Genomic DNA, 71,295 nt, shown 5'->3' on the forward strand with positions numbered 1-71,295 from the left:
TGGCGAGCAGTCTCCCCTTCGATTAGTCGGAAGTCTTTCTTAAGGAGCCGCGTCGGAAAAGGATAAGTTCGGTAATTAGCGAATTCGGTAAAGTAACGTCGTTCGCGCTCGGCAATCTCGCGACGGTCCGTCGAAACTGCGCCGTACATCTGCGTTCCGCGAATTCTCGTCTCTCGCGAGACTTGCATTGTACCGTCGTACCGTATTAATCTAGTTCGCAAAATCTCGACCACGCGTTCCGCGATCGAACATCCATCGCCAAAGTGTATTAGGAGCGCGGGCTCCCGGTTTGCGGCCACGTGGCCGCCCACCTGTAATTTATCAGCTTGACCACGACGAATAAATTCATTCGAGCCCTAAACTATGGAATTCATTTCCGACCTGCGAGACCCGTCCTGCCGTGAGGGCTGTCCCCGTTATTCCCCGTGTCCGAACTCCTGGCTGTCCGTGTCGTCGATTTCCGTCGGTGATTGCGAGAAGAGTCGAAGCTCGTGTTCGATCCGCGAACACGAGAGTTTGGTGTTCTTTAGTGCGGTACTTCCGAGTACCTGGCGCCCGAACAATAGGATAGCGTTTCCTTCGACCCTTCTCGACAATTACATTTGTCCCGAGAGGACCGTGTCCGCGCGGCCGCGCACGGCCCGTCCTCAGCTGCTGTAAATTCTCGGGGTTGACCGCTTTCGCCGGTCAGAAAGCCGAGCGAAGGAGGCAACGTTACAACATATAATGTATACAAATTTGTTTATATACTAATTATTTCAATAGTTTTTAACTATTATTTATTGTTTAACCCTCCGATGCCCGACAAGGTCCGCAGGGACCTTGAGGATCCTTCCATGTAATTTGTTCTTGTTTTTTAGTCGTGCAGGTATTTTCGTGTAATTTGTTCGTGCTTTATAGTTTGGACGATTGTCGATGAAGTGGTGTACTTCGAAAAAATGAGTGATTGTGAACGGATACGCACGTGCACGATCGGCACAGCGCGGCGGTGACGCGCCGCCTCAGTAGTTGCCAACTAAGGATCGCCGCCGACTCTGTCGTCGTAAAGCGACAGCCACCAAGGTGCCAAATGTATCCTTTGGTGTTTTGTCGATAAGAGGGCTGAAACACCCGTTCGAATTCAGTCTGAATCTTGCCGTCGAACACGCGCCGTCAGAATAGTGAATTATACCATCCGCTTGTCGAGGTTTCTTCTTGTACATAGATCAAATTTTAGTATGGAATTGAATCGCCGTACGCGCTTACAACAACTGAATGTAAGTGAATAAGAAGCAGTAAGGCAGAATTTGGTCAGATATTTGGAGGACGATGAAGAAGCTGATCCATTTGATGAAGAAGACAACAATGAAGCTTATGTGCCAAATGACGAAGCCTCTGATGCCGAAGTCGAATTGAATATCGAAATGGCTGATGAACCAGACTCCGATGATGACGATAAAACAACACAAACTAATACATTAGCTCATTTGTTTTCTTATCTTTTTCTTTATTATCGGAACAGATAACACCACCGAACACAGATACCGCACCACCATTGGCACTACGTCGTAACTGTCCATCTTGTCGTTTGTGTCGTCAAGAGTCGAATAAGCAACGCAAGACTGCTTATTTCTGTTTTGTTTGCCGAAATCCTGTGTGTGTTGAACATTCCACTGTTCTAAAAAAATGTGAGACTTGTAGCGCTACAGATGCAGTAGCCACCGAAGCAGCACCAAGAAATTAAATATAATATTATTATTATATTATTCATATCTGCCCAAATATATATCCATACACATTTTGCAACATAGGAACACAAAGAATCGAAATAGCACCATTAGGGTTAATAATAAAAACTATTATATGCATCTCACACCATATTGATAGAGGAGGTCCCTGGGGACCTTGTCGGGCTTTGACCGTTGAAAAAGTTGTCGACCATCGGAGGGTTAAACAATTTTTAAATAAATTAATTTTTATAATGCTTACAATTTGATTTGTATATTCACTATTTAAATTTTTAAATACGCATGTATTATTTAAACAATTATTTACTTTATAAATTTGTTTAGATAATAATTATTTAAATAGTTTTATTTATTATTTATTGTTTAAGCAATTTTTAAATAAATTAATTTTTATAATGTATAGAAACTTGTTTGTATATTCGTTATTTTTATTATTATTTCAATAATAACTTATTGTTAAAATGATTATTTAAATACATAAATATTTGGAACGACCAAAATACATATGTATACATATACACGCCTTGTATATTTACAATATTACATGTTCTTCGGCCGAACAGAAAAATTATGTTGAAGTACCATTTTTTCAATAAAATTTTTGTTTATCCAATATTGTGTGCTGTGCGATTTTTTCTTGACATGTTATACATCCCCGACCAAAATACGTATGGAGATTAGGAAATAGCTTGTTTGGGATTGTTTGGGAAAATACACGTTCTGAGTTCAGAGCTTGTAGACACGTCGTTGCATTGCAGGTATCACAATTACATTTCAACAATTTTTGCTGATATAGGTAACTTTGTCATTTTTTCCATTATTCTGGTAATCATAGTTCGATTTTCTTGAAGACATGTTTGTAATTCCGATTTCAACCACTGTTGAACTCTACGTGAAACATATAGTCCAGTACACCTGCAGTATTATTTACATTTTCTGTTTTTGTACTTCTGATTTTCTAATTTTCTTTAATCATATTAAACATATGTAATACCTAAATTCTCCGCCGAATGCTGATCTTCCATGAATTATGCATGTACATAATGCATGTTTTTCAAAATCAATTTTTCATTTATGAAATGAGCGGTGTTTAAAATTGAAGTGTCTCGTGACCTTGAAAACTTCCCATCGATGGTAACATGTATCAGTCATTACAGGAAGTTTTTCTCTCTTATTTTGTTCTTTTTTTATACAAGTTGTAACCTTTTTAACATATTTGTAATAATGAATGAAATAGACATCATATTTACTATTGTTTCTTATAAGAACTGTTATTGCTAGTTATTTTCATGTAATAACTCTAATGTCGATAGTTCATCAATATCCATGTTCTAAAATCAATCAAAATGTATATTATACAATCTAATCCGTATATTATAGATTTAAACCAGTGGTCGGCACGGATGAGACTCCGCAGGCCTGTGGCTGCTCGCGCCGCCTCCTTTCACCGGCCGCACGTCTCGCTCCCCGTAACGGCCCTAGTCCTCAGGCCCGTACCTATCCCAGACTGTATGAACTGCCCGTGGCGCATTAGGGCGACATCCGTATCAATAGGTTTCCACATTACCATTGAGGTACTATTGTCAATGCGTTTTTTTTTATGTGGTATCCCCCGTAGGCCTATTCCACTCTGCTGCATGACAATTTATGAAATTAACTGTGAACAATAAACACGGAAGAGAGAGAGATAGATAAATACTTCTTAATTGCATTGCCAAAATTTTAAACTGTCATTCAGACAAACTTCTTCGTGGACGTTTAGATGTACTCGGAATATCAGATATATCAAACGGAATATGAGATGTCGCGGTTCGCATCGCAGACGATAAAGAAGCGTCATTCAACCGGGTGCGCTTTTCCGATTTAATATTTCGCATTTTAGAAAACGAACATTCGCACAGATATGTCGATCCGAACATTGAAAAAATCCTAAGTGCGAAATTTCTGAGGAGAGGGTATCTCGATTCATTTAATATTTTAAAAAATTCGACACTATTTTCTTCCCTAGTCCTCGGAGGAACTTCTTGATGAAGATCGCGAAGTTCCTCTTGATACTCGGAAGCTTGTTCTTTGATTATGGCCGCGAGGGGGTTCTGGAAGAGTATGAAATCATTTTTAAGGGAATCGAAATCGGTGAAACGGTTATCGAACTCATTTATCACGGAGAGAAGAATATGGATGTAGTCGTCAAAATCGCATCTAGTGCTGAACTCATCAAAAATTATTTTGCACGACGGGAAGAAGGTAAAATCTTTCGGATCTGAACTCAAATGATTTTTTAATTGGCTACGGAAAGAACTAATATGGGCATATAATTGACATGTGCTCTGCCCGGGTTTCTGCAATTTCAAATTTAGAGTACTTAAATGCGCGGCAAGGTCAACTATAAATGAAAGTTCGCAAAGGAAACTCACATCTGTTAATAAGAAAGAATATTCTTCGGAATTTAAAATGGAATGTTCTTGCAAGAAAAGGACAATGTCTTTTCTTACGGCAAAGAATTTACTCAAACATTGTGCTGCACTGAGCCAGCGTACTTCGCAATATAAAGGCACATCCGTATAAGCAGCCTTATGCGTTTGGAGGAAATCTATAAACTTTCTGTGTGACAGATGTTTATTTCCCCCTTTGATGGCATTGACAATTTTCGTTATCTTTTGCTATGCAATGAATCAAAGGAATTGAAATTTCGCGACTTCTAAATTGTCCGTGCAGACCGGTTTTGGCACCTGTCATGGATCTTGCTCCATCGGTTACCACTGCAGAGCATTTTGGAAAATTAATTTGGAATTTATTGAGGGTCTGTTCTATTGCATTAAAAATATCTACACCTGCCGTTGTGCCATGTAAAGCTACAAAGTCTAGGAGCTCCTCGACATACGAAAAATCGTCTTGAACAATTCGAGCGAAAATGCTCAATTGACTCGTATGCCTGTTATCGGTGCTTTCATCTAAACATAATGAAAAATAACGGCAGGTGTTTAAAAGTCTAGTTAATTTGTCTTCCTTAGAGACACCTATTTCGAGTATATGCGTCCTCATCGTTTTCGCACTTAGTGGAATTTTTTCAGCTTGTTCTATCGTTATACTATTGCCAAATGTTTTAATTGTTTCTATAATGCACTGTTTTACAAATTCGCCGTCAGTATACGGCTTACCTTGTTTCGCGATCAAGTTTGCAACTACATATGAAGCTTCGCGTGCTAATACATTATCACAGGGACGCGGACCCTCCGAAATGTCCAAAATTGCCGTGTAACGTTGCCTGTGTACTAATTTGAGCCCCTCTACTACTTCTAATTTCTCCCGGTCTTCGTATGAAGCATATTCTTCGGCATGACAACGTAAAAAATGACGCCTGATACCGAGCGTCGTGGCATGTTTAGGCTCAAATTCGCAAAGCAGGCAGATTACACGGTTATCAATAACTGAAAAAAAGAAATTTTCCCAACTCTGTTTAAAATCCGGGCAATTTATCTGATTGATCGACATATTGATTTTAAAAGAAATTATAAAAAATAAAGCGGAAGGAAAAATTAATACACGAATTTAGCAAAAATGAATTTACGCACCACTGTTGCCGAAACTGTCTCCTAACTAAATACTCACTTTCGCAGCTACAAACGATCCTGACTCTATGAAAGGTTGTGGAAAAGTGAGCTTTGGTAGCAATTATTGTACAAAAACAAAAAAAAAGCGGGCGCGTCAGGCGGCCGCGACAAACATACATCGGACAAGCGAGTGGTCCGCCTGCCCCGCGCGACCTTTATTGTGTCAAATGTTTTGTCGCCGAGGACACAGCAGAATACGCGAGGCGAATCTAGAACATTCGATGACAAACAAAAAAACCCTCACGTTGTTTTTTTTTTATTTTTTTTTTGTTTTTTTACAATAATTGCAGACTCTGAATATATTCCAAATAAATTTTTTAAAATGCTCTGCAGTGGTAACCGATGGAGCAAGATCCATGACAGGTGCCAAAACCGGTCTGCACGGACAATTTAGAAGTCGCGAAATTTCAATTCCTTTGATTCATTGCATTATCCATCAGGAGGCATTATGCGGAAAAGCTGTTCGATTATCTTTTGCATAGCAAAAGATAACGAAAATTGTCAATGCCATCAAAGGGGGAAATAAACATCTGTCACACAGAAAGTTTATAGATTTCCTCCAAACGCATAAGGCTGCTTATACGGATGTGCCTTTATATTGCGAAGTACGCTGGCTCAGTGCAGCACAATGTTTGAGTAAATTCTTTGCCGTAAGAAAAGACATTGTCCTTTTCTTGCAAGAACATTCCATTTTAAATTCCGAAGAATATTCTTTCTTATTAACAGATGTGAGTTTCCTTTGCGAACTTTCATTTATAGTTGACCTTGCCGCGCATTTAAGTACTCTAAATTTGAAATTGCAGAAACCCGGGCAGAGCACATGTCAATTATATGCCCATATTAGTTCTTTCCGTAGCCAATTAAAAAATCATTTGAGTTCAGATCCGAAAGATTTTACCTTCTTCCCGTCGTGCAAAATAATTTTTGATGAGTTCAGCACTAGATGCGATTTTGACGACTACATCCATATTCTTCTCTCCGTGATAAATGAGTTCGATAACCGTTTCACCGATTTCGATTCCCTTAAAAATGATTTCATACTCTTCCAGAACCCCCTCGCGGCCATAATCTGTGACGTGGCAAGATTGCCTAGGTCACTCGAAACTCCTGAACGAAAGACCGGGCCACCCTTTGGTCAAGCATCGCGATAAGGGCCGCTGCGAGCGATCTCCCTGGGCACGAGACAGACCTAAAAAGGCGCATTCTAATGTTTTGAATGTCGCGCCAATTTGCGTGACAAACGTTTACAGGACCGTATCCGGGTCCCAGGCGGGATCCGGAATTCCACTTTCAACACGGTATGCAACACGCCGTCAAGAATCAGCACCTCGAGGCAGGAAGAAGGCATAACTCGAGGGAAAACAACGAGAGATCGTCAAGGCCCAGGACTATCAACCTGGAGGCGCCGACGAGGGCATCCGGTGCAGAGACGATCAACTACTCTACCCTGTCGTCGCCTCGTCCGGGAAGAAGCTGCACCACAACCGGATTGGCTGACGTCGATCGTCTCATCGGGGAGCGGCCAATCGGACGTCAGCGCTGCCGGAAGCCGAGCGCCGTCGCGACGGATTCGCTGAAGCGAAATCCCGCGTTAGCGATAGGCCGAAATGTTGCGTGAAGAAAGCGGAATACGAAAAGTGGGGGACGCCCTGCTTCCGCGCGCCCGAGCTACCGCGTGAACGTTCACTGCGTCTCCGGAATCGTTAACAGAAAGTTGTATCTTTGAACGATTGCTAATTATTGTATTTTGCACCTGCTGAAACCAAGGGATCGAGAGATTCGCTGCCGTGTAGCTGCTGCTGAATTACCTGTGGTAAGCGCCGATCAGGCTTTCGATATTTCGTGAAGTTCGTGTTGGCTCGGGTAGCGCGGCGAGGTTAGGAATAGGTGTCGCGAGAATTAACGGCCAACGAGGCGGACGAGATTTTGGGGACACTATTGGTGTCCAATCACGAATCCTTCATATTGTGAAGGATATCGTTGTCGCGGTACGAATCCGGTCGGATAGCGGGGGGCCGCGTGGCCGCCTTATGGCGGTTGTACGACGCCGATCTAAACGCGAAGTCGCGGATTCGGGATATTATCGTCGCCGCCGTTAATTCTAAATAACCTGCGCTCGTTCCACGGTGGGACACAGTCGCGTGTTCGATTCGCGGTCGTAAATTCTGTTCGATCGACGCAAGTCCAAGAGAAACCGCGAATTCCATCTGAGTTCGGTCGGAAAACGGCCTTCGAGGCCTTCCGCGTCGCGAAGTTCTTATCGCGGCCGAATTCTTCGCGAAATTGTAAAGTACGAGAAGCATTGCGCGTGCGAGTTCCATCAGTCGCGATAATACGCGCCGGCTACGTTTGTAATTGCTGCCGGATCGTCGGCAGCTCCGTCATTTCGTCGAATAAACATCTTGTTAGCCGAAACGTTGTCTATTCCTTGTGTGAAAACCTTCCCGTCGCGGGGAACGTCTCGTGTTCTCCTGACGTAGAATCCTGCGCCCTTGCGATAGCTATTCAGGTTACGTTTGCTACGTCACAGTCTCGCGAGTCCAACCGCGTTCCGCTTTCGTGCCTAGATTACGATTCTTTCGCGTGACACCTTCAGGTGTCTGGCGCCCGAAATTGTATCACGTTTGATCTTCGAATAACGAGACTGTGAACGTATTTTGTCCCGAGAGGACCACGCCTCGCGCGGCCGAGCGTGGCCCGGCTTCTCGCCTGTAAATTCTCGGTGTCGCTATTCATCGTTCGACCATCAGTACGAAAAGTTAAGAAAGCGACGTGACAAATTTGGCGCCCGAACAGGGACCTCTCACAGTAAATTTAACCTGTGTGAGGGATTTTGGGATACTTTTGTGTTAGGGATACGTCGAAGACGCGAGGCTCGCACAAGGAAAGTTTATTTTTCTCCACCGCGGCCGTTCGAGCAGATTTCGGACGCGATCGGCACCGAGACGGCGAACACGCGTTGAAAAACGTGTTTACGACAGCCACTAGCTATTACGAGCCCACGAGCATGGAATTGATTATTGTGTACTCTTGCCATTACTATTGTTTTGATTAGGGTGTATTGTTGCCATTTCGATTGTTCTACTTATGGTATGCCACTGAACGATCTTTCCGACAACAAAGATTGAATGTCGTTCCAATCACTGAATTCGAAGAAAGATTGTTGATTTTGAAAAATAATTATTATATTACCTTTAATACGGGCCATTCAAGGGTATTTCCAAAGACATTGATTGAATTGTCGTGCCGATCAGTGATTCCGAGGAAGTATTCTTACTTTAATAAATTATTATTGAAACTGCTTTTATTGTTGCCTTTCACACCTTACTGAATTATTATTGAAAATTTTTTTTTTGCTTGTGGTTCTCAATATATGACAATTGAATGGCTCTGGTAAAATTTTGAACGGAGAACCCCCTAAAATAAAAACTTGGAACAGTGGCTAATAATTTTTTTTGAATTGTTGCACCTGTGATATTTTTGATTTTGTTATTATTTATTGCCATCTGATATTTATGAATTGTTATTTATTTCATGTTTTTCTGTTGTTCTTCTCTCTGTTCTATTTATTTTCTAATTTATTGCAATTTCTTGTTTTGTCGTCCTTTTGTTAATTTAATTTTCCTAGTTGTTTGGTCTGTAGTCTTATTGTTTCCAGTCCAAATTCAATTGTACAAATTAGTTTTATTATTTGTTATTAGTTATTTACTTTATTGATTTTGAATTGTACATAATTTTTTTTTTCGGATCGATTTTGGAAATTTCTCCTTTCTATTCTCTTTTACTTCTTTTTCTAAGACTGGTCTTTTCCGTTTCTTTTCCATTTCGATACCACCATTTTTTTTTAACTGTGCAACAATTTCTGATAATTGATATATTTGGCTGCCGAAGACACCATTTGTTTTTATTATTTATTTCGGATTATTTACATTGTGTTTGGTGACTGCGGTACCAGCCCTGCGTTTACGCGTGGAGGGTGGTCCCAGTAACCAGATTATTTATTGTTGTGTTGTCAATGGTGATGGAGGGTATCCTTTGAGTCCTAGTGCTGTCGTACCCAGTCTCGTGTTGAAACCACCCCCCCCCCCCAGAATTATTCGCTGCCTTGGATTATCGAAGCTGGTTGCGAAAATATTATTCGCTACCTTGGCTTATTGTCGTTATTTGCGGAAAAATCTTTGCTGCCCTGATTTATTGTAATAATTTCGCAAAGAAAAGTCGCTACCTTGACGAAGGAGTGATTTATCCCATCGATGGTTGCCTAGGGCCATCCGGGAAATAGGGTAGGCAATATCAGTAAAAATCTGAAAAGATTTCTTGATTATTGTTTTGCGAGGGTCGAAAATTTACGACTGTACAAAAGCTGGGGACGGCTAAATTCCCGATAACGTTTTGCTGCAAGGACAGCCAGGTCATTCGAGAGTCACCCGGTCGAGATAGGAGTTTCTTTGTGCGGTAGAGGGACTTAGCGGGGCCGTACGGTCAAGTCACCCGGCCCGAGCCATAAAGGCTAAAATAAACGGTTCGTGTTTACAATATTAGAAGCGAAAAGAATTGAGTCGCCGATGGATAGAGATATGGATACTACGCGGAATCCGAACAACGAAGACCCGTGGGATTACCATTCCCCTTTCGAGGAGGATACGGAGGAAAATACCGTCAACGTGAATACCCCGGATTCGGACGAGGAGGGGGCTGCACGTAGTCGATCACGCCCTAATCCCGTTAAACTAACGGTACCGATATTAAAGAACGGGAAACTCGTGCCCCCCCCTCCACCCCGATACCCGCCAACCCAGCATGACCTAAAACGTAATGCGCCGTTGCCAGGTACATCCAGGGATTCTCAAGGTCCCCCGCAACCTCGGAAATACCAGGAAATGTACTGTCGGGGCACGCCGATTTCAGAAATAATTCGAAGATGGCAAATAAAGTTCAAAGGAGCGCCCGGAGAGGATTCGGAAGCCTTTCTGGAGCGACTTTCAAGACGTCGCCGGTATGGCAACATACCGGACGAATATTTACTTCGATGCCTATTAGAATGTTTTGAAGGCACCGCTGCCCACTGGTACGAGGTGAGGGAGACCAAATTCCGAACCTGGAACGATTTTACCTCCGCGTTTCGGAAATTTTTTGGGGATCCGGAATATCCAGACACGTTATTAAGAAATATTAAAGACCGCGCTCAGGGCGAAAACGAGCCATTGAGAGACTATATCATCAGCATGCGCGGAATGTTCGAGCGATTAGATCCACCGTGGCGGGAGGAGAAAATGATTAGGAGAACGTACTGGGGCGCGAAACCTATTTTGCGACAAGCAATAGCAATCAGCACAATAGAATCATTCGATCATATGGAAGAAGCTTTAATTGAGGCCGAAAAAGAATCCGACGTAGCAAAATTAAAAAGAAATCCGAAACCCTCCGAAATGGCACATCCGATATTCGCCTACGATCCTACGGAGCCTACGGAGCCTACGGAGACGTCGAATTCTTAAATGCAATTACGACCACAAGTGACGGAGAGGGGCAAAATACCCGCAATCTCGAACCCCAAAATACTCACGCTGGGATAGCAAAACGGGACTTTTCAGCTTCGCGCGCGAGTTATTCAGCTGCCGGGCGAAATAGGAACGATGCCTACCGCGGAGGAACGAGGGGAAGGTGGTCACAACACCCACCATCGCGCCAAGCGACAACTCCAGCTACCGGAGTCGGGCCACAATCACCGTCACGCGATAAACAACGTGTGGGGGTGAAACCCGAGATGGAATGTTGGAATTGTCGAAAAATAGGGCATAGATCACGAGATTGCAGGGAGGAGCCCCGGATGCACTGCTACCAATGCGGCGCACCGGAAGTAACGTTAAGAACCTGCCGAAGATGTAATCGGTATTCGGGAAATGGTTGGAGGGGTCGCTCGACAAGGCCGGAGAGACCACCCCCGAAATAATATCGGCCCGCGTGAAAACAAACGGGGAAAGATCAAAACCGCCGTTGTTAACAGTTAAAGCTTTTATTGATTCGCTGCCAGTAGACGCCCTAATAGACACGGGTTCATCAATTACGTTCATTAGTCGAGAAGTAATAGAACAGCTTAGTAGCGCTGCCGTTAAGGTGGAAAACACGGAAAAACCGTGTTATTTTCTCCTCGCCACGGGGACAATTGATAAGGCTCAAGAAAAAGCACAATTTCGCGTAAGGATAGGAACAAAGGAACAGGAAATCTCGGCCAGGGTGTTAGATAATCTCGTGACTCCTCTCTTATTAGGAACGGATGCGATTGCATTGTTTGGAATAGTCGCGGAATTTCACAATGCCACTTGGTATTTTGCGTCCAATCCGGAGGAAAAATTCCCCTTCGACGACCCAAACCCAACCACCGTATGCTGCGGCCTACAGATTTTGAAAATTAGCGAAAAACAACAACTGGAAACCTTCCTCCAGACTGAGTTGCCAGAATTCGAGAAAATGAAGGGCTTGACCGATTTGATCAGCCACAAAATAGATGTGGGGAAGCACCCGCCAATTAAACAGAGGTATTATGCCGTCTCTCCTAAAGTTCAGGAGGCCATTTATAAAGAGGTGGATATCCTATTAGCAGACGGCATAATTGAACCATCTAATAGTGGCTGGTCAAGTCCAATAGTAATGGTCAAGAAACCAAGCGGAAAATATAGATTCTGCTTGGACTTTAGAAAAGTCAACGAAGTCTCGAGGAAGGATGCATATCCGCTGCCGTTAATGACCCAGATCCTGGACAAACTGCGAACGGCAAGGTACATCTCAACCCTAGATTTGAGTCAAGCATATTTTCAAATTCCACTCGAACAAAATAGTCGCGAAATTACAGCTTTCACAGTGCCGGGTAAAGGCCTTTTTCAATTTCGTCGCATGCCGTACGGTCTCACGGGGGCACCAGCAACCTTCCAACGGTTGCTTGATCGTTTAATAGGGCCAGAGATGGAACCCCACGTATTCGCGTATTTGGATGACATCATAATAGTGACGAAAACATTTGAAGAACACTTGGAATGGTTAAAACTCGTGTTAGATCGTATAAAGGCTGCCGGTCTTATAATAAACCCGGACAAATGTGAATTCTGTCGCCCCGAGGTCCGCTACTTAGGGTTCGTAGTAAGCAAGGAAGGGTTGAAGGTAGATTCGGAAAAGATTCAACCCATTCTGACATATCCAGTACCGAAAAACATTAAACAAGTGCGGCGATTCTTGGGTATGGCCTCTTGGTACAGGCGGTTCATTCCAGGATTCGCAACACTAGCAGAACCTTTAAACAACCTTTTGCGAAAGAATCGGGAATGGGTATGGAAGGACGGACAACAATCCGCCTTCGAAACCCTAAGGGATATGATCGCTGGCGCCTCAACTCTTTCTTGCCCGGATTTTTCGTTGCCGTTCACCTTGCAAACGGATGCAAGTACCGTCGGATTAGGTGCGGTCTTGACTCAAGAAATCGAGGGAATCGAGAAAGTAATTGCCTTCGCAAGTAGATCACTTACGCTGCCAGAAAGGAAATACTCAGCTACAGAGCTGGAGTGCCTTGCAATAGTCTGGTCAGTAGAGAAATTTAGAGCTTATCTAGAGGGTTATAAATTTACGGTAATAACAGATCATAATAGCCTGCGGTGGTTGAGGAAATTACAGAACCCATCGGGTCGTTTAGCGAGATGGGCCTTGCAACTTTTAGAGTACGACTTTCAAGTCGTGTATCGGCAAGGTGCCCTAAATAAAGTGCCGGATGCACTATCACGTGCTTTTGAGGGGGTCGAAGGAGAATTAGAAGTCGGTGCCGTAATAAAACCCACATGGTACGAAGGGAAATTCGCGGAGATAGAGAGCAATCCTGACAAATTTGAGGACTGGTGCATTAGGAGCGGGGAATTATATTATCGGAGGACAGACCCACTCATTGCGGAGACTTTGGGACAAGATACCAATGAGTGGAAATTGGTGATCCCGGAGGAGCGCAGGACCGAGATTTTGCAAGAGGCCCATGACGGCCCACAAGCAGGACATTTGGGAATAGAAAAAACGTATCGTAGGGTAGCGACTAGGTATTACTGGCCCGGCATGTATCGGACCACCGTGGAATATGTAAGACGCTGCACAACCTGTCAGCTAACGAAAGTGGAGCAAACACTCCCTTCCGGGCTGATGGGTCGGCGCCATATTAACATGCCGTGGTCAGTGGTCGCTGCCGATATAATGGGTCCTTTACCGCCAAGCAAATCCGGTCATGCGTACCTCCTGGTGATACAAGACCTGTTTACAAAATGGGTCGAGTGCGCCCCGCTTCGACGTGCAACAGGACCTAAAATTGCGGAAGCCCTAGAAAATTTGATATTTTCGCGATGGGGTACACCCGATGTACTCCTGACAGATAACGGCACTGAGTTTGCTAACAAATGCCTACATCAGCTCGCCGAAGAGTATGGCATTCATATCACAACAACCCCTCCGTACCATCCGCAGGCAAATCCGGTGGAAAGAGTAAATCGCATCCTAAAGACGATGATAGTTGCGTTCTTAGAGAGGGATCACAGAGAATGGGATATTAATTTATCAAAATTCAGATTTGCGTATAACACGGCCTATCATTCCGTGTTACAAACGTCCCCAGCCGTTTTGAACTTCGGGCGAGATCCGCGACCATTTAGATGCGTACGAGCGGACAACGAACCGCCAATAGACATGTTATTAGAGCCGACCGATCATTGGAAGGGTAGGGTAGCGCACCTACAAACCTTGCGAAGTTGGGTGATAGAGAATTTAGAAAGTGCCTATAACACGCAGGCCAAATATTATAATTCGCGACATTTAAATAAGGAATTTGAGGTAGGAGATAGAGTAGTAAAACGACAGCGAGCACTTTCGTCAGCAGCTCAACATTTTGCGGCAAAGCTGGTACCCAAATTCAGTGGACCAGTAATAATTACGAAAAAGATATCCCCAGTAGTATATGCCCTTGCTACTGAAGACGGCCGAGACTTGGGAAAAGTCCACATAAGCGACATAAAAGCATACCTTCCATCACACGCAACGAAGGCATAAAACTAATGTACTCAAGCTTTTCCCTACAGAATTAAAAAACGAGTCGCCTTCGGAAAAGAAGACAGGCCGAATTCATTTGCTGCCGGACCGAAGGATGAATACACTAACCGAGATTAAGGAAGCAATCATCCGGCTAAAGGAGTCGGAAGATAGGCAACAGATAGAAGAGTTCCTCCGCACCCAATGGGAAGAAATAAAAGGGACAACAGAGACGACGAAAGACTGTTCCCCAATGTCAGGAGTAGAAATAGAGGAAGAAACCAGCTCGAGTAGTTCATTCTTTTCGCTCGAAAATAAGCAAGGGGAAGAACCAGAAACAACGGGAGAGTTGGACGCCACGTTGGAAGACATCCCAACAGAAATATTAGACGACTCCACAACAATGATAGCCGAGAAATCGGACGAGATCGCTGCCGAAGCGGAGCAGCCGGAAGAGAGCGCTGACGACAAGGGGAAACTCGACGAGGTCGCTGCCGAAGCAGAGCAGCCTGAAGAGAGCGCTGACGACAAGGTAAAACCCGACGAGATCGCTGCCGAAGCAGAGAAGCCTAAAGAGGGCACTAACGTATTCCTGGAACTCAAAGAAATCGCTGCCGAGATCAAGCAGCCCCAGGAAATCATCGCCGGAAACACGCTCATTACTCCGTACACGCCGGGAAAAATGGCGAGAGGCATAATAGAAAACGTACGAGACAGTTTCGAATGGGTGCACCGCCATGGGATAGCGAGATTACGAGAAGAATAGAGACAAGAAAAAGAAGAACGAGAAAGGGCGAGACGAGAGGAGGAGAAGCGAGAAGAGGAGAGACGCAAGAGACCGAGCAGACCCACAATAATAAATCCAGTTAGACCACGGCTGCCTAAACAAGCGCCCGCACCGGAGAAGAGGGACCCACAGTTCCTAAAAGCTGCTCCTCTGGATAAAGCATACCGGTATGGGGAACCACCCTTACTCAAGAGGGAACCTGGGACAAAACCATCGCTGCCGGAAACAAGAAGGGAACAAAAGAAGCCCCAAGAAATACAATTTATCGATAGACAGAGGAACTGCTGGAGGTGCGGTAAACGGGGACACAGCCACCGATACTGCTCGGAGCCCGCAACAGTGTACTGTTTTCGATGTGGTCGAGGGGGCTACACCATAAAGTCTTGCCCTAAATGCGGACAAGAATGGAAGGAAGGCGGACCACACCACCCATGGGGATATAAAGCCTAGGATAACCGGCGGAGAAGTCGCTGCCGCAAAGGGAGATTAACTCCTACCTGCGTGTTATTATTACGGATAAAAATCATACGAGGGACATATATTATTTTTTTTACTAGAAGCACGCTGCCCAGAAAGGAGCGTTAGCAAAGAATAGCTAATTTATATTACTAATAAACAGATTAGAAGTTACCTTGTTCTTAAAAGACTGACAAACTTGTATTTTTGTGCCGCTAGGACACCAAAGAAGTTAGATTAAAGAATCGTTGCCGAAATAGGACTACCAATTATTGTAGAAACCCAATACCCATTCCAACAGTCGCGAATAACGGTCATTTGCGAAAAATTTTTTTGCGAACCATTCTTTTTAGAATAAATGCCGGTCGTCGAAGGATTCTCGCCCGCATTGGTGTACGACATATAGAAAGTATTTAGTGTAAAGGGGTAAGGTAGCGAATACATGTTGGGGTAAGGTGAACAAGTAGTTTGGTGATATTGGATGGAACGAGTCAAGGGAGAACGTCCGCTACCCAGCCCGCGAAAGCCTGATGGGTGGCTGCCACCGGTATGGCCCGGTCTCCCCGAGGGGGGGAGGAGTTGTGACGTGGCAAGATTGCCTAGGTCACTCGAAACTCCTGAACGAAAGACCGGGCCACCCTTTGGTCAAGCATCGCGATAAGGGCCGCTGCGAGCGATCTCCCTGGGCACGAGACAGACCTAAAAAGGCGCATTCTAATGTTTTGAATGTCGCGCCAATTTGCGTGACAAACGTTTACAGGACCGTATCCGGGTCCCAGGCGGGATCCGGAATTCCACTTTCAACACGGTATGCAACACGCCGTCAAGAATCAGCACCTCGAGGCAGGAAGAAGGCATAACTCGAGGGAAAACAACGAGAGATCGTCAAGGCCCAGGACTATCAACCTGGAGGCGCCGACGAGGGCATCCGGTGCAGAGACGATCAACTACTCTACCCTGTCGTCGCCTCGTCCGGGAAGAAGCTGCACCACAACCGGATTGGCTGACGTCGATCGTCTCATCGGGGAGCGGCCAATCGGACGTCAGCGCTGCCGGAGTGGCCAAACGCTGCCGGAAGCCGAGCGCCGTCGCGACGGATTCGCTGAAGCGAAATCCCGCGTTAGCGATAGGCCGAAATGTTGCGTGAAGAAAGCGGAATACGAAAAGTGGGGGACGCCCTGCTTCCGCGCGCCCGAGCTACCGCGTGAACGTTCACTGCGTCTCCGGAATCGTTAACAGAAAGTTGTATCTTTGAACGATTGCTAATTATTGTATTTTGCGCCTGCTGAAACCAAGGGATCGAGAGATTCGCTGCCGTGTAGCTGCTGCTGAATTACCTGTGGTAAGCGCCGATCAGGCTTTCGATATTTCGTGAAGTTCGTGTTGGCTCGGGTAGCGCGGCGAGGTTAGGAATAGGTGTCGCGAGAATTAACGGCCAACGAGGCGGACGAGATTTTGGGGACACTATTGGTGTCCAATCACGAATCCTTCATATTGTGAAGGATATCGTTGTCGCGGTACGAATCCGGTCGGATAGCGGGGGGCCGCGTGGCCGCCTTATGGCGGTTGTACGACGCCGATCTAAACGCGAAGTCGCGGATTCGGGATATTATCGTCGCCGCCGTTAATTCTAAATAACCTGCGCTCGTTCCACGGTGGGACACAGTCGCGTGTTCGATTCGCGGTCGTAAATTCTGTTCGATCGACGCAAGTCCAAGAGAAACCGCGAATTCCATCTGAGTTCGGTCGGAAAACGGCCTTCGAGGCCTTCCGCGTCGCGAAGTTCTTATCGCGGCCGAATTCTTCGCGAAATTGTAAAGTACGAGAAGCATTGCGCGTGCGAGTTCCATCAGTCGCGATAATACGCGCCGGCTACGTTTGTAATTGCTGCCGGATCGTCGGCAGCTCCGTCATTTCGTCGAATAAACATCTTGTTAGCCGAAACGTTGTCTATTCCTTGTGTGAAAACCTTCCCGTCGCGGGGAACGTCTCGTGTTCTCCTGACGTAGAATCCTGCGCCCTTGCGATAGCTATTCAGGTTACGTTTGCTACGTCATAGTCTCGCGAGTCCAACCGCGTTCCGCTTTCGTGCCTAGATTACGATTCTTTCGCGTGACACCTTCAGGTGTCTGGCGCCCGAAATTGTATCACGTTTGATCTTCGAATAACGAGACTGTGAACGTATTTTGTCCCGAGAGGACCACGCCTCGCGCGGCCGAGCGTGGCCCGGCTTCTCGCCTGTAAATTCTCGGTGTCGCTATTCATCGTTCGACCATCAGTACGAAAAGTTAAGAAAGCGACGTGACAAATCAAAGAACAAGCTTCCGAGTATCAAGAGGAACTTCGCGATCTTCATCAAGAAGTTCCTCCGAGGACTAGGGAAGAAAATAGTGTCGAATTTTTTAAAATATTAAATGAATCGAGATACCCTCTCCTCAGAAATTTCGCACTTAGGATTTTTTCAATGTTCGGATCGACATATCTGTGCGAATGTTCGTTTTCTAAAATGCGAAATATTAAATCGGAAAAGCGCACCCGGTTGAATGACGCTTCTTTATCGTCTGCGATGCGAACCGCGACATCTCATATTCCGTTTGATATATCTGATATTCCGAGTACATCTAAACGTCCACGAAGAAGTTTGTCTGAATGACAGTTTAAAATTTTGGCAATGCAATTAAGAAGTATTTATCTATCTCTCTCTCTTCCGTGTTTATTGTTCACAGTTAATTTCATAAATTGTCATGCAGCAGAGTGGAATAGGCCTACGGGGGATACCACATAAAAAAAAACGCATTGACAATAGTACCTCAATGGTAATGTGGAAACCTATTGATACGGATGTCGCCCTAATGCGCCACGGGCAGTTCATACAGTCTGGGATAGGTACGGGCCTGAGGACTAGGGCCGTTACGGGGAGCGAGACGTGCGGCCGGTGAAAGGAGGCGGCGCGAGCAGCCACAGGCCTGCGGAGTCTCATCCGTGCCGACCACTGGGCTAAAGAGTTAGACTACCAAGCGGTAGACCGAGGTTCGAATCCTGTTGGGGTAAACCGTTTTTTTCCAACCGTCTACCGCTTTTTATCTATATATACTGTCATTAGTTCGGCCTCGGGACACTGGGAGCGCTAAAATACTAGGCCACAGTTTTAACACGGCAGCTTAAGCCCCCTGGCCTGCACCGTACAGGTCTGTTACACTAGGCTACATTGATACACGCTTAAGGCAAATAAATGGTATAAATGAATCATTTGGTGGTCTTTCTGTATTAGCAGTTGGGGATTTAAATCAATTACCACCTGTACGAGATAAACCTGTTTATCAAGTCTCGAGACGAAACGAAATGGCTCACTTTATTGATATTAATCCACTATGGAACGAATTTGAATTTTATGAATTGACGGAAGTTATGCGACAAAAAGATGATTTGGCGTTTATAAATGCTCTAAATAATTTAGCTCTTGGAGAAATGTCTGAAGATGACATAAAATTAATTAAATCGAGAGAAATTAAAAATCAAAATGATGTTCCAGATATAGCAATAAGATTATATGCAACTAATGCTAATGTTACAATAATCGCTTACAATAATCGAAAAATATCCCAATCCAAGAGTGAGTTAATTATCTCTACTGCCGAGAATACATTTTCGAAGAATATCGATGAAAGTACAAAAAAATTTATATTACAATCTTTAAAAACACAATCAGTTCAAAACGAATTATTAACTGAGATTAAATTGAAAATTAATATAAAATATATGATAATCAATAACATTGATGTTGAAGACGGATTGGTTAATGGAGCGCATGCGGAATATTAAAATTTATTACTTTTCAAGAAAATACTAAAATTCCGTCTATATTGTGGTTAGATTTTCAATTGGCCAGAGTAGGAGTGAAAGTAAGAACTCGTTATCGTAATTATATGAAAAATGCAAATATTGATCAAAATTTAACACCAATAATAAAAATATCGAATCAAGTAAATATGGCGAGTGAGGTAAAATATCAAATCACACGTAGTCAATTTCCAGTGGTTCCTGCTGAAGCGATTACGATTCATAAAAGTCAGGGACAAACATACGAGAAAGTATGTTTGGATTTTAAAAAATCAGAAAGGCGAACTTTACAAATGTTGTATGTAGCACTGAGCAGAGTTTCAAAATTGAGCGGTTTATATATTTTGGGACAATTTAAATTAACAGTATCGAAGAAAACCAAGATCAATACTGCAAACCCGGCTAACGATGAATTGTATCGTTTGCGAAAAACTAAACAATTAAAATTATCATTCAATAATTTGGTCAATGAGAACGGATTAATAGTTATATATCAAAATATTGGTACTTTGACAAGTAAATTAATTCAAATAAATAAAGATTCATGGTTTCAGCGAAGCGATATATTAATTTTTAGTGAAACATTAACGAAAACCGATGATGAGTTGAGAATATTTTAAATTATGATATATTATTCCGATCCGACATTAAACAACAACAGCCGCGGATTAATTTGTTATGGAAATACAGAATTATTAATAGAAAAATTATTTGTTGAACAGGAATTTAGTTCAAATGCGCATGTAGAACTGTTTACTTTTAAAATCAGAAATTATTATATAATAAGTGGTTATAAATCACCAAAAGCTACTAATTCTATGTTTGGTAGCGTTGTACAACGAATAATGAATAAAATTACAATTGAAAGTGAAAAGATTTTGATAGGTGATTTCAAGTACAATATATTAAATTGCAAGGATAATGGTAATAATTATTTGATTAACCTTTTGAACAAGTACAATTTAAAAACTAAATTACCATCCAATAGTATAACGACCAATTTGAATACGCAAATAGATATCATTTTCTCAAATGTTGATGATATAGATTGCGGTGTTTAACATATTTCAGCTATCATAAGCCCATTTATGCAATCCTCGATAAGAAGGTTGTCAAATATGAAAAAGAAGAGAATGTAGAGAAAACAGATGTAACAATCACAAATCAAAAAATTAATCCTGAAAATTTTACAATTTTTGATGATTGTATAATGATCTCGGACCAGCATATTGAGCAAAATAATCATGAATATGCAGTGCCTGCAGAATGTTTCCTCAATGATGGTTATAACTATGCTTTAGAAACAGCCGAATGTAAAGAAGTCATAAAACCTGATTGTTATTTACAAGATAAACATATTAATTTATTTCACGAAATTATGAACAGAAATCTAAACGAGCGTGGAATATACAACTTTGCTCAAGATACTGGTTACGTTCGAGCTTTTTTGAGTAATTTACAAGAGATCCCAGAACATGAGACGAATATTCAGATAATATACACTGGTGAAATTGGAAAAAAGGTAGTAGGACATTGGATTTGCACAAGATCTGATGGTAACGGCAATGTACACATTTATGATAGTTTTAATGCTAATCATTTGAACCATGATGTAATAGATTATTTGAATGCCCTTTACAAATATAATAAGAAATATATATTTCACAGAGTACAATATCAAAACAATGCGTTTGATTGTGGAGCATTTGCAATTTATTTTGCAACATTACTCTGCTATAACAAGGAACCAAGCGAGCAACGAGCATACGATGTTGGTTTAATGAGACACCATATAGCAAACATTTTGATAAGTAGAAAACTATTGAATTTCCCTGAAAACGTATAATCTTCTTAAAACGTACACTTAATAATGATAATAATATACTGCAACTAACGAATCGAGAAGTTCTTTGTGTGGCTCGTGGAGAGTCACACACCAAATAAAAAAAAAACATTAATAGCTATAGGTACTACTAGCTATGCGTACCACTAACCCTTTCGCAAGAGCAGTCCTATTCGCGAGCTCACGAAGCGACCGAGCAAAAACAACCCTACTCGCGAGCGAGCGAAGCGAGCGAGCAACAATAACCCTCTAGTTTTTATTTTTCCAATTTCCTGGCGGTATGATAGCAATGCGCCTGTTAAAAAAAATTGCAATATAAACTATGAAAATAAATATTTTTTACAACTGAAATAATTTTTATTAAATACTCTTATGGTTTCACTATGTGAACCCAAAACTAAAATTGTCATTGTTTTGTTAGTTTGGCCGTTATAATTTAATGAAAAAGTTGTGACACCTCATATTCCACGTCCGTAGAACCATTAATTTTCAAGTTTTCAAAGAATTCTCTTTGAGATACGTTCATATTTTACTAAAGACTGCAACATATCCAAATTTGAACAAAATTCGAAACAGTAGTCCTATTTTGCATGGAACGATACATGTGCATTAATTGTATGTAGATCAACGTTCACGGAAGTATGGATACTCGAGATTAATTAAAAACTAACTTATTATCTTTAATTGTTGTTTATTTTAATTATTATTTCATTGATCATGTGTGTTTGAGATTGGCGCTCGCTCGCGCCATGTTAGTTTCGCACCACAGCGCGCTTCAACCGATTCGTTCTCGATCCCGTTAGATTCCGTCTCGATCCTTCTGGAATGTTCGAGCAGGCCTAATCGGAACCACCGGTGCGTGACGAACTTCCGAAAGGATCGAGACAACAAAAGAGAGAGACAACGGCTGTGAGCTCTCTCTTATCGATCAGCCTGTCAGAGCGATCAGCTGTTCTCCTTCAAGCGACTTTAAGCAATTTTCACGAGCATCTTTTTAACATATTTGTCTTTATTTCACATCATTGTACAGTTTTCTTTCACATTCAGTTCTTCAGTGAGAAATACAGTGACTTATTAGTAGATCCGCGCATTCCATTCTCTTAACATTCACAACATTCACTCCGTTTCAGTTCAAATCCAACCGTTTGCACAAGCTGTCATTCCACTCACTCATCACTCGTTCTTTCTCAGCAATCCTTTCTCGTTCACTCCAAATTCAAGCATTTCTTAGATCCTCAACCACTTACACAGAATATTACCATCTTCTGTAACCTGAGTCGGTCTAAAACAATCTGATTTTTGAAAAAAACTGAAAGACGCCATCCGGATGATGTTTTCATTTTCTTAGTTTTAAAAATGTTAAGCTTAATAAATATGGATTCGAAAAAATCGTTTATCTCGCTGTTTTCAAAACGATAGTAACTGTACCGTCGCGCAGGAACAGGACTCGTAGGTTTCCTTCGGACAGGATTTATGGTACGTTCGTGTCTAGATCTCTTGTTATAGGATTAAACAAACTGGGGTCATTCGGCGACCAGACAAGGCATCTGTTTAACGTTCAGTTTTTACACACCCTCGAAATTACAAGGTATCATAAATTTTGTCCCTCCGAAGGACCGTCCGCGACCGTTACGCACGTGTCGAATTACCTGGAACCGTCGCGTCGTCGACCGAGTAAGATCTCGCCCCACTCCTCCTTCCCAGGGCCTCATTCAGAGCTACGGGAAGGAGGTCCTAGAAGTCAAAGTGTGTACTGATTGGGAAATGCAACTTTCTGCAGGAACCAATCAGTGCATCTTATTTTATATTCGAAAATCCAACGAGCATCACGCTAAACTTGATCCAACGAGAGAGCAGCGGGGTTGCCAGATGTACGGCGTACCCGGCCCCTTACGTTTCCGTCTCTCGCCGCCAAGCTGCGTTAAGCCTGCCTTCGCTTGCCCCACTCTTACCACTACCGCTGTAAAATTCTTGCGGTATACTTTCTTTCTTGTATGTACATATCGCTATTAAAATTCTGTATAAAATCGTCGCTTATAACATAATCGCTACATTTCATATATGAGTATTCCTAAATTCTAATTTAACTCTACCGAGTGCAGCAACCATTTGAGGCTGCAATCGATTGCGATCTGCCGTTTTCATTTCACTTATTAGGGAGAAAAATCGTTCAATTTCAGCGTTTGATTGTGATAACGATAAACATGCCAGTGCCAAACTTGAAATATTATTAAATAGCTTTTTACCGTTACTATCACACATGTCATTAATTTCGTACCAAAATTGAACGATTTTTAATCGCAGTAAACGCTCTCTCATATCATCCTTATAAAGAGTTAAAAAACCTAGGGCGTGCCATTCATCGTTGCATACTGCTCTATCGAATTTCGATTCAAATGTATTTAAAATATCATCTACTTGGCCTGTATGTTTCCTATTGTCTAATGCAACTGAAGGATCTAAAAATTCCAGAGCCTTTATAAAATTATTATTAAATGGCAATCTCTTTATAGCCCCTTTATATGCCGTCTGGTAAAATTTTTGGCAATTTTTAAGAAATGTCGTCATTTTTTCCTGTTCGTAAGTATCTTGTTTAATCTTGTCAAGAGTACTTTTCGCCTTTCCTCCAATGTACATTGCTTCGAGAGGTAATAAATTTTCGCTTTTACAGGGATCGATTTCGTATATGATCGGTCCTCCTGCAAGGACCTCGTACTTTATAAAATTACAACCTATTTCTTTTAAAAACGTGTGACAATGTTCTAAAAGATTGTGAACTAAAACATCAGACGTTTGGAAAATTTTAATAAATTTGGTTATTATACCTAAAGTGAAATCGATGAATTCTAGGTACGCTTTTGTGTATAAACAACGTAATGCACTGTATATTTTTAACGAAGACTTTTTTAATTGTACCACAGCCGAAGAATCTGATAATCCTGATTCAGATTGCGATTGTGACATACTAGATTCCGTTTCACTGTCTGATGTACCAGTTACTTCTATTTCAAAAAATTTAGTTAATGCAGCCCATTGCTCTAATGTCCTATGTACACATTCGTATAATGCCATCCACCTGGTTCTGGATGGTTGAATCATTCTGTGTCTAGCCAGCTGGATCTCTATCTGTATCTTTTATAATTGTTCCTGCCTCTTTGGACTTCTTGAAAGATACGTATAGAGTTTGTATAGTAATTTTTCCAAATCTTGTGGAAGACACTTGCATGCGTCCGTTGCTGCACTCGGTAGAGTTAAATTAGAATTTAGGAATACTCATATGAAATGTAGCGATTATGTTATAAGCGACGATTTTATACAGAATTTTAATAGCGATATGTACAAGAAAGAAAGTATACCGCAAGAATTTGAAAATTTAATTATAGGAAGCGAAAGCGATGATTGTAATTAGCAGGTCGCAAATATACATTTTTTAAAACATAATTTGTGTTTATTTAACAATATACAAGAATAAATTTATTTCGTTATTGCAGTATAGCTTACCTTTAGGTAGAATAGAATACTAGCGAAAGCAATAGCAGTGATTGTAATTAGCAGGTGTCGCAAATATACATTTTTCAAACCTTAATTTGTGTTTATTTAACAATACACGAATAAATTTATTTCATTATAGCAGTATAGCCTACCTTTCCGAAGCAAATCGCAGCTTGTATAAGAGCGTACGGTGTTTTCTGCGCCACTCGGTAGCATGCTCCACACGGCACGCGGCAGCGGCAGTGGTAAGAGTGGGGGAAGCGAAGGCAGGCTTAACGCAGCTTGGTGGCGAGAGACGAAAAAGTAAGGGGCCGGGTACGGCGTACATCTGGCAACCCTGCCCTCGAGAGCAGTACCGTTTCGCGCAGCTCGACTGATCGCAGCGCCTTGCTGCGAGCCTCCCAACTCCCACTCCACTACGCACTCCCCACTGTCTCGACTGAGAGTTTCATATACGCGGTGTCCAGAAATGAAATGAATTAGGATGAAATTATAGGCCATTATAGTGAAACAGGTGTGTTTCGTCGTCGTTCGGCTTCCTCGCGTTCGGGCTCCTTGGTGTTGAACAGCTCGCCGACCCAGGGTTCTAAACGACAAGTGGAGTGACGACGCGAGGAACGGAGTCGGTACGGGTGAAATAACTGAGACGAGTCGGTTGCGGGTAAATAGATTATACTCGCTGCCTTTCGGACGCGTAAGCTACGGTGCCTCAGGATACGGTTCCTCAGGATATAGTGCACGGTGATAATGCTACGGTGCCCGTGAGTTTAAAACGTGTAACCGTGAGAGTACTACCTGTAAGAGGCGTAGGGTGCAGGCAGGATGGACAGGAGTAGGATTAGATCGCGACTGTCGTCGTGATCTCCCTACCTAGGCCGGGTTGTAGTGGTCCTTCGATGTCCGTGACGCACGGGTCGTCGAAGTTGCTCCGGACAGTCGTTCAGGGAGTTCGGTCAAGGTGACGCACCTTGTCTGGCTCGACTGGCCTCGTGGGCGGCTCGCCTCACGAGGGTGACTTTCTAGGCGGTTCTTAGGCGACGTCGAAGGGTGACGCACCACTTCTAGTTCGGCCGATTTCGTGGACGACGCGTCTCACGAAATATACCGGTAACGCACCGCGTATGGTCGAGGTGGAGTACAACTCGCACCAGCGGAGCGACAGGATAACTGGACAGGAGGTTCTCCGACGAAGTCAAAGGGTGACGCACCGCTTCTTGTTCGCGGGCTCTCGGAGGCGACGCGCCTGGCGAAAGTGACCGGTGACGCACCGGGTGTTCGAGGTGGAGCACGGCTCGCACCAGCGGACGGGCAGGACGGCAGGGTTCCGACGAGGCCGAAGGGGTGACACACCGCTTCTTGATCGTCGACTCTCGGAGCCGACGCGCCTAGCGAAAGAGACCGGTGACGCACCGGGTGTTCGAGGTAGAGCACGGCTCGTACCAGCGGAACCAGGATGCCGATAACGGCGGAGACGTGGACAACGGTTACAGGTAGAATACTCACAGCACTGGAATATCGCACGATGTTGTCCCTGGATAACTGCTGGCAGACTCAGGTGTTTCTAGTCTGTTCGCGACGGCTTTTATACGGATGGTTTGGTGGTAAGGGATGGTGGTGCGGTGCGGTATTTTGATAATGACGTGTACCGTCTTTCGAACAGTATTTTGGAAATTTGATTTGGATTCCCGTTGGAATACGGGCCTGGGTGCGGGGTACGTGCGGTACAGGCGGTGTTGTTGTTGTGACAGGAGGCCGGTGGTACTTTACTAGATTCGCGTCGTCGTGTATAACCGGCGGAGGTTTGCTAGGGGTTTATTCGTAACAGGCCTACGTTATGTAGCGACTATTTGCAAATATAATGAATGAATATATTTTATTTAAATTAAAACATAATTTTTACATTATTTTCATATATGTTATTATTTACATTCATATATTAATATTTACAAAACATGTACAAATTACAATTTACAGACCACATTTACAAATTATTACTTACAACTATTTACAAATTATAACTTACAACTATTTACAAACTATTTACTAATTATAACTTACAACTATGTAGGAAAATAGATGGAAAAGGATGACTGGTGTGGGCTGTTCTATCGCGGAACTGCCGATTTCAAAATGTTCGATTGTAGAGAAATGGGTTCGCGATTGTTCGAATGTTGCCCGCCAAACTAATCTTAGACAACTATTTCAAATTAAATAACGGATCGTGTGGACAAGGAATTGACTGGAGGAATCGCGTTTCGTTCGAGATCTGTTGGTGAACTCGTCAGTAAGGCTAATCCAACAGATCCTGCCTTAGACGCGCGCAGATCAAACCGTGTTGATCTGTATTGTAGTGAAATGTGCTGATCGTGTATGCAGCAATCACGTGAGACGCTCAAGCAAGACTGGTCAGTGTTACTCGTTCAGAGATTCGGAAACGAACTGCTGAAAGTACTGGACGTTGGTCTTAGCGAGAGGTCGGTTAGGCTCCTCGTGGGTGGAGAGGTTGACCTTAGACGAGGAAAGGGAAGTAGAATCTATTGTAATGAGGGAAAGAACTGTCCGGGTTGGTTCAGTCAACTCGTCGTTTACCAATCAGGACACCCTTAATTGTTCAAACTTCCTTCCATGGTGACTGAGAGGCTGGTCTAGTCGGAAGGAAGAGTGGGGTGCTACCTGGTATGAAGGCAAGAGCGGTAATTGACGTCGCTCGACGGTTGACTGTCGCCCCTTGACCGTATCCTTAAAGAATTGAATGTTTAACCTTGGACTGAGCTTAGCGAACGCGGGCGTACACATCTGGGGTTGTAATTTATGACGGCGAGGGTTCTTTAGAGTTGTATCTTGAGTGACCGTGAATATTCTTAGCCCGGGACGAAGTAAGTATTCCGAGAATTGCCGGATGTACAGAATAACATTTGGCCGTACCTGAGTGACCGTAGCATAAATAATCTTCTAATCCGAAAAACGGTTGGTAACGGCTATATCATAAATAAAATACGAAGTCGACCCTTAAGCTCTTTATTTCGCGCGGCAGTACGGTTCACTGCAGATGCTATGGTTCTTTATGTTTAAAGGAGAATTTCCGTTAACGAATTTCTTGCGAGGAAAAACATTTCTTTGTGTAGGACTACGATCCGTTGCGACGGAACAGGGCATTCAAATAATAACAACTATTGACGGTGAAGCCGTCCGCCAAGAATGCGATTTATAAATGTAGGAATCGAAGCGGCTCATGGCAACACGCGAACGAACGCCATACGCGACAAGCGAACGTCGAACGTAGAGACAAACGCCATACGCGACAAGCGAACGTCGAAGAACAAATGCAAAACGCAACGGCAGAGCAACGTTCGAAAGGACGAACGAGACGACAGTCTTTCGCCGATGATCGAACTGTGTGGTTCGAACCCATTGTACTCGCATTTTAGTATTTATTAAATTCATTTTTATACGATTAAAGCTGAGTTAGACCGTTACCCAGTCCCAACCCTACATAAATATTATAAATTAAATTACATTACATTACATTAAATTACATTACATTACATTACATTAAATTACATTAAATTACATTAAATTACATTAAATTACATTACATTACATTAAATTAAATATACACACTTATTTACAAATTATTTATAAAGAATTTACATGTCGATGTCCAAGTCATCAGACGTCTCCAACAACTCGCCATTTTTTTCCAACACGGAATCAGTAATATGGTCGAGTTCGTGGAGCCTGTCTCCCTCCTTTATTGCGTGGCGAATGAAATTTTGCCAATTCTCGGTGGACACATTTTCGATGGCTTCGTGTACAAGTTCGCGGACATCTGCTAACTTGTATGTCGTATTCCGCGTTCGGATAAATTCCTTAACTTTTGCCCATGCAAGCTCAATGGGGTTTAGCTCGCAGTGGTAAGGGGGAAGGCGTACCACGGTACATCCATGTTCTGTGGCATATTCATCAATGACGAAGATGTTGGGCTGCCGATATTTATCAACTAAAGCTAATAATTGAACTTTGACGTTCCGTGGATTCACCTGTTCCCCTTACCCTCGAGCCACGTGATTATTCGATCCCTTGTCCAACTCTTTGTTGGATACTTGTCCTTTCTCACGCTATGGCATGGCGCATTGTCCATAACAATAACTGCCCCATCTCGCAGCATGGGCAAAAGTTTGCAGAACCACTCAAAAAATGTGTCCCCGTTCATCTCATGATGATAATCAGCAGAGTCTTTCTTCGACTCGAAACAAAGGTGGGCCCCAGGTACAAATCCGTCTGCTGACCCGACGTGCAAAATAATTAGGCGCTTACCTCTTCCGGTGGGAGCAGGAATTCCTATCGATAAGCCCCTTTCTTCGGCGTTCCTTGGGCAGCTGACACTCGTATCCACCCACAATCTCCTCTTGCAGTCCCCGGCGTTGATCCATGTTTCATCGAGGTAATAGATGGGGCATCCTTCTGCACGTAGGGTCCTTATTCTTTCGATGTACCTACAATGTAAATTGTATAGTGTACAATAGTGTAAAAAACATTTTTGAATGTATGTTGATTGTTACTTACTGTTGCCGCCAATATACAATACGGGGTTCATCAATTAGGGCACTGTTGCGCTTCCTCACAATGTATTTAAACTCCATACATTTCAGAAGCGTGTGGAGTGTTGACTTCTTGAACGAAGGAAGTTCTTCATCGTTGTTGATAGCGTGTAGAATCTTGTTCAACGTTGGAATCTCCCGATTCAACCAAAAGCTATGCACCTTCCTCCTTATAGCTATGAGGTCTTCTTCCGATGTCTTCTCCAATATGCTAAGTCGTTGCTTCTTCTGATTTGGCAATGTCACGTTTCCTGTTGATTTATACTCCGCCAGAGTTTTGCATACAGTATCCCGTCCAATTCCTGTCTGCTTAGAAAGGGATTGGACGATAGACTTGTATGTCATGCCTGGGTTCACTGTATTAACATGCTTTTACAGATTTGCCAGCATCTGCTTTTGAGCAGATAGCACAAACTGAATAGAAAAAGAAACACAAAACCTGTTCGAGATTCAAAGTAAGAAGTTTACCGGTCGATGCGAGACACGGATAAACACCGCGCGACACTTGGTTTTTACGTCGAGTCAGCGGTGCGTAGAGCCCGCTGTTATTGTTTCAACGTTCGTAACGTCTCGCATCGACCGTAAATCACCTTACTTTGAATCTCGAAACAATCGATTCGATAAGCGATCCAAGCCAATCGCGTGACACCACCTCGGCCGAAGCGACGGCTATTTAGGGACCCTCCTGCGTCGGAGGAGTCATTCCTCGCGATACCTCACATGTAACCAGCATCCAAGTTTCTTTGTATTATCGCGCCTTGCTCGAACGACAAATAAAAGTGAATTGTCACCTTCAAGACTTTCAATTACTCAATCTATTCTCGCGAGTTTCCTCGTTCGTATCATTTTCCCGGTCTCTTGTCTCCGCGCGCCCAAATCTGGGCGATCCCGGCGCCCCGGCATTTCCATCTAAAGTCGAAGCCGAAACATTGGTCCTTCGAGCCGGATCGCGGAAAAGAGAACTGGGAGTATCTCGCGACCTGCAAGATTCTCGACCATGGCGGACGCACTCGCGGGTCAGCTCCAAACGAAACGAGGCATCGACAACGCCCTGGCCAACCTCCGGAAGCTGGGGAAGGAAAAGTGGACCAAAACGACGCTGAGAACGAGAATCGTCCATCTCCAGGAGCAGTGGCGGAAGTTCGATGCAGTCAACGCGCGCCTTCGCGCTGCCGCGTCGTCAGCGGACCAGGCCCAGATCCCATACTTTTCTGAGGACCAGTTCGAGCAAACGGAGGAAACCTATTTGGAGACCTTGTCCTTCATGACGACTCTGCTCGACAACTTGACCAGCGCCACAGTAAGTCCCACCTCAAACCCTAGCGCCGAAGTTTCAATGGCGGTACCGGCCGATCAACTTCCCCGTCTCGACTTGCCCGAATTCAATGGCCAGTACGCGGACTGGGAATCGTTTCGCGACCGTTTCATATCTCTCATAATTAAGAACGACACGCTTCACGATGTATCGCGCCTCCACTACATTCTCTCTTCTCTCACGGGTAAAGCGCTCGCCTATATTAAACAGATTCCCGTCACCGAAAATAACTTTCAAATTGCATGGGCGACCTTGACCACGCGCTACCAAAATCCGCGACGTCTTGTAACCGCCCACCTTCAAAAATTGTACGATATTCCCGCACTTTCTCGCGACTCGGCAGACGACCTCCTCGCACTTCGCGACAGTGTCTGCATCATCCGCGCGTCGCTCCAGAATCTCAACCGGAAGCCGGAAGATCTCTGGAACGATATTCTTGTCCATCTAGTATCCCAGAAGTTAGACGACACAACGCGACGGGCTTGGAAATTAAAAATCAGCGACGATGTCACGCCTCCGTCCTTCGACACGTTGTCCAATTTCATCGACTCCCGCGTGCGTGGACTTGGAGAATTCGCGGAGAGTGTGTCCTCTAACTCCTCGATGCACCCTGTCGCGACCACCGAATCGATCGACGATACGTCGCATGTGCATGCCGTCACCGCGATCAAGCGACCATCTCCACCGTGTCCAGTGTGTCAAGCTCCTCATTTCTTTAGTGCATGCCCGAAATTCGCTGCGAAAAACCCTCGCGACCGTCGCTAGCTCGTACATAAATTCAAGCGCTGCTTCAACTGTCTAAGCCATGCGCATCTCAGTCGGGATTGTACTAGCAAGTTTTCGTGTCGCCTGTGTCACCGACGACACCATTCGCTCCTACACGAAGACGAGATACCGGCGGAAAACCCTACTCCCCCTTCGGCCGTGAATTCTGAGGCGAACGCTCACCTCGTGTCCACCATCGCGGAACCGAGCACCACGGTATTGTTAGCCACCGCCCTCGTCAAGATAAGCGTTCCGTCCGGTCGTTGCGTGACCATCCGAGCCCTGATTGACCAAGGCTCCGAAACCAGCTTTATCACGGAAGCGATGGCGCATCTTCTGCGTGCGAAACGCACCCGCGTCACCACCTCGATCTCGGCTGTCGGTGGCATCCACGCCGGCACCGTGTGTCACGCTGTGCAGCTCCAAGTTGCTCACCGATCGTCCGCGACTCCCGCAATATCAACCATCGCGCTCGTGCTCCCTGCGCTTTCAACATACGCGCCGAAACGTATCCGAGATTCCCAAGCTCTAGCGCACCTCGCAAACTTAGAATGGGCCGACCCCGATCCGTCAAGCCGGGCCGAAATTCACCTCCTTCTGGGCGCGGACGTCTACCACAGCTTAATCCTTCACGGCGTGCGTAAAGGTCCCCACGGACTACCAGTAGCGCAAGAAACGGTATTTGGGTGGGTCATTTCCGGACCCATCGCGTATCAGGCACTAGAGGCAGCTACCTCCAGCGCGACCCGTAGTCAACCTCTCGATTGCTCCACCATCACAATGCACCATTGCATTCACGACGACACTCTCTCCCACGAGCTCAAACGATTTTGGGAACTTGAAGAGATTCCCCGTCGCGCTCTCCTTACCCCGGACGAAGAACAGTGCGAGTAACACTTCCGCGCGCACACCACCCGCACTGCCGACGGTCGGTACGTGGTTCGTCTTCCGTTCCGAACTGGACCTCCCATAAATATCGGGAAATCACGCCCTTTAGCGGAACAAATCCACCGCTCGCTGCAGAGAAAATTCCACCGGCAGCCCACCCTCGCCTCGGAATATCAAGCGTTTCTTCACGAGTACGAGAAACTCGGCCATATGCGTCGCGCACCCCCTTCTTCCCCGTCGTCGACGCAATCTGTTTATTTACCCCATCACCCTGTGTTTCGCGAAGGCAGCGCGACGACGCACCTCCGCGTTGTGTTCAACGCGTCCAGCATTAGCTCGAACGGAACCTCCCTCAATGACCATCTGTTACCCGGTCCCAAGTTACAAGCTGATCTGTCCTCCGTCCTACTTCGGTGGCGTAATTTTCGGTACGTCTACACCGCCGATATCGCGAAGATGTATCGCCAAATCCTCATTGATGCCCGCGACCTCGACTATCAGAGGATTTTTTGGGAAGAATTCCCCAGCGACGAGCCCAACCCCTACCAGCTGCTAACCGTCACTTACGGAATGACCTGCGCTCCGTTCCTCGCCCTTCGAGTATTACAGCAACTCAGCGAGGACGAAGGCTCTCAATTTCCCCTAGCTCGTCCCATCCTACGATCTAACATTTACGTCGATGACGTATTATTCGGCGGCGACGATATCCCTTCTCTACGCCGATCTCGCGATCAGCTAAATGGTTTATTGCAACGCGGTCGTTTAAGACTCCGGAAATGGGCAAGCAACCATCCCGAACTCCTCACCGATATGGATCCGGCGGATCACGGCCTTGCGTGTTCGAAATTCCTCGCACCCGACGATGAGGTCAAAATTCTAGGAGTAAGTTGGAATCCGTCTCGCGACGCTTTCCAATTCCAAGTCTTGATTTCCGATACACCCCCCTCCACGAAACGGACGATTCTATCTACGATCGCGAAACTCTATGATCCTTTGGGCTGGGTCACCCCTGCCATCATTTCCGCCAAGATTCTCATTCAGGACCTATGGCGCCTTCGAATCGAGTGGGACACTCCGATATCCGGCCCCGCACTCGATCGCTGGACCGCGATCTATACTCGCCTACCGTCGCTCACTCAAGTACAAATTCCTCGATGGACCGGCTACTCTCCGTCCAACTCTCACATCGAGTTTCATGGATTCGCGGACGCATCCAACATAGCATACGCCGCCGTCATCTATGCTCGGTGCATCTCCACGACAGGCCAAATCACCCTATCACTACTCGCAGGCAAGTCCAAGGTCGCGCCCCTCACCCCTGTGACAGTTCCGCGTCTCGAGCTGCGAGCAGCCGCGCTCTTGGCGCGTCTCATGACATTCGTCCTTTCGTCGCTTCCGAACACCAGCGCCTCGTGTTTCTGTTGGACGGATTCAACCGTCGTGCTAGCATGGCTATATTCGCACCCGTCCAAGTGGAAAACTTATGTGGCCAATCGCGTCGCGGATATCCAGACTCGACTTCCAAAAGCAGAGTGGCGGCATGTGCCTACCGCCGACAATCCAGCCGACTGCAGTTCCCGCGGTCTCCTGAGCGACGATCTCCTCAAACATCAGCTGTGGTGGCACGGACCGAAATGGCTCGAACTCGACGCCTCCGCATGGCCATCTCAGGCACCCCTCCCGGAAAGTAACGATCTAACGGAAGTCAAACCAGTGCACCACAACACGGTCCCCTCCTCAATCGAGTGGGACTTGGCTTCTCGATTCTCTAAATGGCCTAAACTCCTGCGAGTAACGGCCTATGTAATCAAGTTCGTCCGTCTCTGCCGTCGGGATTTCTCCGAGACCACTAATCAAAAGCCCGGTCAGGCGCTCGCGACCTCGGACGTCTCCCAAGCTAGGCTCTTTTGGATCAAGCGCCTCCAATTCGAGGCATTCCCCGAAGAACTTCGCGCGCTCCAACAAGCCCATGCGCCGTCGCCGAAGAGCCCTCTATTATCGCTCAGCCCATTCCTCGACGAGGATGGCATTATTCGGGTCGGAGGCCGATTGCAGCACACCTCCCTCGCCCAAAGGGTAAAGCATCCGATTCTGCTTGCGCCGCATCCCCTCGTGCGCCTCCTCGTTGAGCAGATCCATGTCAGCACGCTGCACGGCGGCGTGCAACTCACGTTACACACCCTTCGCCAAAACTATTGGCTCCTCCGCGCCCGAAACATTGTGAAATCTGTCATCCACTCGTGCATCACATGCGTTCGGGAAAGAGCTGCCGTTCCCGAGCAAATCATGGGAAATTTACCTAAAGCCCGCGTATCCCCGCCAACTCGAAGTTTCGCACACTGTGGTGTAGATTACGCCGGACCCTTCCAAGTCCGCGCCTCGGCCGGTCGCGGTATCACCTCGCGAAAAGCCTACATCGCATTGTTTATCTGCATGGCCACAAAAGCAATTCATCTGGAGCTAGCCGGCGATTACTCTACCCCCGCGTTTTTAAACGCCTACCTTCGATTTTGCTCCCGCCGTGGGCTGCCGGAAGCCGTTTACTCCGACAACGGAACTACTTTCGTAGGCGGGTGCCGTGAACTCGCCGCAGCGTATCGCGCCGCCGTAAGGGATCCGAATTTTTTAAATAAGACAGCGGCCGATGGCACGACGTGGCACTTCATCCCCCCATCGGCGCCGCATTTCGGGGGTTTATGGGAGGCGGGGGTCAAGAGCGTGAAACATCACCTCCGTCGCATCCTTGGCGAGCGCATGCTAACTTTCGAAGAGTTCTCAACACTTCTCTGCGCGATCGAAGCCTGCTTAAACTCTCGCCCCCTCGCACCGCTCACCGATACCCTCGACGACTACGAGGTCCTCACACCCGGGCATTTCCTCGTGGGATCGACGCTCACGGTACCGCCACAGCCCTCATATCTAGAAATTGGCGAAAACCGACTTTCCCGTTGGCAGCTAATTCGTCACACAGCAGAACGCTTCTGGAGGCTGTGGCAGGACGATTATATAAACACCCTGCAACAGCGCGGAAGCCGTACCCTCCCATCTCCACAGGGCAACTCGTCCTTCTTAGGAACCCCACACTCCCCCCATGCAAGTGGGAACTTGGTCGTGTAATCCAGTTGCATCCCGGCGACGACGGTCACACTCGAGTCGTCACCGTCAAAACGGCAACGGCAACGCTAAAGCGACCTTTAGTGAAATTATGTTTATTACCCGTCCAAAGCGCATCGTCCACCCCATAGACGCAGCTCCGTTCGACCGTCGTCGCGCGTGTTCGTTCCGGGTCCCGTCTCCCTCGCTCCCCACGCGCGAATCAAACGATGCGATCTGATGCGTCCCGTCACGGCGGGCGGCGCTCCCCATTGGTTTCCACGATCAACGTCAAAATCGCGCTTCTCAGAAACCGTTGCGACAAATAAAGCGAATCCGGCGACAGCGAGTCGCCTCTCGGGCGTGCGCTTCTGGGTCTAGCGTTAGTGACCATTGTACAACGCATTCCCTTTACTGTGAAGTCTCGCGGCTGTGCGAGGCCCGACCTTCGTAGTCATAGTGCGTGCGTGAAAGGGGTGCTTTGTTTCGAAACTGTGTTTCGAGGCGGGCGGTATGTTCGAGATTCAAAGTAAGAAGTTTACCGGTCGATGCGAGACACGGATAAACACCGCGCGACACTTGGTTTTTACGTCGAGTCAGCGGTGCGTTGAGCCCGCTGTTATTGTTTCAACGTTCGTAACGTCTCGCATCGACCGTAAATCACCTTACTTTGAATTTCGAAACAATCGATTCGATGAGCGATCCACGCCAATCGCGTGACACCACCTCGGCCGACGCGACGGTTATTTAGGGACCCTCCTGCGTCGGAGGAGTCATTCCTCGCGATACCTCACATGTAACCAGCATCCAAGTTTCTTTGTATTATCGCGCCTTGCTCGAACGACAAATAAAAGTGAATTGTCACCTTCAAGACTTTCAATTACTCAATCTATTCTCGCGAGTTTCCTCGTTCGTATCATTTTCCCGGTCTCTTGTCTCCGCGCGCCCAAATCTGGGCGATCCCGGCGCCCCGGCATTTCCATCTAAAGTCGAAGCCGAAACAAAACCAAACACCAATCATGCATAATAAATAAAACACAACCAAAAACCATGCATGAGCATGCATAATAAATATTTATAATGCGAACTTACCTTCCCTGACGGATTTCTCTTTGGTAGTGACATATGGGATGGACCAGGAACTTTCTCTTCCATTTTAAATGCCCTGAAATCACTTGTAACGCTTTAAAGTTTTACCGCCAAAAACACATTTCGAAAAACAAACCACACCCGGTATAGCTGCGAACAAAACGGTTTGCGGCGCTGCAGCACGTGGCGTCACTTCGGTGCCGCTGCGCGCATGCGCTGTGCATTGGGAAGGGAACATATGGAGTGGGAGTATTACCAATTAGGACGAAGATGCGCAGCGACGGACGAAAACTGGTCTTCACGCGGTACTGCTCTCTCGTTGGATCAAGTTTAAGACTGGAAGACGAAGTCGCTCAGTTGAGTTTTACGCTCTAACGCCGTGACATTCTCCAGTCCTCGGGTAGACAAGTACAACGCACGAGCCGTTGTCTTGTCAATCGTTCATAACACGTGCAAAGTTAGCATCACGGTAATTAGTTGTCCAGTGGTCAGGACACCCGACAAACCGGGATCGCGTCGGTCGAAAACCCTCGCGAATCGTATCACATCAGTAGAGATCCTTCGCGTGCGTTCAAACACAAACGCGAATCCTCATGTCATCATCTGCGCGCGTATAAGGCAGGACCTGCTAGATCAGCCTTACTGATGAGTCCACTAGCAGGTCCGGGACGAAACGCTTCCATTAACGTATTCATGCGAATCAATTATTGTCTTTTGCGATCATTCTATCATTTGAACTAGCTGCCCAAAATTAACTTCGCGGGCAGTGATCCGGAACAGTCACGAACCCACAGTTCCGCGACAAAACAGTGACCTTATTTATCGGGAAGTTAAAAATGTCGCAAACTTTTTTGGATTATAAGTCCAGTTCTAAACAAAAAAAAATCGGTGGTACTCAAAGGATCTCAATAATAAACGAAAAAAATTAATAATTAGTTTTGTATTTTTTATAATTTAAAGTAATGTACTCGCTGCACTGAATAATATCTACATTATAAATCTTTAGATAATCAAGGAGTGCATATACATAAAAACAACAAAGAAATGAGAAAAAATTTGGGTAATTATTGCCGTAACAGACCTACATAACGTAGGCCTGTTACGAACAAACCCCTGTCAAACCTCCACCGGTTATACACGACGACGCGAATCAAGTAACGTACCACCGGCTTCCTATCAACACAACAACACCGCCTGTACCGCACGTACCCCGCACCTAGAGTCGTATTCCAACGGGAATCCAAAATCAAATTTCCAAACTAACAACCATAAGATATACGTCATCACCAAAATACCGCACCGCACCACCATCCCTTACCACCAAACCATCCCTATAAAAGCCGCCGCGAACAGATCAAAATCACCTGAGTCTACCTGTAGTCATCCAGGAACCACCACGTGCGATATTCCAGTGCTGTGAGTATACTACCTGTAACCGTTGTCCAAGTACCCGCCGTCGACTCCGAGTCGTTCGCCGTGCGAACCTCCTGGTAATCTGCATCCTGGTTCCGCTGGTGAGAGCCGTGCTCCACCTCGAAACACCCGGTGCGTCGTCTCCGACAGCCGACGAACAAGAAGCGGTGCGTCACCCTTTGACTTCGTCGGAGAACCTCCTGTCCCAGTATCCTGGTTCCGCTGGTGGGAGCCGTGCTCCACCTCGAAACACCCGGTGCGTCACCGGTCACTTTTGCGAGGCGCGTCGTCTCCGAGAGCCGGCGAACGAGAAGCGGTGCGTCACCCTTTGACTTCGTCGAAGAACCTCCTGTCCAAGTATCCTGTACCTCCACTGGTGAGAACCGTGTTCCACCTCGAAACTACCCGATGCGTCACCGGTAACTTTCATGAGGCGCGTCGCCCACGAAATCGGCTGAACTAGAAATGGTGCGTCACCCTTTGACGTCGCCTAAGAACCGCCTAGAAAGTCGCAAAGCACGATGCGTCACCCTGCACCCTCGTGAGACGCGTCGTCCACGAGGCCGGTCGAGCGAGACAAGGCGCGTCACCTTGATCGGACTCTCCAAACGACTGTCCGGAGGGACTTTAATGATCCGTGTGTCACCGGCATCAAGGATCCACGGAAACCCGGCCTAGGTAGGGAGATCACGGCGACAGCCGTGATCTAAGTCTGCTCCTGTCCTTTCCGAGTCCGTCTTACATCGTCTACAGGTAGCATTACCGCGGTCGAACGTTTTATATCACGGGCACTTTACTGGTTAATTATTTAATCCCGTACCGATCTCGTTTCTCCCGCCGTTTACTCTCCTCGCCGTTTAGAACCCTGGATCGGCGAGCAATTCAGCACCGAGGAGCACGAACGCGAGGAAGCCGGCCACCGACAAACCAGACCCGTTACACTGCGAACAGGTCTGTGTCCTCCGATTTTGATGAAATTTAAATATGTTATAGATTTCGACATTTTTAACAACTTTTTCCTTTTCCAATATAGGGGGGTCGCTTTTAGTTTTCGAGATGTTTGAAAAAAACTATCGCTAATACTGTATTGAATTTTTCGTATTCTTGCACGCTCCGTGGCAACGTAAGCCTGTCACGGTGCGGCGTTTGTTTACATTTTGACGCTGTGGAGGTGAGAGAGAAAACAAGGTCTCACTCTGGCCATATATATATAGGGTGAGCTTTTTCAATTTTGAAAGAATACTTCTGGATTTTCGTATGCGTGGTCGGGCCGGCTTGACGGGCGGCCCTCTCCGCCCCCCACCACCTAACCCTAACTAATTCTGATCTCATGATTTTTCCATTACTGGTTCAAATTCTGTATGACGGCTATATAAAATGAAAAGATTATGCGATCAGAATTAGTTAGAGTGTTTTGGATCACGCGAGCGAAGCGGCGGCACGTGAGCTCGCATGGGCCAGAGACGAGAGAGGTGACGGGGTTACCCAAATCCTCATAACAACTCGCCACAATATCGGGTCGTCTTCACCTCTCTCCCCTCACCGATCTGACTTCTAGGAAACCGCTGATCGCCCGAGAAGTCAGTTACCTTTAAAACGTTAGAGTTGCTTGCTCGAAACGAACGGTGCTCGGTAAAGAAAAAGACCATTGCGCTTCGTGGGTCTTCGGCTATGCTTTTGGCTTGCTTAAAACCTTTGCTTCATTGATTTAACTTGCTTTAGTTCAGATAGTTTAAGTGGTGTTGGGTAGTTCGATAAGTGTTTTAATAAATTATATTCTGACTGTTGTCTTTGCAACTAAAACTCCAGTGCCAGTGATCTCATTCTTATACGCCCCTTCCACAATCCCTACTCTTTTTTAACATAAAATAATGGTCCTTCGAGCCGGATATTAGTGAAAAACTATTGAAGCGGTTAGTGGAACGGTTCGTGGTATTTGAATTAACGGTCGCTGGTTCGGTACGTCCTAATCGACCTCGAGAGACAACAGCATTGACTTTCAACGGTTTTCACTCGTTCGAAAAACATGGATGCTGTACTTAAAAAGCAGGAGAAGTTGGGAACGAGAATATCTCGTATCATCGAAACTCTCAAAAAAAGGAATTGCGAACATTACTCGGGATGCCGTCGAAGCTAGATTGGACTTGCTGGAATCATACTGGTTGGAGTTTTTGCCTAACGATGACAAGCTTCACGCTAACGAAGACGATGCTCTTCTCCAATCCCTCTATGTGACGAACAACATCTACGACGAGGTTGAAGAAGCCTACGTTACTGAGAAGGCTGAGTTGAAGAAATTTCTGGGACCAACAACGGTTCAACAGGTCACCATTTCCGCTCCTCAACAAACTAAAAAGCTATCTTTGCCGAAAATTGCCCTCGTACCCTTCGATGGCGACTACACGAAGTGGATCAGCTTCCGAGATCTCTTCCGATCGATGGTTATTGGCAACACTACCCTAACCAACGTTGAACGCCTGCACTACTTGAAAACGAATGTTACGAGGGACCCTGCCGATCGTTTAAACAATATTCCTGTCACGGACGATGATTTTCCACGTGCCTGGAAAAAAAAGTTACTCGAAAAAGAGTATAAAAATATTCCAGTCCTGGTCGACGCCCAACTCGGTGTTGTCTTGGCGCTGCCTACTATGAAAACCGAATCTACTGCTGAGTTCAAAGAACTACTCCATGGAACTCAAAACGTCGTTAAGGCGTTAGCTGCGCTCAAATGTCCAGTCGAACATTGGAGCGATTGGCTAAACTACATTACGGTACAACGTCTGGATGGAGAGACTAGACTTCATTGGGAAACAACGTTGGAGGGAGAAGAGGAGCTGCCGAACTATGTTTAATTGTCTGTCAAATCACCAGGTACGCGATTGCCAGTCCAACAAACGTTGTCAAACTTGCGTAGGCAAGCACCATACTGCATTACATGCTCCCATCGAAAATCTCCAAAGTGGTTAATTGTACTCGATTTAACCAAACTCTAATTTTGGCTACTGCTATTGTGGGAATAGAGGTTCGTCCGGGCGAAAGAGTTTTTGTCCGCGCCTTAATCGAGCTTGTGCCGAAGTGTCCTTGATGAAGGAAAGCATCGTGTAACGCTTTAAAATTCCGCGTAAACAGTTCAATATAACACTGACGGGGGTAGATACCATGCTAAGGCTCCGTTCACAGTGGCTCCGATATCGGCCAATTCGGCCGACGTCCGACGTTGTGTCTCTTTTTCGCGCGCTCGAAAAAAGAGACAGATGCGTCGGACGTCGGCCGAATCGGGCGATATCGGAGCCACTGTGAGCGCAGCCTAAGTCGTCCTCGAGGAAGGATGAATTTGACCGTGTCATCTCGCCTAGATCCCACGGTTGCATATTCAGTAGATGCTGCCATCCTTGCTCGAGTATTTTCTCACGAGCCTCCTACAACTGCCGTTTCGAGCACGTGGCCTCATCTAGGCAATCTAGATTTGGCTGACCCGGAATTCACTTCTCGACAACCCATCGAGCTCTTACTTGGAGCCAATATTTACGCGCTGATCATTCGCGAAGGTTTGCGTCAGGGTGCTGCGGGTTGTCCCGTCGCTCAAGCTACTACTTTAGGTTGGATTGTTACTGGTCCGCCGTCACATTCCAAAGATTCTCCTTCTAACACTCGTCGTCTCGTACTGCATTGCTCGGTCAACGATGATATCAGCCCTCTGCTACAACGGTTTTGGTCAATGGATGAAGTAGATCCTCCTCCCTGCTCTACTGAGCTGACCGCGGATGAAGACGAGTGCGAGAAAACTTTCGTTCGTACTCACGCGCGAGACCAAACAGGCCGATACATTGTACGACTTCCGCTCAAGAGAGATCACTCGCTTCTAGGTGACTCTCGACGAACAGCTACTAATTTACTCACGAAACTTGTGAGAGACATTTTACTAATTCTACTGGCCTTGCTGGAAGGTACCGCGCTTTCTTAGACGAGTATCTCGAACTCAATCACATGGAACTTGCTACTGGAATTCGAGAAAATTCCATCAAATACTATCTGCCGCATCACGGCGTATTTCGAGAGTCAAGTACTACTACGAAACTCCGCGTCGTATTTAATGGTTCTAGTAAAACTACAACGGGAATCTCCCTAAACGACATTCTACATTCTGGACCTAATCTGTTGCCGGAGATTCCGGATCTTTTGCTACGCTGGCGTTGCTATCCAATCGTATTTGCCGCCGATATGAAAAAAATGTATTGGCAAATCTGGCTTGCTGACGAGGATCGGGACGCTCAACGCATCTTGTGGCGACGCGATCCGAACGGGGAAATAAACGAGTATCGGCTTCGTACGGTCACTTATGGTTTAGCTTGCGCTCCCTATCTCGCTATGCGCACTATACGACAGCTAAGTCTCGACGAAGAAAGTCGCTTTCCGCTGGCTGCCACTTGTCTACGTTTGAATGTTTATATGGACGATGTGCTCTTCGGAGCTTCGACTATTGATGAAACTCTAGAAACGCAAAAACAATTAATTGGCGCTCTCAAGGCGGGCGGTTTCACTTTGAGGAAGTGGACTTCCAATGACCCAAGGTTGCTAGACCATCTGTCACCTGAGCACGTAGCTTCCTCAAGCGAATACGCCTTTGAAAAGGTCTTCACATTGCTGGGATTACCAAAACCTCTTTCCTCCCGATGTTTGGAATCACATTCGCTCTAAAGAAAACCCTGCTGACCCCGCTTCTCGGGGTTTAAACGGGGACTCCCTGGTCAATAACACTCTCTGGTGGCAGGGACCTTTCCTCCTCTCCACCACTACCCTTGAGTTCAGGGAATACTATCCGACAGTTTTGAACACGAAGACGCCCCGAAAAACGGTACTTAATATCACTTTAGCTGTCGCGTCTCCCACCGAAACGACGGAATTACTCAATCAGTACTCGTCCTTCACGGGCCTCTTACGTTCCGTTGCTTGGTGTCTGACCTCCGCACTAAAGGATACTTGTCTTCGTATCGAAGAACTTGACAACTCGAGACTCACTATCGTTCGGTGCGAGCAGCGACATTTTTCCCTACTGAGATTGCTTGCTTAGAAACGTCGCGTTCCTCTCTCCGGGGTCCTCCCGCTCGACTCAGTCCATTTCTGGATGAGCGGGGGATTTCGCGTGTTGGCGGTCGACTAAAACACTCTCTCCTGGATTATGATGAAAAACATCCTATCATAATTCCTGAAAAAGCCATGTTACCTCGCTTATCATCAATTACTTCCATGAGAGATTGTTACATGGCGGAACTCAAATTACTCTGTACAATTTACGTCGTATGTATTGGATCCCGCGCGGTCGTCGAGCGGTTCTAAAACAAATACACGGGTGTTTAAAATGCTGGGGATGGCGCGCAAAAACTGCCGATCAAAAAATGAGCGATCTACCCGCCTCGCGCGTGACATCTACTCGCCCATTCTACCATACTGGCATCGATTATGTTGGACCTTTTACTACTAAATTCTCTCCTGGACGTGGTGCCCGGACACGTAAGTTCTACGTCGCTGTTGTTGTATGTCTCGCAACCCGTTCTGTACATCTCGAGTTAGTCTCCGATTATTCTTCCGACGCTTTCCTCGCTGCTTATCGTCGCTTTGTGTCTCGTCGCGGAGTCTGCGCCTCTATTCGGAGCGATTGCGGCACGACCTTTGTCGGTGCTGATAAAGAGTCGCGGCAAATGCTAAACGCAACCAATGACGAGATGAAAAATACCCGGCAAGCATTAGCTGAATCCGGGACTAACTGGATATTCAACCCTCCTGCTGCTCCGCATTTCGGAGGAATCTGGGAGGCTGCGGTCAAGTCGGGGAAGTACCATCTCCGTCGCGTAATAGGTGAGACTCTCCTCACTTTTGAGGAGATGTCGACTCTATTAACTCAAATCGAAGCTTGCCTAAACTCTCGACCAATTACTCCGTTAAGTGATGAGCCTACCGATCTCACCGCCTTGACCCCAGCCCACTTTCTAATAGATTCTCCCCTAACGGCTATTCCTGAACCTAGCAGTAAAACCCAAACCATATAGGTATTGGTTATATATAAATATATATAAATATACAGAGCGTCCCAAAATTCGTGAAAATCCCAAAAGTGGGTGGTTCCTGAGACCATTTCAAGCGACATTTTCCTTTGAAAAAATGTTATCCGCGGCTTTGTTTAGGAGTTATTAACGAAAAACACGGACCAATCAGAGCGCGACCTAGACGCAAGTTGCCACAGTCGGCCAATAGACAGTTGGCGCGCCAGGCCGATCATTTCAAGGTCATGTTATTATACATATCAGAATGTATTTTTCGATCAGTTACCTGATGCAATAAAATAAAAATTGTAGTTATGTACCAAAAAACATCGATGACCTTGACAACTCCGAAAAAATGACCCTCGGGAAAAAATATTCGTGCCAGATATTTGGTCCATTGACACCATGCACATTACGTAACAAATATTTTTTGCATCACAATAACCTGAAGAGATATTTAGGTGATCTTATTTAAACGGAACACCCTGTATATTATAAATAAATACTATAACCTATATATAAAACCCTAACCTTACCATATAGCAGAACTCTGAGTGGGTTAAGATATTACACCGTTACCGCCCACTACTACGCGATTGTAGGGGGTGGCAAGGCGCCATCTCTTATGGGTCCGAATTGGCGATATTGTATTGATGCGAGCGTGAGAAGAAGGTTCCCAGGAAGGACTACGGTGACGAGACAGGCCTCGTTTCACACGCATTTTCGGCTGTTGTCGAAATATTGGCTACTATCTAGCGTGCAGCGTCGAAGTCAAAACGTTGGGACTACGGGCGCGGCTATGGTGGAGATAGGCAGACCCAAAGAGGATTAGATAGAGGTGACACTCCCATAAGAGCCCTATGTTAAATCTGTGGCTCGTTTCGCAGCGCTCCTAACGTGTCAGAAACCGAATTATTCGTCTATCCCCATGCTCCGCACCCTGAAAACAGTCCCCTCATATAATACCTCATTTTACGGTTCGCTCTACATTATACTCGAAGACTAAATTTTTTTCTGACTATACAATTTTAAAAATTTTAAAACATTAATGTAGGAACAGAGTGTGGGACGTAATAAACTTCCGATTTACAGCACAAATGAACATATATTTATTCACCGATGCACAAACTATTACGCGTTATCGCTGTCGCCGTGATTCGCTGTCGCTTACTTTTAATCGCTTTCGCTACACTCCAAAAAGGACGCTCTCGCTTTGTCCTCGCTCCTTATGTATACTTGGTTACATTCGCTCTCTCTTTCTCTCATTGTTCCGTTCTCTCACTTTCTCCCAAGTACTCTCACGCGTCTCTCGCTCGCATTCGCACCGTTGGGTTATTCCGTTGTGTTGTCAACACACTCGGCCTTCCGAGTTTGTTGCTCTCTTTTTTTCTGGGGTCTGCGATCTTGACCATATGATCGGTCTTCTCCGGTCATTGCTCCTTACATTAATTAATATACATACATGTTATATAGCTAGGAAGGAGTTATACAAAATACAATTGAAAAGTACAGTTACATATTTATTTTCAAAATACTTATACATTGTGACGTTGCAAGTCTGCGACGTCACTTCTCCGTTTGAGAAACGGTCAAACAACCGTATTGGGACTGGACCGGACCGGCCGTTAGCGATTGCGAGAACCACCCGCAGATTTGAGCACTCCTTGAGGAAGACATTCAGATTAAAAATTGCTCCTAATACCATCGGTTGTACGCGCCGAGAGTGGCCACTTACAGGAACGTACCGAGGGAGCGACGATTACCGTAAAGGCGCCCCGCACCGAAGGATCAACCGGACGACAAACTATTGGTCGCAACTAAAATCATTCCAGATCTGGAGAGGTGGCAAAAGGGCACCGCCGCACACGAGCGAAGAAACTCGGAGGCGACGATGTGGGACGAAGGGGTCACAATTGCAGAACATCGGGCATTTTGGTGGTCCCGCCGTCGTCTCATCTCGCCTACATTTGACCCCGGCAAGGGTGGTGCGGAGGAACGCCTGCGAGGATTAATCCTCCCTGGTCGTCATAGGCGATCGTTATTTGGTGTTGGAAAGGTCGGGGGCCCGAAGACCTGTTCCGAGGGTTCGGTCCTGCTGTTAGACATAGTTGCGTTGCGGGTGCGCCCATAGGAAATTTCGGTAGGACGAAAAAAGTGGGGAGACCGAGAATCGATACGTTCCGTCGATGCGGAAGTATTCCTCGAGGAGCCGCGTCCGAAAAGGATAGCTCGATCACAGCGAATTCGGTAATGCGGCGTAAATCGCGCTCGTCAATCTCGCGACGGTCCGTAAGAATTGCGCCGTCCACCTGCGCTTCGTGAATTCTCGTCTCTCGAGAGACTTGCATTGTACCGTAGTACCGTACTTCCGTAATTCGCGAAATCTCGACTAACGCGCTCCGCGATCGAACAACTATCGCCAAAGTCTACAAGGAGCGCGGGCTCCCGGGTCGCGGCCACGTGGCGCCCACCTGTAATTTTACGTTACACAACGAATAAATCAATTCGAGCCCGAAGTGTCGACTTTATTTCCGACCTGCGAGATCCGTCCTGCCGTGAGGGCTGTCCCCGTTATCCTCTGTGTTCGAACTCCTGGCTGTCCGTGTCGTCTAATTCCGTCTGTGATAACGAGAAGATTCGAAGCTCGTGTTCGACTCCTTCGAACACGAGCCGTTGGTGTTACTTTGTGTGGTACTTTCGAGTACCTGGCCCCCGAACAATAGATTAGCGTTCCCTTCGATTCTTCTCGTCAATTACATTTGTCCCGAGACGACCGTGTCCGCGCGGCCGCGCACGACCCGTCCTCAGCAACTGTAAATTCTCGGGTGTTGGCCATTTTCGCCGGTCAGAAAGCCAAGTGAAAAAGGGGCAACGTCACAACATATACATATCAACTTATACATATTTACAAAATTTTTTTATACTTATTGGATTTTTCTTTTTTTTGTATATTTTGTCTTATGAAATGAGCTTTCCAATAGCACCTTATGGTGATAAACATTTGTAAAAACATTGTACTATGTAAAGAACTGCATAAATGTAATTCTTTAGATGTATTTAAAATAGAATGCAAAAGTTTGGAAACGTTAGCAGCAGAGCTAACAACTTCTCAATACAATCATTAAATGCTTTTTCCCAGACACAAATAGTTTCAAAAATTTCCGTTTTGACAAAGCATAAACCCTTCGTCTCCGTTTTATTTCTTAGTGTTGTGTACAAACACTCTAAATTAAATTTTAGGGAATCATCGAAAAATATATTTATACAACTATCGCAATTTGTTTTTTTAATAAATTTGTTACACATGTATCCTGCAATATAATATATGGCATTTTTTCGCCGAAATTATCTATCGACAGATCTTCAATCTCATCATGAGTTACAATTTGATCAACATCTATTAAAATGTCTTGGTCAGAATTTTTTCCGTTTTCATTAATTTTTCCGTACGAATTTTCTGCAATTGCACTTAACTTGACGAGAATGGAATTAAAATCAGGTTCGCAATTAGTTATATTAGATAAGTTTGATATTTGTGTGATTGAGATGTGTTTTAATCCGGTTTCAAAATTGCACACTGACGGATTCGTGTTGCAGCCATGCTGTTGCCTAACAACCGCGAATAAATTCTCAAGAGAATCCTGATTTAACCTTCTGGTTTGTATTTTTTCTATATGATAGTTGTGTAGATCGTCGAATAAGTTTAGGATAGATAAAATCCACCCATTAATGCATGGTGGATTTTTCTTGTTTATAAATGTACCTAATTGAATTTAAAGTTTGTTTCATATTTTTTTAAAAATCTGCATGTTCACTGTACTTACTGATTGCATAATTCAATTTTGGTAATGTAGGCCTTTTTAATAAATTGCTATTGACAGAATCAAATAGTTTGTCAATATCAAGTATTAACTCGGCAGTGGTCGACTCATTTGAGAATTTTTCTGGATAGATTGCTTTGTAGCAAAGCATGGCTGTATACATGGACTCGCTAAATACTTGTGCTGCGTATTTAACTTTCATTTTTGAAAAATGATTTAAAGTAATGTGTTTCTCCCTAATTTTTGGAATTAGATTTAATTTTTTAATCCTACTGCAATTATATACTGTTTCTACGTCTTTCCACGTAGCGATTCCCCCTTTATATCTTATGTCGCTTTTGAGCATATTATTTCTAAGTGATTTTAGTAAATGCGGAAAATCGTACATACAATGTATTACGATATCATTTCTAATGAAATCCAAACCAAAACACTTCGTGTAAAGGTTGACCAAGTTCCCCGGCCCATCCACTTCAGTGGTATGAAGGTTGGACCAAGTTCCTCTCGCCTATCAAAGTTGTGATACGATGGATGGACCAAGTTCCTCTCGCCTATAAGGGCTGTGATATCGGGAAGGACCAATTCCCAGAGGCCAATGATTGTTGTATTCAAACTTTACAACCTACGGAACTTGGCGTCTGCGCTGGCACTACTACTCTGACTTGCATGAGAAAAATTTATATCCGGTGTCACGTTAACCTTTTTCCGACGAGCGGTTTGACTCGCGGAAGCCGGTCAACTTCGGGCCTTGCAGGCGCTGAGACCAGGCCGCGGGCAAGCCGAGTACACGCGGTCCGCCCGAGACAAACGAGACTCGAGGATTCGACGATTTCCTCACGACAAACGAAAGGTTCGGGCGCCAGGCACCGCAAGGATGCCACACGGAACGCGGAACAAGGCTCGAGCTCGGAGAAGCCGAGGTCGAGAGTCGAATCTTCGAGACACGCGGATCGAAAACGACGTCGCGACTGGGCCAGATGGTTCGAACACGGGATGACTAGGACAGCCCTCTCGGCAGGACGGATCTCACAGGGAATCGAGTAATTCGACTACGATATGGTCTCGAGCTATTTATTGTAGCAGTCGTTAAATTACAAAATCTACGGCCACGTGACCGCGACCCGAGAGCCCGCGCTCTTCATACAAGATAGCGAGAAGGTGGTCGTTCGCCGCGCGGTTGTCTTACCGATTTTGATCGCACGATACCGCTGACAATTACCGGGGTTTCGTTCGCAACGAACTTCGGAAACGCGAGGCGCAGATGATCGGCGAACTGCGAGACTGTCGCGATGACTTCCGCCCGTGATTCGCCCCGACGCGTACGCTAACGATTACGCGATCGAACGCCGACGAAAACCCTACGATGTTCGGCGAGAGACACAGGATTCGAAAAACACGAAGAGACCGAAAAGATCACTCGCACGAAACGCGACTCCTCTTAGGACACTCTTTCGCACGTAATTTAAAGACGAAAACTCTCAAAATAATCTCGAAATCTCAAAGCATTCCCGAAACGAACGCGAGCGAATTATCGAGGACGGAATGGGAAGCATTCGTCCTCTCGCGACGAAGGTCGAGCCGTCGCGCAACGAACTACCGAATGGATCACAAGTGCGGCTTACCGTTTCTCGTTTTCGGTGCCCTTTTTCGGAACTGCTCTCGATAGAGCGTGACGCACGGCCGGAGCGTAGGTGGACTTCATCCTAGACACCACGAAAACCTCCAACGGGCACTTCTCGGTTTCCCGACGCTAAGTTACAATTAGTTCGCAACGCGAGTGCAGAGCGCACGACATGCGATAACGAGAGCCAGCGCGACAGTGATCCATCGATTTTCGGCAATCTAGCGGATCGAACTCGGTTCCCCCCACTCGACCGCTTTTCCGAATTGCCTATGGCGTGTTTCCACGGCGTAACTCTACGGCACAGGAGCGTTCCCTCTTCGCGCCCTAGGGCCCCGGGCAATCACGAAATTGGTCAAGGAGCCTATCGCTCGACTTGACCAGCGGAGGGGCTTCCTCTTCTTGGCTACGAGGGCACCGACCCCGGGGTAGCTCTCCCTTGACGGGGCGAGACGGCGTCAGGTCTTCCAGTCCGTCACCTTGGACGAGATGTTTAAGAGAGCTACTGTCCTGGCGGCGCCTCCGGTTTGTTTGCCGAGTGTCCTCGCACCAAGCTCTAATTTCTCGAAACGGCCATTCGCTTTTCCGTCGGGCGCTTCCTGGCCTTGGGGCGATTGGTCATTTCCCGTGACAATTCGGACGGTCGGTGGTTCCTTCTGCGCGTTCCATATACGGCCCTGAAACTTGCCGTTCTCGGCACGCGCGACAGATGTCATTAGGAGGTCCTCGATAATATCTGGATCTCTTAAAGGAGCGCTCTCGAATCCTGTCTCGGTACGTGTCCCGTTAGAGGGCGGTCCGGTCCTTTATCGCTCTCGAAAATATGCGCGGAATTAACGGAGAAGGGACGTCGCAAACGTTGCAACGTCACACCGGATACGGCGCAGAAGGAGACGATACTGCAGGAGACGCAGCAACGGCAGATTTAAAAAAATTCGTAAGATTTTTGCTTGAGCAGTTGGGAATCCGGATATAAATTTTTCTCTTGCAATTCAAAATACTATTGCCAGCGCAGACGCCAAGTTCCGTAGGTTGTAAAGTTTGAATACAACAATCATTGGCCTCTGGGAATTGGTCCTTCCCGATATCACAGCCCTTATAGGCGAGAGGAACTTGGTCCATCCATCGTATCACAACTTTGATAGGCGAGAGGAACTTGGTCCATCCTTCATATCACTGAAGTGGATGGGCCGGGGAACTTGGTCAACCTTTACACGAAGTGTTTTGGTTTGGATATCATGTTATTTTTGTAAGAAATGACCAGATATTCGGAGGATTCATAGACGGAAGTTAATTTGCAGAAAATAGCATGATGCATCTCACTTAAAACACGCACGTGGCTGTATCTCGGGAACGGTGCGTCCTATCGCAAAAATAACGAAATTTTCGAAAGGCTTTAACCCAAAGCATATACGGTATGCCCAACCACATGACGTAGGTGGTATTTTGATTTTAAGAAAAAAAAAATTTTTTTTCGGGATTTTCGATTTTTCCTGTTGGTTTGGATATAAAAGAAACCTGATTCCAAAATTTCAAGTTTCTAGCTTGTCTGGAAGTGGGTTAGAATTAACATGATCATCATCATCATCATCATCATCATCATCATCATCATCATCATCATCCTCCTATATATATTCCAAGAATTATGCGTTTTTGGGGTATTTTTATCTCAGGTTCCAGGCTAGGTAGAAAGTTGCTTTTTACATGAGAGTTAGTTGATATTATATCTAGCTCAAATAAAAATTTTGGTTGACCTAGGTTACCGGGGAGAGCGGCAGCGGCGGTGGCAATATGGCTAAAAAGCGCAAAACTATCGTACGAGAATAACTACTCGGCAGCTTAGAGGTGGCGGGAGGGGAACTTGGTGCGCGCGCTGCCGCGCGCGTTGATATGGTTGCGAACTGGTAATATTTAATTGTTTGAATAACGATTGATTTATTGGTGCTTCATCGCAAACCAAACATTTTACGATAACATTGCTTTCATATAGACTGTCTACAACGCGGAAAATTATGTCTTGTAACTTAACCGTGGATGTCTTGCTGCTAAATAAATAGTAACCTATTGTTTGTTTAATACATTTTGTTATCCATACTATTTGTAAAACTAACACTGTTTTTGCCAGCAGAAGCGTTCTTAATTCCCCGTGGTCTTCTACACCTATGAATTTATCTGACTTCGGATTGTAATGAATTTCCTGATTTAGATGTATTTCATCAAATATCAACGTTACAATTTTGTGACTATCTTTCTTGTCATTAAATATATTTTTCAGATGATCCAATACTCGCATGTTTAATCCGGGATGCATTTCAAAATTCTCTTGGTATCTATGTAATGTCCATACTGATGGAAGTGTGATGGAAGACTTTTAATAAAAATCTATACGCTTTTGGCGAATGATAGTAAATACTAAGCGCAAAATCTTTCATTTCACTGCTGAATCTTTGTCCGCCTTTTTTAATGGCACGTAACCGCAATTGTGTGGAAAATAATGTATGTGTGATTGGATTGAGAAACTGCTTACTTTGCTGAATCAGTTGTGCTGCTGCTATTGTTCTATCTTGATATTTTTGTTTTTGCAGTCGTTGACACCTCGTTTTGTACCTTTTTATGAGGCGTTATAGGCCGCTGACTTTTAATTTCTTTTAGGTGTGTTCGTTGGTGAGCATGTTGCTTTTAATCCACAAGGATTCAATATTGGAGTAGCTTTAGTAGAAAAAGGTAAAGCAGATTCGATTAATTGTTCCAAAATAATAAACAAAACTACGGACAAGCAGCAGGTAGTTGCACTCATCAGTCCAAACAAGTGTTTCATTTCCTGTGGTTAGTACTACCTAGTATATTACTTATAGTTAGTATTTAATAAAAGAATTAATGTAATTAAATTTTTTTACAATTAAGAAATCCAATTTGTTTGAAAAAAATGAATATAATTATCACAATTTAATTAAAATTTAATTACTTAAAAAGATTATTGTCTCTAAATAATCAAATGGGATTTCTTTATATTCACTGCTGTATCAAAATTGAAAGATTTGTGAACATACAAGTGCTTGGTCCTGGATTTTCCATATCTCGATCTTCAAAATTTGCCACTGATACGATGGTCTCAACGGTCTCAACAGTTTGCTCTGCATTAAATAAATTTTGCACATAAGAAGATTTAAATAATATTACATCAAGTAATTATGAAACTGTATTTACCTTGTATTTTTTCATTTCGAATATTCCTTATACATGGAATGGCTTTTTCTTAGCAATGGCCTAGGATACCTTTTTCTGATATCGGAGCTTACAAAATGATTATTGCAAACTCTATATTTCATATAATTTGCGTCTAGATTCTCTTCTATATTACAGAATCGCAACCACTCTTTTTGCCTACAAAATACCATACCACGATATATTAGTAATTGTATAAACTACGTGTAAGCCAAAAATTTAAATACTTGGGTATACTTATTTAAGTTTATACTTACACATGTGGCTCCTTGGGTATATTAAATAAGCTGCAAAGGTTCCCGTTTTTCTTACAAATGCAGCAATATATATTGTATAGGCATAATGCACCGCTCACAGCGATTTGATCACAAATGGCGTAGGGACGCGAAGATTTCAGTCGGCGTGTACAAGAAAAATATAAGAAGGGAAATGGACTGAATAGAACTGAAACGTATAGTTCGGTAACTGAGATACTAGTTGGCGCTGTAAAAGAGAGCTGTAGGTCGAAGTTCCCAGAAGGTTGAAGGATTTACTCTTATCGACGCCTACACGCCGCCACGACCCTGTGTCGTGGTTATGTTCGATGAGAACAAGGATTGCGAAGGAATCGGAACACAGACTTTTCGGACAACCGTCCAGCTCGGGTAACGATGCTCAAGAGAGAGAGCGGGAGCTCGGCGTTGCCTTCGGCTTCCGCCGATCCCCACTTCTGGTAACACGGGAGTGGGGGAACAGAGCCCCTACACACTCCCCCCCGAGTGGAACGACACAATTTATTTTATAACATAAAATATTTACAATATATATACAAAACTTTTAATCCTTCGGCGCACAGTACGCGCCGTGTCCGTTATTATAACAATAAAATAAACGCTTCTTCATGCACATGGCAGGTTTATCACACACAACAAAAAGATGTGCAGTTTGCTAGTGCGCTGAGCGCACCTAGCAACTGTGACAAGTGTGCTGATTGCAACACATTATTCATGGTCTTGCCCGTGTGTCTGCTGACACAGTTACAGTTTTCTTAGAGTGCGTCCTCAATGGTGGACGAGACTGACCTGAACAATCGGGCATTGACATTGTATTTCCAGGCACTTCGATAACCGGAGAGTCCGGTATAAAGAATGCCGGTTTTAAGAGCTCTGTTGATACTGTGTTTTCAGCACCGTTGACATCAACACTAAATAACTGCTCGTTAATTCTCTTTATAATTTTATGAGGGCCGGAATACGGTTGTTCCAGAGACCTCTTCGCCATACGGCGTAAAAACACATGAGTGCATGTTTGCATATCTTTAAACACGAACGCTCGCCTGCTGCTATTGTGCACTACGGGCACTGGATGCACGTCGCGCATATATTTCTTGAATTCTTCCAAGAACACATTCGGATCTGGCGCAAAATCCTCATATAGAAAGAATTCCCCTGGGAAGGGGAAGTCCTAATACGATCGCAACCTATCAGCGATAATAACGCTGTGAATAAGCGCGACTCAAACTGAGCCCCCTGGTCGGTGGTTAACACCTTGGGCGCGCCATAACGCGAGACCCACACGTCAAAAAACGCTCTGGTAACAGTCATTGCATTAGTGTCCCGTAAAGGAACTGCTTCTATCCATCGCGAAAAGCGATCTATAAGGGTTAAACAATATGAAAAACCTTCTGATGACGGTAGAGGACCGATAATGTCCATGTGAACATGATCGAACCGTCCATCAGGAGCAACAAAATGCTCAGGGAGGTGACGACAATGTCGAGTCACCTTAGACTGTTGACATTTGATGCAATTTTTGCACCACAATGCTATGTCTTTGGTCATATTTGGCCAGACATATCTTTGCCGAATCAAACGATCCATTACCCTCGCCCCCGGGTGGGCGGGGTTGTGAAATAGGTCAAAAACCGACCTGCGAAGCGCACCAGGAATGTATGGGCGAATCGCTTCACCGGAGATCTCGCATTGAATCGCGACATGCTCCGGACCCCATAATAACTTCCTTAACTTGAGAGGAAAGTCTGGAGAACTGCAAATGAGCTTGAGCTGCTCATCATTTGCTTGCTGCTCAGCAATATCCTTGAGCGAGATCTCAAGGGGTAGTCTGAGAGCTGATACTCTTGACAAAGAGTCGGCGACAACATTTTCCGGACCCGGAATATACCGAATTGTCGTCGTAAATTGTGCTATATAAGATAGCTGGCGAGACTGTCTCGGAGAAGCTTTCTCTGGGCGTTGCTGAAACGCATAAATTAACGGCTTGTGATCAGTAAGGACCGAGAAATCTCGACCTTCCACAAAGTGCCGAAAGTGCCTTACGACCTCAAAAATTGCTGTCAGCTCTCTGTCATAGGCGCTGTATTTGGCTTGCGCCGGAGAAAACTTTTGAGAGAAAAACGCAAGGGGTTCCCAAAGAGAATTTTTTCCTTGCTGCTCAAGAGCTGCGCCCATTGCAAAATCGGACGCATCCGAAACAATTCGGAGCTCTGCCCCTACCCGCGGATGCACTAATAAGGTTGCCTTGGCAAGGGCTTCCTTTGTTTTCGCGAAGGCTTGCCTCGCGACATCCGTCCAAGGTATCTCTCTCGTATCATTCTTTTTCGAATCCCGAAGAAACTCATTCAGCGGCGCTTGCAAATGCGCTGCATGAGAAATGTTCCTCCTATAGAAGTTAGTCATACCCTGTTCGAGATTCAAAGTAAGGAGTTTACCGGTCGATGCGAGACACGGATAAACACCGCGCGACACTTGGTTTTTACGTCGAGTCAGCGGTGCGTAGAGCCCGCTGTTATTGTTTCAACGTTCGTAACGTCTCGCATCGACCGTAAATCACCTTACTTTGAATCTCGAAACAATCGATTCGATAAGCGATCCAAGCCAATCGCGTGACACCACCTCGGCCGAAGCGGCGGCTATTTAGGGACCCTCCTGCGTCGGAGGAGTCATTCCTCGCGATACCTCACATGCAACCATCATCCAAGTTTCTTTGTATTATCGCGCCTTGCTCGAACGACAAATAAAAGTGAGTTGTCACCTTCAAGACCTCCAATCAACCAGTCTATTCTCGCGAGTTTCCTCGTTTGTATAATTTTCCCGGTCTCTTGTCTCCGCGCGCCCAAATCTGGGCGATCCCGGCGCCCCGGCATTTCCATCTAAAGTCGAAGCCGAAACATTGGTCCTTCGAGCCGGATCGCGGAAAAGAGAACTGGGAGTACCTCGTGACCTGCAAGATTCTCTACCACGGCGGACGCACTCGCGGGTCAACTCCAAACGAAACGAGGCATCGACAATGCTCTGGCCAACCTCAAGAAGCTGGGGAAGGAAAAGTGGACCAAAACGATGCTGAGAACGAGAATCGTCCATCTCCAGGAGCAGTGGCGGAAGTTCGATGCAGTCAACGCGCGCCTTCGCGCTGCCGCGTCGTCAGCGGACCAGGCCCAGCTCCCATACTTTTCTGAGGACCAGTTCGAGCAAACGGAGGAAACCTATTTGGAGACCTTGTCCTTCATGACGACTCCGCTCGACAACTTGACAAGCGCTACAGTAAGTCCCACCTCAAACCCTAGCGCCGAAGTTTCAATGGCGGTACCGGCCGATCAACTTCCCCGTCTCGACTTGCCCGAATTCAATGGCCAGTACGCCGAATGGGAATCATTTCGCGACCGTTTCATATCTCTCATCATTAAGAACGACACGCTTCACGATGTATCGCGCCTCCACTACCTTCTCTCTTCTCTCACGGGTAAAGCGCTCGCCTATATCAAACAGATTCCCGTGACCGAAAATAACTTTCAAATTGCATGGGCGACCTTGACCACGCGCTACCAAAATCCGCGACGTCTTGTAACCGCCCACCTTCAAAAATTGTACGATATTCCCGCGCTTTCTCGCGAGTCGGCAGACGACCTCCTCGCACTTCGCGACAGCGTCTGCATCATCCGCGCGTCGCTCCAGAATCTCAACCGGAAGCCGGAAGATCTCTGGAACGATATTCTTGTCCATCTAGTATCCCAGAAGTTAGACGACACAACGCGACGGGCTTGGAAATTAAAAATCAGCGACGATGTCACGCCTCCGTCCTTCGACACGTTGTCCAATTTCATCGACTCCCGCGTGCGTGGACTTGAAGAATTCGCGGAAAGTGTGTCCTCTAACTCCTCGATGCACCCTGTCGCGACCACCGAATTGATCGACGATACGTCGCACGTGCATGCCGTCACCGCGATCAAGCGACCATCTCCACCGTGTCCAGTGTGTCAAGCTCCTCATTTCTTTAGTGCATGCCCGAAATTCGCTGCGAAAAACCCTCGCGACCGTCGCAAGCTCGTACATAAATTCAAGCGCTGCTTCAACTGTCTAAGCCATGCGCATCTCAGTCGGGATTGTACCAGCAAGTTTTCGTGTCGCCTGTGTCACCGACGACACCATTCGCTCCTACACGAAGACGAGATACAGGCGGAAAACTCTACGCTGACCTCGTGCCCACCATCGCGGAACCAAGCACCACGGTATTGTTAGCCACCGCCCTCGTCAAGATAAGCGTTCCGTCCGGTCGTTGCGTGACCATCCGAGCCCTGATTGACCAAGGCTCCGAAACCAGCTTTATCACGGAAGCGATGGCGCATCTTCTGCGTGCGAAACGCACCCGCGTCACCACCACGATCTCGGCTGTCGGCGGCATCCACGCCGGCACCGTGCGTCACGCTGTGCAGCTCCAAGTTGCTCACCGATCGTCCGCGACTCCCGCAATATCAACCATCGCGCTCGTGCTCCCTGGGCTTTCAACATACGCGCCGAAACGTATTCGAGATTCCCAAGCTCTAGCGCACCTCGCAAACTTAGAATGGGCCGACCCCGATCCGTCAAGCCGGGCCGAAATTCACCTCCTACTGGGCGCGGACGTCTACCACAGCCTAATCCTTCACGGCGTGCGTAAAGGTCCCCACGGACTACCGGTAGCGCAAGAAACGGTATTTGGGTGGGTCATTTCCGGACCTATCGCGTGTCAGGCACCAGAGGCAGCTACCTCCAGCGCGGCCCGTAGTCAACCTCTCGATTGCTCCACCATCACAATGCACCATTGCATTCACGACGACACTCTCTCCCACGAGCTCAAACGATTTTGGGAACTTGAAGAGATTCCCCGTCGCGCTCTCCTTACCCCGGACGAAGAACAGTGCGAGTCACACTTCCGCGCGCACACCACCCGCACTGCCGACGGTCGGTACGTGGTTCGTCTTCCGTTCCGAACTGGACCTCCCATAAATATCGGGAAATCACGCCCTTTAGCGGAACAAATCCACCGCTCGCTGCAGAGAAAATTCCACCGGCAGCCCACCCTCGCCTCGGAATATCAAGCGTTTCTTCACGAGTACGAGAAACTCGGCCATATGCGTCGCGCACCCCCTTCTTCCCCGTCGTCGACGCAATCTGTTTATTTACCCCATCACCCTGTGTGTCGCGAAGGCAGCGCGACGACGCACCTCCGCGTTGTGTTCAACGCGTCCAGCATTAGCTCGACCGGAACCTCCCTCAATGACCATCTGTTACCCGGTCCCAAGTTACAAGCTGATCTGTCCTCCGTTCTACTTCGGTGGCGTAATTTTCGGTACGTCTACACAGCCGATATCGCGAAGATGTATCGCCAAATCCTCATCGATGCCCGCGACCTCGACTATCAGAGGATTTTTTGGGAAGAATTCCCCAGCGACGAGCCCAACCCCTACCAGCTGCTAACCGTCACTTACGGAATGACCTGCACTCCGTTCCTCGCCCTTCGAGTATTACAGCAACTCAGCGAGGACGAAGAGGCTCTCAATTTCCCCTAGCTCGTCCCATCCTACGATCTAACATTTACGTCGATGACGTATTATTCGGCGGCGACGATATCCCTTCTCTACGCCGATCTCGCGATCAGCTAAATGGTTTATTGCAACGCGGTCGTTTAAGACTCCGGAAATGGGCAAGCAACCATCCCGAACTCCTCACCGATATGGATCCGGCGGATCACGGCCTTGCGTGTTCGAAATTCCTCGCACCCGACGATGAGGTCAAAATTCTAGGAGTAAGTTGGAATCCGTCTCGCGACGCTTTCCAATTCCAAGTCTTGATTTCCGATACACCCCCCTCCACGAAACGGACGATTCTATCTACGATCGCGAAACTCTATGATCCTTTGGGCTGGGTCACCCCTGCCATCATTTCCGCCAAGATTCTCATTCAGGACCTATGGCGCCTTCGAATCGAGTGGGACACTCCGATATCCGGCCCCGCACTCGATCGCTGGACCGCGATCTATACTCGCCTACCGTCGCTCACTCAAGTACAAATTCCTCGATGGACCGGCTACTCTCCGTCCAACTCTCACATCGAGTTTCATGGATTCGCGGACGCATCCAACATAGCATACGCCGCCGTCATCTATGCTCGGTGCATCTCCACGACAGGCCAAATCACCCTATCACTACTCGCAGGCAAGTCCAAGGTCGCGCCCCTCACCCCTGTGACAGTTCCGCGTCTCGAGCTGCAAGCAGCCGCGCTTGACATTCGTCCTTTCGTCGCTTCCGAACACCAGCGCCTCGTGTTTCTGTTGGACGGATTCAACCGTCGTGCTAGCATGGCTACATTCGCATCCGTCCAAATGGAAAACTTATGTGGCCAATCGCGTCGCGGATATCCAGACTCGACTTCCAAAAGCAGAGTGGCGGCATGTGCCTACCGCCGACAATCCAGCCGACTGCAGTTCCCGCGGTCTCCTGAGCGACGATCTCCTCAAACATCAGCTGTGGTGGCACGGATCAAAATGGCTCGAACTCGACGCCTCCGCATGGCCATCTCAGGCACCCCTCCCGGAAAGTAACGATCTAACGGAGGTCAAAGCAGTGCACCACAACACGGTCCCCTCCTCAATCGAGTAGGATTTGGCCTCTCGATTCTCTAAATGGCCTAAACTCCTACGAGTCACGGCCTATGTAATCAAGTTCGTCCGTCTCTGCCGTCGGGATTTCTCCGAGACCACTAATCAGCCGTCCGGTCAGGCGCTCGCGACCTCGGACGTCTCCCAAGCTAGGCTCTTTTGGATCAAGCGCCTCCAATTCGAGGCATTCCCCGAAGAACTTCGCGCGCTCCAACAAGCCCATGCGCCGTCGCCGAAGAGCCCTCTATTATCAATCAGCCCATTCCTCGACGAGGATGGCATTATTCGTGTCGGAGGCCGATTGCAGCACACCTCCCTCGCCCACAGGGTAAAGCATCCGATTCTGCTTGCGCCGCATCCCCTCGTGCGCCTCCTCGTTGAGCAGATCCATGTCAGCATGCTGCAACTCACGTTACACACCCTTCGCCAAAACTATTGACTCCTCCGCGCCCGAAACATTGTGAAATCTGTCATCCACTCGTGCATCACATGCGTTCGGGAAAGAGCTGCCGTTCCCGAGCAAATCATGGGAAATTTACCTAAAGCCCGCGTATCCCCGCCAGCTCGAAGTTTCGCACACTGTGGTGTAGATTACGCCGGACCCTTCCAAGTCCGCGCCTCGGCCGGTCGCGGTATCACCTCGCGAAAAGCCTACATCGCATTGTTTATCTGCATGGCCACAAAAGCAATTCATCTGGAGCTAGCCGGCGACTACTCTACCCCCGCGTTTTTAAACGCCTACCTTCCATTTTGCTCCCGCCGCACAGTGGTCGGAAGCAGGAAAAACCCCTAAATTATGAAAGTCGTTATTTCAAATATTGACCACTATTTCCTGATAGGCCATAAACCAACGTATCTTGCTATGAAAATGGATGTATGTTTTTTTCTTTAATAACGGAGAGAAATAGATCTAAATTAGACCTCTCAGATTCTAGTTGGATTCTTATAGATTTCTAACCACACGCTCGACGTTATTCTTTCATTTTTGGGAACATTTATAACCATATATGCTATATATTATAAATGTATATAGTCTCAGCTTATGCCCGATGTTAATAATTTTCGAAAACTCACAACCAAAATAACAATATAAAGCCCGAAAGTAGGATACGTATAATTTCATATTACAGCTGCTTTCTGTAGCTCTACAAAAAAAGCTACACGTTCCTACATTCTCTGGGTGGCATCTTTTGAAAGAAGACACCATCACACAATAGTCCTGCAAAAATCAGCGCCACGTTTTTCCACGTTTAGCTGATATTAACGTTTAAAGTTTGAGAGCGCATGAAGTTTCAGCAACGTAGCAGGATTCCTGAATAAGTGCGCGGCACTTCGCTAGACGGTTCGAAGGATTATGATCCGTGTACCGAATTGTTATTCTCATAGGAATAAATTCCAACAAAATGATCAATCGCCATGATTATTTCACGTGTATGTAAATATTAGGTTGTCCCAAAAGTTTCTTCCGGAATGTGATTCTTTAATATTGCTAAATAAATATTAGGTTGTCCCAAAAGTTGGTTTTCGATGTTTGCACATAATGCAAATTCATATTAAGAAGTACTAAAATATTAACATAAACATTATCGTATTGTTTGTATTTATTTAGCGACATTAAAGGAACACATTTCGGAAGAAACTTTTGGGACAACCTAATACTTTGTAAATATGTAAATACTGTATGTATCCACTTTTTAATTCGAATTAATTTTTAGGATACAGTTACTAATTTTCGAAAGCAAAGTATGGGTATATAAAATAGATACAAAATTTAATTTGAAAACCACTCCGATTACAAAAAATGTAATCATCTAGTGTATTAGAGATGAATCTGATGTTTTAATGTTCTAACAATAAACGAGTTTTTTGGGATACCAATTGTCTTAGCATATTCTTAGAATACGTTTAAATATTTTCTTGCCGGTTCTTACAAGTCTAAGATGTTTAACTTTCTGCGTCTTAGCTGTTTGAAAACCATACAAATTTCATTGGAAGTATTTTTTTCTAAATACGATGGGTAGAGATATCTGTTCCTATGGGTTCCCTGTCGGAAAAGGCCCAGGAGGGTAGGAATAAATATTACAGATACCATAGAATACACCACACCAGATAGTGCTCTCGTTTAGCAACAAATGAGGACATGTTACACATGCTTTTGAGTAACTTCGGATCCATACATTAATCTTTTAAGACCAGAACCGAAGACCAAATCACTGCCACTTAGTGAACAAGTCTCTCTTGAAATAGTGTTCATGTATATTATGTAAATATTATTATACTAATATAATACTATTCGTTAATAATATTATTGGTAATATTATGTATACAAAATGATATTAAGCTTTTTGTTTAATACTATTTCAAATTTGTTTGTTTAATACTATTTCAAGTTTGTTTGTTTAATACTATTTGAAGTTTGTTTGTTTAATTCTATTTCTAGTCTGTTTGCTTAATACTATTTCAAGTATTCAATTTTAGTATGCTGAAATAAGAGTTCGTAATGTAATAAACAATATTATGTATAAACAATTATATTAAGTTCATTGTTTAATATTTCGTTTAATAATATGAGAAGTTTGAAGATTGAGAAGCAATAAAAAAAAGAATTATTCAAAAATATAGAGAATTGCCGAAGTTATGAAGTTTTTTCCATTTTCCCTATACGTTCCGACCACTGTGCGGCGTCTTAACGCGGAAAAATTGAAAGCCGCGAAAGAAGAGTTCAGGACTTTAATGGATGCGGGCATTTGTCGCCCCTCTTCCAGTCCATGGGCCAGTCCCATTCATATGGTTCTAAAAAAAGACGGGACTTGGCACATTTGTGGGGACTATCGAGGTTTGAACAGGGTAACCATCCCTAACAAGTACCCCACTCCTCACATTCATGATTTCTCTTCAAACTTGTATGGCAAGAAGATCTTTTCATCATTGGATCTTCACAAAGCCTACAATCAAGTCCCTATGGCTCCTGAAGATGTTGAAAAGACGGCGGTGACCACTCCATTTGGGTCATTCGAATTGTTATTCATGACGTTTGGTCTTAAAAATGCCAGCCAGTCATTTCAACTGTAACGTCGTACCGACGTGTTGCGTCGGTTTTGTTCATATGAGCAAATTCTCGCCGTATATACATATATATGGTATACGTATACCTCCTTCTTAAAATCCAAACCGAAATCGCGTTTGAATCCGTACACAGCGATATGTATATATATCTTACGCGTATTTATATATATATACATATCCCCGTGAGCGTGAACATAGGGAATCGGAAAAGACGCGATAGTCACCGGTACAAGCGGACGCCAGCATGGCAACCGCGAGTACAAGTGTACGTACATCTAAACCGTCGTCTCGTTCAAACAGCGAAAAGTATACATTGACGACAACATATTCGTCCGTACCTCGAACGATTTAGACAAAGGACTTCACGGTTCACCGAATCCCTATGGTCCGCGCTCTCATTATAAATAAGACGAAATCGCGCGAATCGCTCTCTTCTAGTTCAGACGCTCTTCTAGTTCCGAATTTCATACAGTTCAGACCCTCTTCCAGTTTCGGAATTTATACAGTTCAGTTCTCTAGCGTCTTCAGTCGAGTTCAGTTTAATCGCGTTTTCGGACTTTGTTCCAAATCGCTCACGATATTCAGGTCGTATTGCACCTCACCATTTCTACCATTTCCATTTCAATTATATTTCAATTGTTTCTAAATTATCTGTCGAGTTTGCTCGTGGATTCTTATACCATACTTACAGACATTATTTCTGCGCTATTTGTTCATACGAGCTCGCTCGCTTTATAATTCTTATTACAATTGTTATTTCTGCGCTATTTTGTTCAAACGAGCTCGCTCGCTTTATTATTCAAATTATAATTGTTATTTTTGCGCTATTTTGTTGCACGAGCTTGCTCGCATTAGAATTCAAAGCTACAATTATTATTTTGTGCTATTCTGTTGTACGAGCTTGTTCGCACTAGAATTCAAGTTCGTAATTCTTATTTTTGTGCTCTTTTGCTTTGTACGAGCTCGCTCGCAAACTACTGAATTTTATCCTGTGCTATATATTTCGTTCGAGCTTGCTCGCAAGCCGTCATTATATTTTGTTTCACGAGTTCTGCTCGCAAATCATCACTTTGTATCCATTTTGGTTCATTATACTTTGCTTGTTTAAACCTATTACTTCGCAGCTTTTATTCAGCAACATCCTGCTCCTCGATATCTTCCACTTCTAAAGTGTCGTTCCCAGTGACCGGTTAAAGTGATCGCGAAAGTGAGTGTGCGCGCGGTGTTTCATCGGGTTGTTCGACTCCGACCTGTTCCGCAAATTCCTTAGACTTCCTACGTCCGTTCTTCTAACCCTAAAATTGGTGTATCAATCGTGTACGTCTGAGCCCAGAGGGTGCTCGGTACCGAGAGAACACTAATTCCCCTTCGATCGAAATCTCCTGTCACAAATCGAGCAAACCCACGCGTTCGGACGAGTTGCACACACCCGCATAGTGACACTTCGACCACTGGGAACCATCTCTACTACCGCGATGCGGTTTAGTTCTACGCGGTGTTCACGACGGACGACGTCCGTCTCGGTTCGCATTTATTCCCCTCTTCGCCTTTTCAACAACGACGAACACCGGTATCGGGTCCCTGATCAGACGTGGACGTTACGCGCCACGTGGATCTAAGATCGTCTTAAATAAATTGGTCGGTTACGTCCCCGCCCCGTCTGGGCTCGTTTCGTCGGATCATATCCGACCCGGGACGTAACACAACGTTTTCTCAATCGGGTACTAAGGGACCTTGATTTTGTCTTCATTTATATTGACGACATTTTGATAGCATCTAGCTCTGAAGAGGAGCATGAGGATCATATTCGTCTGGTTCTTCAAAGGCTCCAAGAGCATAGTTTACGTATCAACCCGAGCAAACGTGTATTCGGGGTTGAAGAGATAGAGTTTCTCGGATATATGATTAACTCAGACGGTATTAAACCGCTGAAGTCAAAAGTAGAAGCTATTCTTCAGTTTCCCGAACCCAAGCGTGTGATGGATTTACGCCAATTTTTGGGTATGTTTCGGCTTCGACTTTAAGGTCTTTGCACACTATACCGTCACGGCAGGTAACGGCAAAGGACCGCTCGGCCGTTTTGGGTCTCTCCTCTGTATTTCAATGGGGATGCGGACAATAGGCCGTATCGGCGCAGCAGGTAGACGGGATAGAGCGGCAACGTATCGGGACGGGAAAAAGTGCGCACACGATATCGGCCAGCGCCGACATTTCACTTTCTTCTATATAGTTTCCATGGAGGTGCGCGCACTAGACTGGCACCGTTCAGCACCGACATGACGCGCAACGTCTTGGCAAAAGGGACATTCTCGGCGAGAATGTTTTGCCGGCCGCTCGATGTGGTGTTCGAACGGAAAACGAATAAAATGAAGATCGCAAACAATAGAATTGGTTCGTTGATTTCGTATATTTGTCAATTCATGACAATTTTAGTTATACTATAGTTAGTTATTTAAAGTTTTAAATATTTATAAAAGAAATGTTACTCGCATAACATAAAAATACTGCCAATTTTGCGATGATTGTTATCTAGACGCCATAAACAATAGTCTCTTTTTAATTTGATAAAAAAATCATTTATAAAAAGTTCATATTTTATCACAAGGAATGCAGTAATCGTTGGATTTCACAAAAGTTATTCGGGAAATCTAGTTAATTGAAAATATTAAATTTGCATTTATCGATGATAGACATTATCATTCACTGATAAATATCCATTATAACGGAGAAAAATTCTCTTTGGTCATATGGAACCGCTATCGATGATGGAAATAATTTTTGTCTATTACCAGAGATGGGCAGTATTCAAATACAAAATTATTCAAATAATTTTTTAATAAAAGATAAATAACTATTATTCTTTATTCGAAGGCTCGAATACAAAAGTATCTTTTATTCAAAAATTATTTGAATAATTTTGTATTCGCCGAGAATTTATTCGAGCTTTGAATAAAATTTTTATTCTTTATTTTTATTCTATTTTCTCGAAAATGAATAAATCCATGAATACTTTCGGCCAGCTCGAGGCTACAATGAACACGACCGACGCACAGTGGGGTATTTAGCCTGTTTAGCGCGCCAAAACTATTGCGACGTTATTAATAGTGTGAAGGTCATACTATTATATATCGTTGAATTCGTCTTAACACCAGCTACAATACTATCAAATCAAAAATACAACTTAATGTTTAAAAAATCGAAGCGACCTTGTTTTTTTTGTTTTAAACAAAATTTTTTCGAAGTTTTATATATTGAAGTTTATATTGAGGTTAATACTGTTAAACTTTTGTTTCAAACATTTTTTCGTAAAAAAAAAATATATTATAAATATTAATTAATTTTTATTAATTTTTTTTTATAATATAAATTAATATTCTAGCAATAATGACTTTCATTTTCCTTCATTTACTTCCAAGTATCTATCACCTACAGCTCAGTTATTTCATCATTATCAGTCATATGATATACGGTCGGTTCATGCCATACTGATCTAAATCGCATAAAAAGGTATGTTACAGCACGAGACCGCATATAAACTTTTCAGGATTGTATAAAGCAATGTCCAATGATTAACCCCTAAAAAAATTAGAGGGGTGTTTTGCGGAGAAAAAAAGTTATTACATGAAACATATTAATTTTCTGAAAAAAAAATTATATCACTTTTAATTGTTTATTCTATCAAAACCACCGAAGAGTACAAAACAAAAAGCAGTAAAATTACTCTATAAACCTTCCTTTACATCCTAGGTATGTTTTTATCTTGATTTGATACACTAAACTTGTGAGAAAGATCATTTCTTTAACACAAGTTTTTCCATGCTTCTCTCGGTCACGAGAATATGTTACTTTCAAGTATCTATAGGTTACTAAATAGTACCGTTTATGGAAAAACTAGCTTTTGCCCGCGGCTTCGCTCGCACAGAAAACCGTTTAATGCCCTCGGAAATTGATATTATTTCTCCATATAAAACCTTTTAACCCCCCATTCACCCCTATAGAGTTTTAATTTTATGTCATGCCGCCATTTTCGTAATTAACGTCCTAAGAAACCTCAATAGCGACAGCCATACCGATTTTAGGCTTATTTACGCCATACCGCCGCATTTTGAATTGAATTTATAAGGAGTTGATTCTTGAAAAACCACGACGTACCTAAGGGTTATGATTATATACTTAAAGTACCTCCTTATATACTACATTAGAGGTTTTGCCTTCATATGCTAACACGACCAGGCTGCTAGGTGAGCTCACTCTCGAGCAGGCCACGTAAAACTGGCCGTGCGAGAAACAGTCTTTCCTGAGATCAATTCCTGCTGTTTTCAGCGACTGACCCTGAGACTTATTAATCGTCATTGCGAAACAGACCTTAAGGGGGAACTGCAGCCTTTTAAATTCGAATGGGTACTCCGACGGTATAAGTGGTATCCGCGGTATATACACCGATTCACCTCGAGCACAGCCAGTAAATACAATGGCCTCTACCACGTTTTTATGTAAGGCTTTCACACGCAACCGGGTCCCATTGCACAACTTGGGCGGATTGAGATTTCGCAGTAGCATTACTGGAGCTCCCACTTTGAGGATAAGTTCGTGAGACGGTAGACCAGGTGGGTTGAGTGTATTTAGGAACTCCACAGGATAGTGTATAGCATTATCTGTGTGCATTACAGTGTCCACAGATTTGTATTGATGTTCTGCACCTGCGAACGACTTCAATAATGTGTCATTAATGACTGAAGCCTGATCGTTCTTAGGTGTCAGAATCGCACGTTCCTCCAGCCACTCCGTTGACTTGCTGTGTAGGTTGTGGACATCTGGATATATTCGGGCTATTAAGTCGTCAACTGTCGACACAACTGACGCAAGATTTGGTGGAATTTGAATCTTGCCTTCAGTTTCCGGATATTCTCCGTTTCCTATTTTAAGAAGGAGATTGGAGAATTCTCCAGCGAAAACATCGCCCTTTAAGTGCACCCGCATGTTTTTCTTAAGGTGGAGTTTTTTTATTAATGACCAAAGATTTGAGGCCTTAATGCAAGCCTTCACTTCGTCTGCTCGAGTTCCCCTCGGCACTATTGGCAGAGTCTGACGAAAGTCTCCAGCTAACAACACGGTGACTCCACCCATCATGTCATCGTTCCCTCTGATATCTTTTAGAGTTCTGTTTAGTGCTTCGAAACCCCCTTTATGCGCCATTGTGCTTTCGTCCCAAACTATAAGTTTACAATCGCGCAGCACTTGAGCCGCATTACTCTGTTTTGAAATGTTGCAGAGCGGAGTTTCGACATAGATGATATTTAACGGCAGCTTGAAGGCAGCGTGAGCTGTCTTGCCTCCCTCTAACAATGTTGCTGCGATTCCTGACGATGCGACAGCTATGGCGATCCCACGATTACTCCTTACTTTCGCCAATAGCAAATTGATAAGGAAGGTTTTTCCAGTGCCACCAGGAGCATCCAGAAAAAATATTTTGCCAATTCCTTTCTCAATATTGCTAAGGATCTCCTGATAAATGTAAAGCTGTTCATCCGTCAGTAACTCCTCATTAGACGACACCACCTCTCTCAGCACACCGGGGTCATAATTAATCTCTCTTAGATATTCTAGATTACCGAAAGTTGCTGCAGATCTTTTTGGCTGAGGCAATCCGTAGTGTGTCAAGTTTTGTCCTGCTTGAGTTAACACTGCATCCTCGATCAACATCAAGCATCTGTTGTACACCTCGTCTATGAGCAGTTGCGCATTATCTTGCAATTCTCTCTCCAGTTGTCGTTTAATGTCTTCCGACAGACTCTCTTTGTATTTCTCCCAAAGGCTTAAAGGATCAGAGAGTTGACAGAAAACTAACATTATTGTAAATAGCTCTCGCAGCTTCAAAGGAGAATCGCACAATGCAGCTTCTTCTAAAGTAGTGTCCCAATGCTTGTCGTCTTCAAGCAATCCAATAGCCTTGCATGCAGACTGAAATGTTGGATGGAGGATACCATTCACAGTCTTTAAGTACTCAAAAGATGTCGGCCCTCTAACCTCATGGAGCAACAGGCGTAGGTGGTAGCACTCGGTATTGTTTGGATGAATGGTATAGACCCTACCCAGAACGTGCTCTTTTTTCACTCCAGGCCAACCCTCTACAACTATCCCCCTTTTTCTTCTAGAAAATTTTTTGTTGTTCCAGACAAAGTAAGAAGATATTTCAGAGTACAGCAGCGTTCTAGCATAATTGTCCGTTTTGCAGATTTCAAAAAAAGCTAACAGCGTTGTCTGAGGTGGGCTGTTTATTTTATCTGACAGGTTTCTGGGGTTGAAGTATACACGCTGGCCGTTTTCAAGATGAACAGCGAGATGTACCACGGGGGGGAACCTTTCATGAATCGGAAAGCTTAAGATCCTCCAAACTGCTTCGGAACTGCTTATGTACCGGCCGCTTTCGTAGATTTTCACCTCGTCTTTCTCATTCTCTATAGTAAAGGCCGCTTGATCACTACCCTTGTTCACGTACTTACAAATATATTTGATGGCCTTAACAGAGTTACAGTACTCCACATTAATATGAGCATTGAAAGTACGTAACAGGACAGGATTGTAAGGCACCACCCAGCGGCTGTCCAACTCAATTTCTTTATTTTTTATTGTGTAACCACCGTCAGCTGGAGACCTCCTCCTATATTGCGGATATCCATCGTCTCCTGTCTGTGTGTCCTTGAGAAGTGGTCGAGGATACCTCTTACTGCAACGACCATCTTTCATGCAGGGCGATTTGTGGTTTAAACTACCGCAAGGGCCATGTATCATGTTGGACTTTACAATATCATAGAGAAGAGGGTCTTGCTCAGGATCAGGTATTTCAGCTCTAATAACATTGTCGATCTTATCTGGCGTGATACGCTGCTGTAGCCATAGCAAGATGTGAATGTGGGGGAGACCCCGTTTCTGCCATTCCACGGAGTATATAAAGCATTGCATCGCTCCAAACAGATTGCCTTTGGTTAGAAGAACCATCATCTTTTTCACCTTAAGGTGGAATACTCTGGCTATAATGTCATGGCGATCATGTGACTTTTGACCAGGTAAAAGCATATCTGTGATGTCTTTCCATCTGGGGTTACACGTAAATGTGATAAAGAGGTCAGGACGGCCGTATTGACGAACGTATGTCATAGCGTCTTGTGTACGCTCGTGCATATAACGTGGTCCCCCGGTAAAAGATGACGGGAGCACCACCTTTTGACCCAACTGCTCAACATCAACGTCCTGTCTCTCTATAGCATCCCGCAAGTGTATGTAACTGTCAGCCCTCAGTTGCGCCTGGTTTTTTCTGATATACATCAACCTTTCCGTTTCTATTTTGGCATACATGTCTACTAAAAACTGACTAAAAAGCGAACGAAAATACACCAGGTGATTATCTTCTCCTTCTCTAATCATTATACGAAAAGAATAGAAACTCGCAGCGGAGACTGTCTTTTTAAGTGTTTGATTGGTCTGAGGATCACGCTGAGGTAAAGAAATGGAGTACCCATCCTCGCCACGGCAAAACAAAAGCGGATACTGCAGGGCGTCGTATGAACGGTGGATTTCACTAATGCGTTTTAATGAGTTATCGTGGCTCTCAAGGATAATGTCTCGTTTCTCAAATTGCTGACCAACCATTACTAAGGCCACCTCATTTGACGTAGGTACATTGAAGCGACCCCTGTGGCTGTCCGGTGGCTTCCTCTCAGCATTAATAGCTACTTTGAATGTTTTAGACGTTGCAGGCACCTTGTTTAGGGCGACTTTCAAATCTCTTACATAAGCATTAAACGTATGCAGCATTCCCTGTAGTTGTCTGACTAAGTCATGTTTTACATATGGAACGTTACTGCACCTTAATTGTACTTCTCTGTCGTCTTCGCCAACAAAATATATTTGTAAGTATTGTGGTTCGTTTTGAGGTGCTGGCAACAAACTCCCAACCAAGTGGTATACCTGGCCCTGAACCTTAAAAGTTGGCATAAAACCGTCCTTTATTATCTGTTTAGCTCCGAATGAGGTCATTTGAAAACAACTATTATATTTACGAATAACGTTCATGAAATGATCATGTTCTGGATGTATATTCATTATCAAGCTGTAGAGAGGCTCGGGTAGCTCTTCATAAGGCGGGAGCTGCACCTTTCCAGCGCTACAGCACATGCCGGGTGCCTCCTCCTTCCACTTGAGTGCATTGCACCACCGACACTTGTTGGTCATGGAACCCAAAGCCACAGTACTATCCTTTTCATAATTTGTATCGATATCATATGCCATGCCGGAGTGATCCTTGATTTTCCAAGAACGTTCCTTACTTTCTACTCGATTTTGCTCATATCGAGACTGTGACTTCCTATGCACCTCAGGGTGAGCTTGCTGGTACGTAGCCACAGCTTTTCTGTTCACCTCAGGGTGTTTTTTCGCATAATTTCTATAAGCGTTTTGACGTTGTTTCTTCCGAATAGCGTCGGTGCATCTGGCACGACGTTTTTTTGGGCATTTGGTAGAAACGGTAAGATACAGAGATGAGTCACAATATGATTCTGATGGCGGCGGTGACATAGTAGTCACTTCATTTACGTATACATCGAAATGGCCACGTGACAGATCATGTGAAAAGCGT

The 71,295-nt window shown here is 45.1% G+C and overlaps 7 protein-coding genes across 7 annotated transcripts in view; 5 read left to right on the forward strand and 2 right to left on the reverse strand.

The window, feature by feature from the left end:
• Nucleotides 1–28,454: 28,454 nt before the first annotated feature.
• Nucleotides 28,455–29,753, reverse strand: LOC143219723 (uncharacterized). Its single transcript, XM_076445600.1, has 3 exons — nucleotides 29,374–29,753; nucleotides 28,861–29,303; nucleotides 28,455–28,756 (listed from the first exon to the last, which is right to left on the reverse strand). The coding sequence occupies exons 1-3, from the start codon at nucleotides 29,751–29,753 to the stop codon at nucleotides 28,455–28,457; spliced, it is 1,125 nt and encodes a 374-aa protein (XP_076301715.1).
• Nucleotides 29,754–30,405: 652 nt separating this feature from the next.
• On the forward strand, nucleotides 30,406–32,382 carry LOC143219724 (uncharacterized). The gene is made up of 2 exons (XM_076445601.1): nucleotides 30,406–31,416; nucleotides 31,489–32,382. Exons 1-2 carry the CDS (start codon nucleotides 30,406–30,408, stop codon nucleotides 32,380–32,382), a joined length of 1,905 nt encoding a protein of 634 aa, XP_076301716.1.
• Nucleotides 32,383–32,586: 204 nt separating this feature from the next.
• Nucleotides 32,587–35,493, forward strand: LOC143219725 (uncharacterized). Its single transcript, XM_076445602.1, has one exon. It carries the CDS (start codon nucleotides 32,587–32,589, stop codon nucleotides 35,491–35,493), a length of 2,907 nt encoding a protein of 968 aa, XP_076301717.1.
• A 5,809-nt stretch (nucleotides 35,494–41,302) lies between these two features.
• LOC143219726 (uncharacterized) lies at nucleotides 41,303–43,045 on the forward strand. The gene is made up of 3 exons (XM_076445603.1): nucleotides 41,303–41,840; nucleotides 41,939–42,545; nucleotides 42,607–43,045. Exons 1-3 carry the CDS (start codon nucleotides 41,303–41,305, stop codon nucleotides 43,043–43,045), a joined length of 1,584 nt encoding a protein of 527 aa, XP_076301718.1.
• A 325-nt stretch (nucleotides 43,046–43,370) lies between these two features.
• Nucleotides 43,371–44,021, forward strand: LOC143219727 (uncharacterized). The gene has a single exon (XM_076445604.1). The coding sequence runs from the start codon at nucleotides 43,371–43,373 to the stop codon at nucleotides 44,019–44,021; it is 651 nt and encodes a 216-aa protein (XP_076301719.1).
• Nucleotides 44,022–55,315: 11,294 nt separating this feature from the next.
• On the forward strand, nucleotides 55,316–58,506 carry LOC143219728 (uncharacterized). The gene is made up of 5 exons (XM_076445605.1): nucleotides 55,316–55,376; nucleotides 55,547–55,658; nucleotides 55,909–56,221; nucleotides 56,447–57,004; nucleotides 57,055–58,506. Exons 1-5 carry the CDS (start codon nucleotides 55,316–55,318, stop codon nucleotides 58,504–58,506), a joined length of 2,496 nt encoding a protein of 831 aa, XP_076301720.1.
• Nucleotides 58,507–66,833: 8,327 nt separating this feature from the next.
• Nucleotides 66,834–71,295, reverse strand: part of LOC143219730 (uncharacterized) — a 4,842-nt gene continuing 380 nt past the window's right edge. The window contains exon 1 of the mRNA XM_076445606.1: nucleotides 66,834–71,295. This exon is cut by the window's right edge and continues 380 nt beyond it. Coding sequence (XP_076301721.1) covers nucleotides 66,834–71,295 — 4,462 coding nt within the window.

Source organism: Lasioglossum baleicum, unplaced genomic scaffold (genome assembly GCF_051020765.1).
Source record: "Lasioglossum baleicum unplaced genomic scaffold, iyLasBale1 scaffold0065, whole genome shotgun sequence".
Classification (NCBI taxonomy): Eukaryota; Metazoa; Arthropoda; class Insecta; order Hymenoptera; family Halictidae; genus Lasioglossum; species Lasioglossum baleicum.

What these genes read in the sequence shown, in the direction of transcription:
- LOC143219723 (XM_076445600.1), bottom strand. Translation starts at nt 29,753, where the DNA reads ATGACATACAAGTCTATCGTCCAATCCCTTTCTAAGCAGACAGGAATT. An exon ending in ATTGTATATTGGCGGCAACA is followed by an intron (nt 29,304 to 29,373) that starts GTAAGTAACAAT and finishes TTTACATTGTAG; the next exon opens with GTACATCGAAAGAATAAGGA. An exon ending in AATAATCACGTGGCTCGAGG is followed by an intron (nt 28,757 to 28,860) that starts GTAAGGGGAACA and finishes AATATGCCACAG; the next exon opens with AACATGGATGTACCGTGGTA.
- LOC143219724 (XM_076445601.1), top strand. Translation starts at nt 30,406, where the DNA reads ATGGCGGACGCACTCGCGGGTCAGCTCCAAACGAAACGAGGCATCGAC. An exon ending in GACCATCTCCACCGTGTCCA is followed by an intron (nt 31,417 to 31,488) that starts GTGTGTCAAGCT and finishes GACCGTCGCTAG; the next exon opens with CTCGTACATAAATTCAAGCG.
- LOC143219725 (XM_076445602.1), top strand. Translation starts at nt 32,587, where the DNA reads ATGCGTCGCGCACCCCCTTCTTCCCCGTCGTCGACGCAATCTGTTTAT.
- LOC143219726 (XM_076445603.1), top strand. Translation starts at nt 41,303, where the DNA reads ATGAATTTGACCGTGTCATCTCGCCTAGATCCCACGGTTGCATATTCA. An exon ending in GAGAGATCACTCGCTTCTAG is followed by an intron (nt 41,841 to 41,938) that starts GTGACTCTCGAC and finishes GCGCTTTCTTAG; the next exon opens with ACGAGTATCTCGAACTCAAT. An exon ending in TGGACTTCCAATGACCCAAG is followed by an intron (nt 42,546 to 42,606) that starts GTTGCTAGACCA and finishes GCCTTTGAAAAG; the next exon opens with GTCTTCACATTGCTGGGATT.
- LOC143219727 (XM_076445604.1), top strand. Translation starts at nt 43,371, where the DNA reads ATGAGCGATCTACCCGCCTCGCGCGTGACATCTACTCGCCCATTCTAC.
- LOC143219728 (XM_076445605.1), top strand. Translation starts at nt 55,316, where the DNA reads ATGCGCTGCATGAGAAATGTTCCTCCTATAGAAGTTAGTCATACCCTG. An exon ending in TACCCTGTTCGAGATTCAAA is followed by an intron (nt 55,377 to 55,546) that starts GTAAGGAGTTTA and finishes CGATTCGATAAG; the next exon opens with CGATCCAAGCCAATCGCGTG. An exon ending in CACATGCAACCATCATCCAA is followed by an intron (nt 55,659 to 55,908) that starts GTTTCTTTGTAT and finishes GTGACCTGCAAG; the next exon opens with ATTCTCTACCACGGCGGACG.